The sequence below is a fragment of the Magnolia sinica genome, chromosome 1 (assembly GCF_029962835.1).
Source record: "Magnolia sinica isolate HGM2019 chromosome 1, MsV1, whole genome shotgun sequence".
Lineage (NCBI taxonomy): Eukaryota > Viridiplantae > Streptophyta > Magnoliopsida > Magnoliales > Magnoliaceae > Magnolia > Magnolia sinica.
In genome coordinates, this window is record NC_080573.1 from 15,631,868 (window position 1) to 15,690,923 (window position 59,056).

The 59,056-nt window shown below is 40.2% G+C and overlaps 2 protein-coding genes across 8 annotated transcripts; one reads left to right on the plus strand and one right to left on the minus strand.

The window, feature by feature from the left end:
• Positions 1-19,330: 19,330 nt before the first annotated feature.
• On the plus strand, positions 19,331-32,797 carry LOC131240912 (protein GID8 homolog). 7 transcript variants are annotated; one of them, XM_058239459.1, is made up of 8 exons: positions 19,331-19,488; positions 19,842-19,930; positions 21,018-21,177; positions 21,359-21,462; positions 26,674-26,718; positions 27,912-28,043; positions 28,368-28,524; positions 32,393-32,797. In XM_058239459.1, exons 2-8 carry the CDS (start codon positions 19,880-19,882, stop codon positions 32,512-32,514), a joined length of 771 nt encoding a protein of 256 aa, XP_058095442.1. In that variant the 5' UTR covers positions 19,331-19,488; positions 19,842-19,879; the 3' UTR covers positions 32,515-32,797. The 7 variants fall into 7 exon arrangements, with proteins under 7 accessions (XP_058095442.1, XP_058095430.1, XP_058095458.1 ...); XM_058239447.1 differs by having other exon boundaries at positions 19,333-19,488; positions 21,356-21,462; XM_058239454.1 differs by lacking the exon at positions 19,331-19,488 and adding an exon at positions 19,683-19,707 and having other exon boundaries at positions 21,356-21,462.
• A 2,616-nt stretch (positions 32,798-35,413) lies between these two features.
• On the minus strand, positions 35,414-53,529 carry LOC131240944 (lipoyl synthase 2, mitochondrial). The gene is made up of 4 exons (XM_058239505.1): positions 52,933-53,529; positions 43,171-43,382; positions 42,335-42,714; positions 35,414-35,761 (listed from the first exon to the last, which is right to left on the minus strand). Exons 1-4 carry the CDS (start codon positions 53,400-53,402, stop codon positions 35,642-35,644), a joined length of 1,182 nt encoding a protein of 393 aa, XP_058095488.1. The 5' UTR covers positions 53,403-53,529; the 3' UTR covers positions 35,414-35,641.
• Positions 53,530-59,056: the final 5,527 nt, after the last annotated feature.

Genomic DNA, 59,056 nt, shown 5'->3' on the forward strand with positions numbered 1-59,056 from the left:
GAACCTTTTTGTAAAGTGATGTTATTATCTAAAACACCATCCATCATAGATCTCATCAAAGAAATGCAACTGAAAGAGTAGTGGGGAAGTTCCTGGGAGATTTCTTGCTGATGCATCTTACAATGCATTGGAATTTTAAGTAATCAGCTTTTCTTGGGCTTCTTAAATTTGCACATTCATCAAGAAACTAAAACCAATAGCTAATTGGGGCTTTACCGCAGAAGTCCTCGAGAATTCTGATTTTACTTAAAAAAAGTCAACTTTTATGAGGTACCAAAACAACTTCATGGGGTTCATATGACCAATTCCTCTTCATCTATCTTTTTATAGTCCTAGAGTTGAGCATCGTGGGCCCTGCAAGATGCGTGTGTGATATAAGTAATTTTAGGGATGTTCAATGAGACCATTATACTTGCTGCCCATTGATGAATTGATCGGATTAACCAACCAAAGTTGGCTTGTACTAATTCACATCAAGACTACTCGATCAAATTCGATAGATGAACATGATGATACTCAAATGTATTTATAGACAATTACATTTCTTTGTTCGATTCTGAATGGAGGTTCAAGTGTCCTATAGCTTGAAACTGAGTTAGAAATATACTCTTGCATGAAACTGGGTCAAGTGTCAACCAAGATCGGATGGTTGGATCTGTCCTTTCTATCTCCAAGAGTCTCTCCTCCCTCTCCCTCTCCCTCTCAGCAGATTCCCCACAATAATCTTATACTTTGTTATGAAGAGCGCGCAACATCTCGATCCGTAGGCCCATCGTAACTTTTATGTGACATCACTCCATTCATTAATTCAGACACTCCCTGTTACCGAACAAGGCCAAAAATCAAATTCAACTAAAACTCAGGTGGGCCTCAGAATACATGTAAAACTGGTACCTTAATTAATCCGCTGTATGCTTCGTTTTCGGTGTCGTCGCATTCTTGGCGAACCAGATCAGTGAGTTTTGCTCACGACCCTATGTAAGTACCGTAACACCCTAAGACTTGTACCCTATCAACTGCGTGGGTGCTATTATTTCAATGCCACGCGGCAAGTCCTCTTCCGACATCAGTTGAAGAGATGCATACGTGTACGCAAATTGAGACAAACACACACTATAATGCATGTACGCATGGTGAGTGGGCCCACTTGCAAGGAATCTTGAAGAGAATCTCATAGAAGAGACTTTTCTAAATACCCATTCTACCCTCACACCATTACATGTACCCATTCCAATATCCCTTAACCAAAAGACCAAAAATACCCCTACAAAGCCCCTTACTCACCCTAAACTACCAAGAATGCCCATACCCACATATCTCTCTTCAATATTCAACATAAACCATCCCTAGCCCATGCCATGATCCATACCACTCCATCCCTCTCTTATTTTTCATATCTCCTTCTTACCCCTCTCTCTTTCCCTTCTTCCATCTCTATCCCTCAAATCTCTACAACTACCCCGAGCACTCCTAAGCCCCATATGTATTCACCAATGGTAGCTAGGAAGAAAGAGCAAATGAGAGTGAGAAGAAAAGAGAGAAAAGAAATTGGAGAGAGAAAGAAGAGATTAGAAAGAGGAGGGAGAGTGCTCGAGAGAAAGAAGTGTTTTGAGAGTGGAATTAAGAGAGATTAGCACTTGAAGGAATGTTAGAAAGGTTTGAGGGAGAAGCTTCACCATCTGAATCATCTGATCGATGATCCGACCTAATCCGGACGTTCATCATCATTCTGAGTGCAAGGGAGGATAAACTCTTCCTTTTTCCTTACTTTCTTTCAATTTTCATGGGCACACAAGGATGAGACCCACTTGTGTATATGATAATTATGTGTGGAGGACGCCAAAGCGGTGGGGGCCCATCCAATATTGGCTGATCTCTTCTTCCCTCTTCTTTCTTTTATTTAATGTTGCGGATCATTGTGGGGCTCACAAGTCGGCCACGCTCTAAGACAGCGTGCCCCACATGCTATCAGAGCGTGGACCACCTTGTGTGGTCTACCATGATATTTATTTGCTATTCAATTTGTCTTTGAGATCACATAGATCTAAATGAAGGAAAGATACCAAATCAAGTTGTTCCAATGCATTTTGGGCCCACCACGAGGTGACCAAACAGATGGATGGAGTGGATTGTCCACACATGGGTTCACTTGGGGGCAAATCAATATGTAAATACATGTATAAGTATATATACAGAATTAAATAAATTTTTAAAATTGAAAAAAAAATAATAATAAATAGTGGGAATGGTTGCTGGCTGTCGAGTTACTAGAGGGTGGAAGCCCATCCTGGGCGTGAGCAATGGTCCAACTTGTGGGGCTCACCATAATGCGTGTATGTCATCCGTGCTATCATTTAAGGGCTAGGTCCCACATTTGAGCCAGATCCGGATCTCGGGTGGGCCACACTACAGAAAACAGTAGTGATAAGGGCACCCACTATTGAAACTTTCCAAGGCCAACTTTGATGTATGTATGCCATGAAAACTGACCATGCGGATCCATAGCCTGACAAGGTGAACGGAGTGGATCATTCTAATGTGGCCTAGTACACATTCAAAAAAAATATACAATTAAATCATGAGGGAAAAATATAAGATTGATCTTGACTGCCACACCAGGGTGGGGAAGTACTTCGGCACGGGGGTGGTCCCACTCGTGGGACCCCTTAGAGAATACCAACCTCCATTAATTACAATGACTAGGCCAGGCCGAAATAAAAAAATTGTCTTGAGGGCAAAACCTAGAAAACATGTGCGTGGAACCGCAATTATAGATAACAAATCAACTATATCAAGGAATACACACCACTAAGAGAGGTAGAAAAACTAAGAGAAAACTGGATTCGCCGAAATAATTCAATGAAGTAGAACATTACAACCTTTTTCATCACAAGTGTAACATAAATAAAAAAACATCTAACTGATAACACTAAACTTTGAATTAAGTTAAACCCTCTAAACAAAACCTTCACACTTTTTTTTCTTCCTCTCTCAAACTTTGTACAAACCCTTTACAAACTCTTGTAAACTTAAAACCTTTAATTAGAAAAGCTAGCACCCTATTATAGTTTAGAAATTCTAACTTAAAAATTTGCAAGACCCAACCCTCGTAAATACCCACTAAACCTAAAATTAGAATTTACATGCTCTGGGCAAAAATTCCTATTACTTTAAAATGTCGAAGCCCAAACCGCAAGATATTAACACGTTGCGAAATTTAAACCTCCCAAACAGTTTTGGACCGAAATTCATTGACTGGACCGATGTGAAAGTGATTACTAATAACGAATAATTATTGGCTGCAACCTCGCAAAATAAGTTTAATTGGCCAAATACAACTGACCGAGAAATGTAAACGTGTATTTGAAATAAAATTGAATTTAATAATCGGTCGTCACTCGGGCCAAATATAGGATCCCACGCCAATAACCTGTCGAGAAGTCCACCGCGTGATGGCCCGAGTGCCGTGCGATCATGTCCTACGCGACCATTAACAAAACTCCACTAGACCTGTCGGACTTATCCACCCACGTGAAAAAGCCACGAAGGCGTGGAGAGAAAGGGAAAACTAAGAACTTGGCCCCGGGCCATCCCTACCCGCCTTAAGCCTTAAACCCACCCTCTACTATAGAATCTAACCCTAAAAGAGGGGAAGGAAAGGAAATAGAGAATTGGAATTTTCCTGTCATCGTTATCGCATTAGCACCCCTTGTTAAAACCGGGATTCCGACTCGACTAGGTGAAACTATAATTTTTAGGGTTTCGAAGCTAATGTGATTAGTATTATCTGTATGTTATTGTGTGCTAGACAGCTTAGCTTAAAACATAATCACCTAAAGTATATAAATGTTTATTATGGTTTTGGTTTAATTGTTTGATTTATGATGATTGAATTTTACATGTTAGACAGTTGTTCGCATTACACAACCAAAAACCTAATATTATAAATAGAATTATGTAATAGTATCTTGTGTTTGTAAATGTTTGTATATGGATCAGTTGGATTTGTAGTTATGTTGCTTGGTGAAGAATTCAATTCCTTAAAAGGTTTGCCCTATACGTATCACCAACATACGTCATATATGTTGGAATATGTAGTCTAAGTGTTTGTAGAAATGTCTGAATGAATAAGTGTGTAATAAATTGTGCTTTATATGGGCGTTGAGAAGAGATTCTCAACTATCTTAACAATGTGTATGATTTCCTCCATGTAACTTACATTCTTTGTGTGTTTTACTTAGGGACTACATATGTGTGAATTCATGTTTAAGTTAAAATCCATCAAATGCTCATATGCTAGTATGATTGGAATTGTTGATCCATTTTCGATTAGCTTGTATGATTAATATAGTTGGACGAGACAGGTGTTTCGACCGGGGGTGCGTTAACAAACCTCCTCGGTAAGCAAAAACTTTTAACTGCCACGAGCGGTCTGGGCCCCCAAACCGCAGGGGCTCTCAGGTCTACCTTAGTGACCTTGGCCAACTCAGTGGGAAGTAGACCTTGCCCGGCAGGGCTCTTTGGGTCCACAGTGACCTTCTGGCCAACTTGACGTAGACAGGCTGGATGTTTCAAGTAGCCCCTGGAGTTGAAATGACAAAAGACTATCCAACTAAATAAAAGACTGCATACGACTTGCGAACAGCCAGCCGGAAGCTGACTCGTAGACGCTGCGACAACCAGGCGGAAGCTGCTGCCCTAGCTTAAGCGTGAGTGAGGGGCGGAAGCCTTCTCCTCTTGTACGCTGGAAACGTTGATTGTGCTTACTCCCTGCCACCGGCCAATTGAGTACCTGTTTTATTGTTCCCGTGTTCTCTCCGTAGGCGTCCCACCATGATACTTAGTGTGATTTCATGCGGCAATTCCATCCATATATCTTTCTATAGATTCAGTTTTATCCTATGAATCCAAAATTGAGATGGGGTATCGTGCAATCTCAACTGGACATACATTATAGGAAACAGTGTTGAATTGAACGTGTCAACTATTAGAAAACTTTTTGGGGGCCATAAAAGTTTTGGGTCAATCTGATATTTGTTTGTTTCCCTTCAATCATGCCGGTTTTCTTGTATGACCTAATCTATAAAGATTGGATGTCAAATAAACAGCACAGTGGTCCTAATAGTGAAGGATTTGAAACTGGGTTGGATATCCAATCACCTATTGTTTGCCTGTGGTGTGGTCCACCTGAGATTTATATTCCTATAATTTTTGTAAAAGCCTAAAATGATATAAAATCGGATCGAACGGAATGGATTGAATCACATTACAATTCACTGGTAGCGGGGCCACAGGGCACCCTAACCATCAGCCACGGGGAAAACTTGGTGGCAGGGGAGTAGCCAATCCGTTCCCCTTTGACACCAGCTAGCGGGGTACAATTGGTGCTCATATTTCGTAATCCACACCGTCCATTAGTTTTTCCCTCTCATTTTAAGCATGAGCCCAACAATGAAGGAGATCCAAATCTCAGTTGACCCACACCATAGGAGAATAGTGGGCCCAGGGGCGCTGGCCCCCTTCCTGCAGTCACCAGGTGAATTGAGTTCCTGAATAGCCCATGTCAATAAGGCCAGTATCGTTCACCATGTCTAGAAACTCATTCATGCCACCAGTCATTTGAGGAGGGCCACCTAATCTATATATTAGTTTTTTAGATCCATATCTCATATGAACCACATCAGTGGGGACAGCAGGGTCATTTTGGGGTTTCCTAGTTTGATCGGGACAGGCCTGAGTCCCACCTTGCTGCATGTATTTCATCCAGCCATCCATCCACCTTGCTGACCCATTTGGTGGGCCCGATCCAAAACTCAGATGGACCGCACCTCAGAAACTAGCTGGGATTGAATGTCTGCCGTTAAAACCTTCCTTGGGCAGCACCGTGCTGCACATCCATCCGCACTGGCCATCCTCTTTGCGTGGGCCCACTGGATAGTGGGGCCCATGGGATGCCTGTGAGAAATCCACACCGTCCATCCTTTTGTCCAGCCAGAAACGTAGCAGATTCGAATCTTGGCTAGGTTGCACCCAGGGAATGGTGTTGATCGAATGTCCACCGTTGAAACTTTATTATGGTGTCACCATAGTGTATGTGTTATATCCACTCTGTCCATCTACCTTGGACGGACCCTGGGCCTACCCTGATGTGTGTATTCCATCCTGGGTGTCTCAAAGTGAAGCATATTCAAGCCTCGATGGACCACAGTAGGAAACAGTGGTGCTGGAACGCTTGCCACTGAGACCTTCCTGGAGCCTGGTGTGTACTGGATTGTTTGGTTAGCTCCGTATTGGACTTGGACCGCATGTCGAAAGTCCGATTACCCTGAAACTATACGGATATGACCGCATTATTGGACTTGACAACCTCGTCGAAAATCAAGTCTTAATTGTGTCCAGAAATGCACAACTTGAGCCCGGAGCGAAGAGTGTGAGAAACGTGAAAATATTTAGAAATAAAATTCGAATTTAAGTAATCTGAGTCATGTCACTTGCGGGCCAAATATAAGGATTCAGACCGTCAGAATCTGCCCAAATACACCCTCGGATCAGGAGAAATGTCCCACACATGTCAGTGTACTTGTGGCCCTGATCGAGTGACCGTGACCGTTGAACTGAAACTGGTCCGTCACGGTCGATCTGTAAATCCGATTGGAACGAAAACTCAGCCTGACCTAGATCCATGGTCAGGGAGCTTAAGTCCGACCGCACGTGGAAAAAAGGCCACCAGAAGTGCTCCGTTGGACCAGAACAGTTCATATTGGGATATAACCTAAGTATACCTTGGCCCTGGGGCCATTCCCATCAAACCTGGGCCTATATAAGGACCTTAAACCCTCACCCTCTCACCTCATACGAATTCTAAAACCCTAGGAGAGAGAGAAGAGGAAAAGGAAAGGAAAAAGAGAGAAAGTGAGAGAGAATTGGAAGTTCTTCCTGGGATCCGATCCCGTTACTCCACGCACTTAGCCACCCCCTCTGTATCACAAATCCGGCGATTCCGACTCCGTACTTAGGTAAGAAAACCTAACCCTAACTTGTCTTAGGGTTTCCGACTAGCGTAATAGATGAATTAGCTAACTTATTCCCTGTTATAGGTTATTGTGGTGCCGTAGACAAGACTTAGCTTTAAAACTGAGTTCGTTACGAGTCTACTGGCGAAAGGTGCGAACTATAAATGTTTAGGTTATGGTTTTCAAGGCTTTCAATGTCAGTTAATGATTTATGACTGACTTGAATTGCTGTCACATGCTTAGACACGTTGTTCCCGCACTTCACACACACACACACACACACACACACACACACATATATATATATATATATATGAATTATGTTGAATATTATGTATTCTTGTGTTTGTTGAAATGTTTGTATGTGTATGGATTCTAGATATGGATTTGTCATGGTTAACTGTTGTAGACATATGGTTGAAGTATATGTGACAATTCCTTAGTGAAAGGATTTGCCCTAATACGTGCTATCACCAACATACGTCATGTATGTTGGAATATGTAGTCTAAGTGTTTGTAGAAATGTCTGAATGAACAAGTGTGTAATAAATTGTACGTTATATGGGCGTTGAGAAGAGATTCTCAACTATCTTAACGATGTGTATGATTTCCTCCATGTAACTTACATTCTCTGTCTGTTTTACTTAGGGACTACATATGTGTGAATTCATGTTTAAGTTTAAATCCATCAAATGCTCATATGCTAGTATGATTGGAATTGTTGATCCATTACTGTTCTGATTAACTTGTATGGTTAACTGTTATAATTGAATGTGTTTGGGACTACGGAATAGTCCAGGCAATCGGTAACAGGCACTGAATAGGTGGTTGAGGTTGTTTCGCCACATAGGACGTGATCGATGAATCCGAGCCGTACTTGGGATGTCGGCAGTGGTTAGGCCACACGGAGTGCTTACGCACTTCATGTCGATCAACTCAACGTGTGCTCGTACTAGTCGAGCTCGTCAAATAACCCGATTGACCCGATGTATGTTCACCATGTATGGACGCTACTGCTTGAATCTAAGGTACCAAACTCACTAGTGAAAACCTTTTTAAACCTTGGTACCTCGATCCGCTAAGACTCATGAGCCGGGAATGATGGTATGAGACACCGTGGTCGAGCTGTCGGCCTATGTTGGGGTGACGAGCCTCCCCATAGTGACCAGTGAACAACCCAGACTCGTGAGCCGAATATGGTGGTATGGGACACTGTATTCGAGCTGTCGGCTTACACTGATAAGGTGACGAGCCCTTTGTAGTGACCTTGAGCGTACACTAAGACTGCGTAGAGGCGACAAGCCCTTACGTAGCAACAGGAGTACACTAGGTCTGCACTGATAAGGTGACGAGCCCTTTGCGGCGACCTAGAACCGTAACATCGTATGAGATTTACTAGAATTGACGACCCTAGATTGGATCATCGTTTGAGAATTGATATAAGAGAGGTACCTTAGCTTCCCAATCCTGCTGTATGAAAATGACTAATAAGAACTTGGTAATCACGTCCATGCACCGCACTGCATGTGCCGTTTGGCGTTGGGTAGAACACTGAGGAAGTGACTGACATGTGCGACCATTAGATGAAGATCACAGAGGGAGTGCAGGCGAGGGCATGCATCATTTATACATACCATTCTTGCATTAACCATAGTACTTAGGAATGTTTGATTGTATTGCTTTATTATTACTGCTTGACTGAATTGATAACATGTTAACCTATGTTTTTATTGTTCCACCGAGTTGATTACTCACTCCCACGTTACGGGACGGTGTTGTACACACCTATCAGACTCTGTCTTAGGTGCAGATGGAGACCTGACTGATGAGGCGGAGGCTAACTTCATAGACGATGATGATGCCTTCTCCTACATGCAGTATTCTGACGGGTTTACCTAGACCGTTCTGATCGGCGGGGCTTCAGGGTTATGCTTATAGTGGACTATTACATTTTGACATTTTGTAATTTGAATCAATACATGTAATTATTGACCTGGCAATGCATACATATTTTGGGGACCTAAACTGGTTTATAAAATTATACATACTCGTTTCAGTCTTCCACTTGCGTAATACAACTGTCCCTGGATTATATTTTGCTGATTTGGCTTAATCTTATTAATGTTTTATGCACTAATATAGACAACATCTAATCATCATTAAATATGTTGCATAAGTGATGCGCTGGAACTCGAGAGTTAGACTTCTACTCGACCCCCGATTTTCAGGGCGTTACAACTTCCTTCTGCATCTTGTTACGAAATACCTTAGATTTCCGTAGTCCGCACAAGATCCGAACTCAAATTTGCGTAAGTTCGACTGGTCAAGCCGAGTCCTCGACCGGTCGAGCGCCTCCCTCAACCGGTCGAGCACCTCGGAGGAAAAACATTGGATGGTCGCTGGACTTTGAGTCGAGTCCCACTCAACCGGTCGAGCGCCACCCACGATCGGTCAAGCAGCGCGGTGAATTACTCCAATTTTTCACCCGCTGCTCCATCTCTCCTCTAAACTGATGAGGAAAAACCCCATCAGACCCTATCCAAGGCAGGGCTATTTGGGTCCACAGTGACCCTGGCCAACTTGATAGACAGGCTGGATCTTTCAAGTAGGCCCTGTAAAAAAATTAAAATTAAAATTAAAAAAAACTGCAGACGCTGCGACAGCCAGCGGAAGCTGCTGCCTAGCGTCAGCGTGAGGGGCGGAAGCCCTATTTGGCAAGGAGAGGGGCCCACCATGGTGTATATTTCTAATCCACACCGTCCATTAGTTTTTTAGATCCATATCTCATATGAACCACATCAGTGGGGACAGCAGGGTCATTTTGGGGTTTCCTAGTTTGATTGGGACAGGCCCGAGTCCCACCTTGCTGCATGTATTTCATCCAGCCATCCATCCACCTTGCTGGCCCATTTGGTGGGCCAGATCCAAAACTCAGATGGACCGCACCTCAGAAACTAGCTGGGATTGAATGTCTGCCGTTAAAACCTTCCTTGGGTAGCACCGTGCTGCACATCCATCCGCACTGGCCATCCTCTTTTCCATCTCTCTTTGCGTGGGCCCACTGGATAGTGGGGCCCATGGGATGCCTGTGAGAAATCCACACCGTCCATCCCTTTGTCCAGCCAGAAACGTAGCAGATTCGAATCTTGGCTAGGCTGCACCCAGGGAATGGTGTTGATCGAATGTCCACCGTTGAAACTTTATTATGGTGTCACCATAGTGTATGTGTTATATCCACTCTGTCCACTCTGTCCATCTACCTTGGGCGGACCCTGGGCCTACCCTGATGTGTGTATTCCATCCTGGGTGTCTCAAAGTGAAGCATATTCAAGCCTCGATGGACCACAGTAGGAAACAGTGGTGCTGGAACGCTTGCCACTGAGACCTTCCTGGAGCCTGGTGTGTACTGGATTGTTTGGTTAGCGAGTGGGGCTTGTGGCCCTCTAGGTTGGCCCACCTTGATGATGGGTTTCCTATCCCAGCAACCCATCTGTTTTGTCAGTTCATCTCAGTGCACGGTCCTAAATATGAATCAGATCTGAAGCTCAAATGGGTCGTACTGCCCAATACGAAGCTGTTTTGCGGCGCCCACGTATTGCAAACTTCCCTGGGCCTGCCATGGTGATTTCTAGGTCCCACAGCGGCGGGCCACACTATGGAAACACCTTGCACAAATAGTGTGTGCCCCACGTTGCGGGGTCCACCAGGTTGTATGCATTCTAACCACGTCACCCATCCGTTTTACAATATTATTTTAGGGCGTGGGCCCATTACGGGGCGATTCAAAGCTCCAGTGGATCACACCACCAAGGTCATGGGGCATGATAATGCCCGCCTTGAAACTTTTGTCGGGTCTATCATAATGTTTACTTACCCTTCAACCATTTGAGCCCACAAGTAACGAGGTCCGTTATGATATTCATTTTCAATCCAATTGGTTGGCTTATGTGGAGACTACTTCGATGTACTTTTTGGGTCCACTAATAGTGGAGCACATTGAAATATTTAGTTGGAATGTCATGGACTCATTTAGGTGTGTAAAATCCACCTTGATATGCTCGTGGCCATGGGCCTACCCTTGATGTATGTGTGGTCATATGCCCACCTTTTGATGTATGAGTTGTGTTCTCTCCATCGGCCTTCCTTGGCATAGATATTAGAGCCGCACCGTCCCACTATGGGACCCACTTTTGAAGTGTGTGAGGCATACGATTTGGTTCCCCAGCATGCTTACGTTAAAATAATCTGACCTGTTCTTATGGGTTGTGGGCCACCCTCTTGGGCCTTGCTTGGGGATAGTTGTAGGGCCCACTTTGATGTCCGTGTTAGGCCTACCATGATCTTTTTGGACCCTACGATTGCTACTTCGTTTGAATGCAGCTAGTAGCATGTTTTGGATGCTCGTGTACGGGCTTGCTGAGAGGGCCCATTGACTTGAAAGCCCACTCAAGTGTAGCTCTCCGGGGGCATTCGACCTAGCTTCCAACGGGGTTCCACCTGTTGTAAATGATCCATTTCCCCTGTCATCCGGTGTGATGTTTTACATTGGTGATGGTACAACACTTAGTTAATTATTCATATGGCATTACATTAATTATTTGTATAACGTTTACGCTTATGATTGTTATAACACTTCCTTTACGTTGATATAATGCTTTCTTCGTGTTGACGTGATACTTATTTTATATTAGAGGTAGCATTGCTCTTACATTCAAGTTAAAGTTGGTCACTCTCTCCATAAAAATCTCTTCATAGATCCTTCCTCTCTCTCATTCAAGCCCAATGATAATTCGTGAGTCAACTTGCCGAGTCACCAATCCACTTAACATGCCAAGATTTTCAGCGAGTTGAGCTTACTTTATAGTTTTTAAATTTTGTTCTTAGGTACTTTCCAAATTCTCTTGATGCGAGTCAATCCGTGGGCCTCAAAATATTGATGATGGAGGAAAAAAGGTTCAGTCGACGTATATTTAAGGGAGAACTAAAGAAGAGTGATAAACAGGTGACCAAGGGTAATTTTTTTTAAATAAACAATTGATGTACAGCAACCGGATGGACAGACCTAATTGGTGCACAACCTAGTAGGAACCCCAAAAAGGATTTTTCCATGCCATCCATCCATTTTTCGAGCTCATTTTATGACATGAGCCCAAAAATGAGGCATATCTAGATCTTAAGTGACCCCAACATAGGAAAATGTGGCCATTGAACGCTGGAAATCAGCGCCCACACTGATTGGCGTGTTATGTTTAATTTGTGGGGGTGATTAGGCTGATTTGTGGATGTTGGAGTCACCACTAGCCGATAAATCTCATAATCTCGCAGTCGGCTAGAACCTGCGGAATATGCAAGGTTGGAGAAATCCGAAGACTCTCCTACCTTAGATTGACTCCTAGTCTACGATCCGAGATTTCGAGTAAGGGACCTCGGTTACAAAGAGGGAAAGCATTAGGCACCCTCTCTGCCCATACAAATGTATGGTCTCTACTTAATAAGGTAATCTCAAGGGTTGGATGATGTAGTCGAGATGGGACTAGACACATATAGATTTCTGATGCGACAAGATCCGAGTTTTCGGCAAGCCACAGAGCATACATCCACAACGTGTCTAGAGAGTGAATGTGATGATGTTTATGCAAAAAGATAAAGAAAAAATGACTAGATTACTAGGAATTTTTGATATAACAAGATCCAATGTACGGAAAATCATAGAGCATACGTTCACCAGAGATCTAGAGAAGCAAGGGAGTTGAGAAAGGAATAGATGTCATGATGAATGCTTGTATGTAAAATGAATAGATCTTTGACTTGACTTTGAGTAGGCTAAGACATGGACTGAGCCATTATCAATCCGGGCTAGACTTGAGGATTGAGATGGTTGGGAAGGTAGGGAGTAAGCTAAGGGGATAGCTGAAAAATTTGGACGTAGAGGCTTGGGAGCTCCTCCTTACCCTCACTCTCTTCCTCCCTCTCTCCCTCTCTCTCTCACTTAGCTTTGGAAATGAGAAGAAGTTGTTGTGAAATGTGAAGAGGAGAGGGCTATTTATAGTCTTCTCCAATGGCATTGCTGTAATTACTGGGTTTAAGAAGGGTAAAGTTGACATGGCAGCTTGTGATTGGTTGAGGAGAGAGGAATGCCACATGGCATGCTCTTATTGGCTCTTAGGGTTGGTAAAAGGGTAAATAGGGTCGGCTGGAGGGGTGATTTTGAAAGAAAGTTGACTTTTGGATACTATGACAGCTATTGCTCGGAGGACACGCACCCTACGAGCGGCGGTAGTCTGAGTATTGCCGGCGGTAGTCGGACTACTACCCGGGCTAGGTTTGGTCCGAAGCTCGTCCAGCTAGAGCCGCGAAAATATTTGAGAGGCGGCGGTAATCGAATTACAGCTAGGGTACAGTTTCTCCTGAATTTTTGCCGATGGGCCCCTTTTTGGGTCCTGAGAGTGGAACAAAGTTATTTTGGATATTTGGCTTGAAATGGCTCAAAATTGGCTCGATCATGACCTATAGTGGCTCGAAAAATGGATTGATTGTGGGTAAAGGTTTGGGTATGCTTTGACTTGAATGATGGCTTATAATGGCTTAAGTTTGGTTAGAGTTTGGATCAGGTTTGGGAAATGGCTGCGGTTTTGGGTAGGGTTTGGGGTTCGGATTAGGGATTAAGCTAGAGTTAGGCTGGGTCCAAGGCTTAGTTTGGATTAGGGTTTGATTCGAATTTGGTTCGGATTAGGGTTTGGTACGGATCAGGGTTCGATTCGGATTAGAGTTTGGTTCGGATCAGGGTTCGGTTTGGATTAGGGTTTGGTTCGGATCAGGGTTTGGTTCAGATATGATCATGGTTCTCGGATTGTCGAAAAAGTTAGCTTTCTTAAGATATTAGCCTGGGTGGGGTGTCTATAAACGCCTACCATTAAAAACTTCATGAGGGCCATAAAACTTTTGTATTTGTTGGTGGTTGGTTTTTGGCTGTATGTGTGGGAGAGTGCTAGAATTGAAATTGTAGCTTAATTCAAACCGAACAACTATGACACCAAGCGCCAAGATAGGCAAATATGTAGTGTATGACTGAGATATGATGAGATCGGTTGCCTATTCAGCCATTCATTTTATGTGTAAACAAGATTAATCGATATATAGAAGGTAGGGTTGTCATCTGATGATAGGTCACACCTTTGACTTCCAAACGAAAGGGCTTTTCAATATAAATAAAGTAAAATAAGAAAATGGATTCTTACAATCGATCGCGAAGAACAACTACAAAACACCTTTTTAAGTGAAGAACTAAATCTAACGTACGAGCGTAAACTCAAATTACAACCAAAACTACCAGCTACTTGATTAACGCTACGGATTACACGACGAAATGTAAATAACAGGCCGAAAGTAAAGAATTATGTTGAGAAATGTAATTTACTTGGTAGGAAAGGTAAATTATTACAGTATGGAATGTAAATTGTTAGATAATTGAAATAATAATTGAAATGTAATATTTGGTTTGATTTGGTTGATATGATATGAATTCTTTCTACTGAATTCGCTTGTTATTTATATTTTTAATCTTATCATTTAAATCTTTTTCACGCTTATACGGTTGCTATAACTGTTCACCACTACTTAGCTTCTTTTGTCTCTTCTTCTATCATTTGTCTTATAATCGCTCCTTAATGATTGCTCCTTCATCTGTCACTATAGACTGTGACATAATATGTATGTGTTTTGTTATCACGAAAAATTTTCAAATCTTCAAACACATCACATAATACATTCCCATTAGTGATAATGGGGAATGGCAATAATGGGCATATGATCAGTATTAACCTTATATTTTTGTTTTCACTTCAATCTATGTGACGTAATCAACGGGTTGGATGGCAAAAAAACGGGGCCTTAGGAAGCTTTTAATGGTGGGCGTTCAATCACCGCATTTTATATTGGTGTGGTCAACCTGAGATCTAGATCTGCCTCAATTTTTAGGCTCATGATCTACAAAAATAGATGGACGGAAGATAAAACACATACATCACGGTGGATCCACGGACCACCGTCCAGCCGCCAGTCGCTACTGTCAGCATCAGTACGCAATCGGCGTCCGCCATGTGTAATATGGAGAGACCCCTGTTCCGGTTCTTCCGTCTGTACTGTATCATCGGGAGATGCTACGCTGGACCCGGAAGAACCCGAATAGGGTCGAGCCCTCCTTATTCCTGAAAGTACACGTAGCAGAATGACGCAACAACACAACCGTCCATCAAGTTAATCCAACGGTGGTTAACAATTATTTGAAAGTGCAGAAAGATCAAACGATCCCATCCATCAGATTGGTGGCTATCGAAACATCTGTAGGTAACAAAATCGTTAACGGTCAAAAAATGCAGAGGGAAAATTGAAGGAAAATGATTGATATATCATCTAAGACTTTTTCCTTTCCTTTAAAATCCGTCCAGTAGATGGATGGACACGATTAGAAAATTACTCTGGCACGTGTGTTGTGGAGAGATGGATTGACCATATTTCGGTACTCCCTGTTGTACCGTATCATTTCCCTCTTAAAGTAAGAAACCCTCAGAAGCAACCCGACGACGATCTGAGAGGAAAAACGAATCGCCGGGAAACACAAACGAAGGCAACTACCCGCCACAAATCTTGAAAATGCCCTTCTTCCATCTTTTTTTCCTATATTTACGATCATGCCACTAGCAAAAGGCTTCTGGATTTCTTCTCTATATAATCTCAAGAACCATAGCTTTCATTTCCATTTTGTTTCTGTTCTCCCCCATTTTTATTCTTTCTGCTAAATCTAGGGTTTCTGCAACTCCAGAAAATCAGATCTTCGAAATTTTAGGGTTTTTTCCTCTTCGCGTTTATATTTTTTGGCCCATTCTGTTGTTTTTCTTCCTGTAAAACCCTAGATTGATTGTTTCTTTTGTTGAGATTTCGATCTTCTTTTGTCTAATTGAATTGTCGGTTCGAGTTCAGAGAATCGGGTTCCGGATGGCTTTGGACTGTGCGCACTGATGTCACTGTTCTGGTTTGTCGTCGGTCAGCTCAATCCGGTTGAAAGAATGGTAATTTTCATCTCATTATCTGCCATTTTACTGTAGATTAAATAAGAAGATTGGATATTCAAATTTATTTATTATTTTTAAATTGTTTTTTTTTACGAACATAGCTTCCAAGGAGTAGAGGAATTGTCTGATGGCCCCATTTCCAGGACTTGAGTTATACAAGTGCCCATGCAGTGGTGATCCAGTTAATCACATGGGCACTTTATGGATGTATCATGCCCTGAAAATCGCCCGATGGGACAATCCCAATCCTTTGATCCATGGCCTGCAAATATATGTTAAGATAAACTGCAGCAGCCCTCATGCAGTTGAAAATGCCAAAGATTAGATGGCTAGGATCTTTTGATCTAAAAGATATTTGGAGCATTGTCCATCATACATGGGAACCTTGAGATTGACAACCTTGGTGAGTGGGCCTTGGGCAGTTCATATCCTTGTATCATGGATCAGATGATTGGGTTTGTAGTTTATATGTTCTTGTAGTCTTTTTGGTCATTTGGTTATATGTTCGTGCGGTCTTTTTGGTTATTTGGCTGTTAATGCAAACAGAGAAATGTGAAAATACAGAGGAAATGTCAAATGGTTGACTGAACTATATGGTGTTTTTTGTTATGTCAGTAAGTCAGACTGAGCCATGATCAATCCGGGCTAGACTTGAGGATTGGGATGGTTGGGAAGGTAGGGAGTAGGCTAAGGGGATATCTGAAAAATCTGCACATAGAGGTTTGGGAGCTCCTCCTTATCCTCACTCTCTTCCTCCCTCTCTCCCTCTCTCTCTCACTTAGCTTTGGAAATGAGAAGAAGTTGTTGTGAAATGTGAAGAGGAGAGGGCTATTTATAGCCTTCTCCAATGGCATTGTTGTAATTACTGGGTTTAAGAAGGGTAAAGTTGACATGGCAGCTTGTGATTGGTTGAGGAGAGAGGAATGCCAGATGACATGCTCTTATTGGCTCTTAGGGTTGGTAAAAGGGTAAATAGGGTCGGCTGGAGGGATAGTTTTGAAAGAAAGTTGACTTTCGGATACTATGACAGCTACTGCTCGGAGGACACACGTGCCCTGCCAGCGATGGTAGTCTGAGTACCGCTGGCAGTAGTCGGACTACTACCCGGGCTGGGTTTGGTCTGAAGCTCGTCCAGCTAAGGTCGCATAAATTTTTAAGAAGCGGCGGTAATCGGATTATAGCTAGGGTACAGTTTCTCCCAAATTTTTGCCGATGGGCCCTTTTTTGGGTCCTGAGAGTGGAACAAAGTCCTTTTGGATATTTGGCTTGAAACGGCTCAAAATTGGCTCGATCATGACTTATAGTGGCTCGAAAAATGGATTAATTGTGGGTAAATGTTTGGGTATGCTTTGGCTTGAATGATGGCTTATAATGGCTTAAGTTTGGTTAGAGTTTGGATCAGGTTTGGGAAATGGCTACGGTTTTGGGTAGGGTTTGGGGTTTGGATTGGGGATTAAGCTAGAGTTAGGCTAGGTCCAAGGCTTAGTTTGGATTAGGGTTTGGTTCGAATTTGATTCGAATTAGGGTTTGGTACGGAACGGGGTTCGATTCGGATTAGGGTTTGGTTCGGATGAGGGTTCGGTTTGGATTAGGGTTTAGTTCGGATCAGGGTTAGGTTCAGATATAATCATGGTTCTCGGATTGTCGAAAAAGTTAGCTTTCTTAAGATATTAGCCTGGGTGGGTGTTTACAAACGCCTACCATTAAAAACTTCATGGGGGCCATAAAACTTTTGTATTTGTTGGTGGTTGGTTTTTGGCTGTATGTGTGGAAAAGTGCTAGAATTGAAATTGTAGCTTAATTCAAATCAAACAACTATGACACCAAGCGCCAAGATAGGCAAATATATAGTGTATGACTGAGATATGATGAGATCGGTCGCCTATTCAGCCACTCATTTTATGTGTAAACAAGATTAATCGATATTTAGAGAGTAGGGTTATCATCTGATGATAGGTTACACCTTTGACTTCCAAACGAAAAGGCTTTTCAATACAAATAAAGTAAAATAAGAAAATGGATTCTTACAATCAATCGTGAAGAACAACTACAAAACACATTTTTAAGTGAAGAACTAAATTTAGCGTACGAGCGTAAACTCAAATTACAACCAAAACTACCAGCTACTTGATTAACGCTACGGATTACACTACGAAATGTAAATAACAGGCCGAAAGTAAAGAATTATGTTGAGAAATGTAATTTACTTGGTAGGAAAGGTAAATTATTACACTATGGAATGTAAATTGTTTGATAATTGAAAGGTAATATTTGGTTTGATTTGGTTGGTATGATGTGAATTCTTCCTAATAAATTCGCTTGTTATTTATATTTTTAACCTTATCATTTAAATCTTTTTTCACGTTTATATGGTTGGTATAACCTTTCACCACTACCTAGTTTCTTTTGTTTCTTCTTCTGCCATTTGTCTTATAATCGCTCCTTAATGATTGCTCCTCCATCTGTCACTCTAGACTGTGATATAGTATTGTTTGATATGTACGTGTTTTGTTGTCACGAAATTTTTTCAAATCTTCAAATACATCACATAATACATTCCGATTAGTGATAATGGGGAATGGCAATAATGGGAATACGATTATATTTTTCTTTTCACTTCAATCTATGTGACCTAATCAACGGGTTGGATGGCAAAAAAACTGGCCCTTAGGAAGCTTTTAATGGTGGGCGTTCAATCACCGCATTTTATAGTGGCGTGGTCCACCTGAGATCTAGATCTGCCTCAATTTTTAGGCTCATGATCTAAAAAAATAGATGGACGGGAAGATAAAACACACACATCACGGTGGATCCACAGACCACCGTCCAGCCGCCAGTCGCTACTGTCAGCATCAGTACGCAATCGGCGTCCGCCATGTGTAATATGGAGAGACCCCTGTTCCGGTTCTTCCGTCTGTACTGTATCATCGGGAGATGCTACGCTGGACCCGGAAGAGCCCGAATAGGGTCGAGCCCTCCTTATTCCTGAAAGTACACGTAGCAGAATGACGCAACAACACAACCGTCCATCAAGTTAATCCAACGGTGGTTAACAATTATTTGAAAGTGCAGAAAGATCAAACGATCCCATCCATCAGATTGGTGGCTATTTAACATCTGTAGGTAACAAAATCGTTAACGGTCAAAAAAATGCAGAGGGAAAATTGAAGGAAAATGATTGATATATTATCTAAGACTTTTTCCTTTCCTTTAAAATCCGTCCAGTAGATGGATGGACACGATTAGAAAATTACTCTGGCACGTGTGTTGTGGAGAGATGGATTTACCATATTTCAGTACTCCCTGTTGTACCGTATCATTTCCCTCTTAAAGTAAGAAACCCTCAGAAGCAACCCGACGACGATCTGAGAGGAAAAACGAATCGCCGGGAAACACAAACGAAGGCAACTACCCGCCACAAATCTTGAAAATGCCCTTCTTCCATCTTTTTTCCTATATTTACGATCATGCCACTAGCAAAAGGCTTCTGGATTTCTTCTCTATATAATCTCAAGAACCATAGCTTTCATTTCCATTTTGTTTCTGTTCTCCCCCATTTTTATTCTTTCTGCTAAATCTAGGGTTTCTGCAACTCCAGAAAATCAGATCTTCGAAATTTTAGGGTTTTTTCCTCGTCGCGTTTGATTTTTTTTGGCCCATTCTGTTGTTTTTCTTCCTGTAAAACCCTAGATTGATTGTTTCTTTTGTTGAGATTTCGATCTTCTTTTGTCTAATTGAATTGTCGGTTCGAGTTCAGAGAATCGGGTTCCGGATGGCTTTGGACGGTGCGCACTGATGTCACTGTTCTGGTTTGTCGTCGGTCAGCTCAATCCGGTTGAAAGAATGGTAATTTTCATCTCATTATCTGCCATTTTACTGTAGATTAAATAAGAAGATTGGATATTCAAATTTATTTATTAAATTTAAATTATTTTTTTTTACGAACATAGCTTCCAAGGAGTAGAGGAATTGTCTGATGGCCCCATTTCCAGGACTTGAGTTATACAAGTGCCCATGCAGTGGTGATCCAGTTAATCACATGGGCACTTTATGGATGTATCATGCCCTGAAAATCGCCCGATGGGACAATCCCAATCCTTTGATCCATGGCCTGCAAATATATGTTAAGATAAACTGCAGCAGCCCTCATGCAGTTGAAAATGCCAAAGATTAGATGGCTAGGATCTTTTGATCTAAAAGATATTTGGAGCATTGTCCGTCATACATGGGAACCTTCAGATTGACGACCTTGGTGAGCGGGCCATGGGCAGTTCATATCCTTGTATCATGGATCAGATGATTGGGTTTGTAGTTTATATGTTCTTGTAGTCTTTTTGGTCATTTGGTTATATGTTCGTGCGGTCTTTTTGGTAATTTGGCTGTTAATGCAAACAGAGAAATGTGAAAATACAGAGGAAATGTCAAATGGTTGACTGAACTATATGGTGTTTTTTGTTATGTCAGTAAGTCAGTAGATTCATTGGCAGGATCACCTTGTGTGGTCCAACCATTCATCTGGTGGGACCCATCAGGAATGGTCATGCCCGAAAACTGTCCCTGGATGGAAAGCTTAGCTATACAATGAATGAGTCCTTTTCTTTTCCCTTTCTCTCTTCTTTATTTCTTTTTGTTCACATTGAATGTAGTCTGTTGGCTACATTTTCAGTGGTCCACTGGAGATGTGACTCTTTATATATAAAAAATGTAGACTGTTGGCTAAGCATCTTCAGGTTACCAATCAGATAGTTAATTTTATTGAATGGAGGAGATTTTTGGGACTTGGCTAATCCATATTGGGCCACTGGAGATGAATGGGTGGTTCACTGTGTGGTGTCTCCATCTGTATGGTTGTTGTGCTGAAGAAAACACCATTCTGTTTGATTTAGCGTCATGTTATCCCTGATAAATACATACAAGCTCTATTTCTGTGCAGTCTACATCGAAGAAGGTGATTACAAGGGCGGAGTGGGAAAAAAAGCTCAATGATGTAAAGATCAGAAAAGAAGACATGAATAAGCTCGTAATGAATTTTCTGGTGACAGAGGGTTATGTTGAAGCTGCAGAGAAGTTCCGGATGGAGTCTGGCACTGAACGTATCCACATGCCTTTATCTCTTTCTTTACATTGTCTATACCTCACATCATTGCCTTTGTATGTTCCAGTTTTTATGGATATCTCTTGTATGTGATGATCTATAGCCTCCACCTTGGCTATCAAAGAAGGTTTGGTTAATTTCAGAATATAATTTATTTTTTCCTTATTGTTAAATAGCAGACATTGATCTCGCAACAATAACTGATCGAATGGCCGTAAAAATGGCCGTGCAGTGTGGTAATGTCGAGGATGCAATTGAGAAAGTTAATGATTTGAATCCTGAGGTAAGATGCTCCATCTCATAATATGACTATCTCAAGGTCATTTTTATATAAGTAATTTAAGTTTTTTATGATTGTCAATTTGTCATTATGGGGATACGGAAGTATGGGACATGTAATTTGTAAACAATGTGCATGGAAGAGCAAAGAGGTATGTAGTAGAGAAGAAGAGAATGCTATCTAGATGAAGAGTGCGATATTCTTTTGACAGTTTAGGATTTGATAGCTTTCCATCAGGGCTGATCATATAGCTGTAGGAATTTGCACTAAGAGCGTCAATGCTGCTTTGGGGTCATGTTGATCCTCCCATGTTTTGTCCTATAATTTCTTATGTTCTACCTATTGTTGTAACTGTTCTTGGACACACCTTTCATTGATAGATCTTGGAAGATCCATAGTAAAGAAAAATGGGTTGTTTTGGCAACAAAGGTATTTTAGATATTCAAAGAGTCAGGAAAATTTTACTTTTTTATTTTTATACACGCACTCACACCTCAGTGGATTTTCACCACAATGGGTACTCGAACTCAGGATCTCGTGTTGAAACTCTTGAGAGTCTACCACTGAGGCATGAGCAAGGACCCTTGGGTATGTGATTTGTCTTTGTTTTTACTTTGTCAAATGACTCCTCAAGTTTCGAGGGGTTTACGCCAGGGTGATCCCCTCTTGCCCCTTCTTTTTCTCATGATTACTGAGGCTCTCTCTCAGTTGTTGCTAAAGGGTCAAAGCGCTGGGTTATTCTGAGGCATTTCAATGCCAAGGGTAGTTACGTCGATATCCCATATTCAATTCGCTGATGATACGCTTATCATGATCGAAGCGGATCCTAAAGCCATCAACAATCTCCACACTACTCTAAGATGCTTCGAGGCAGTTTCAGGGCTGAAAATTAATATGGCCAAATCTAAGGTTTTTGGGATCAATTTATTGGATCTAGATTTAAATGCTTACGTTGAGCACTTGGGCTGCTCGCCTGCCCTGCTCCCGACGCTGTTTGTAGGTCTGCTGCTCACTATTGGCTCCCCTCAGATATCGATGTGGGACAGGGTTGTGGAGAAATTTCAAAAGATGTTTGCTAGACGGAAATGTAGGTACTTATCCATAGGGGTAGGCTCACTCTCATTAAAGCAGCCTTGTCCAACATCCCAACTTACTTCATGTCCCTCCTTATCCGCCCGCCATCTATTATGCTCCAGATCGATAAGCTGAGAAGAGACTTCTTGTGGTGCGGCAAGGAAAATCAGAAGAAATTTCATCTCTTGGACTAGCAAGATGTATGCAGACATTTCCAGGATGGAGGTGCGAGCATCAAAAATCTGAAGGTGATGAACAGGGCCCTTTTAGGCAAGCGGACCTAGAGATTGGGGTTGGAGCCGGAAGCCTTGTGGAACACTGTAATCAAAGTGAAATACGGGTCATCACCGGGAGGATGGTGGACCAAGGAATCTTCAACTTGTAGAGCTTCACGCATCTGGAAAGGTATCTTGCGCTCCAAAAATCCTGTGGTTCAGAATACTGGCTTTCATTTGGGGAACGAGTCGGCGATTCGGTTCTGGGACGACCACTGGTTGGGGGAAATGAGGTTGAGGGATAGTTTCCCATCTATTTATCGCCTCGCCGTTAACAAGGATAGTGCTATTGCTAGCTTTTATTCTCAATTCGATTCAGGCATAGTGTGGGATATTAGCTGCTGCAGAAACCTTTATGATAGGGAGGTTATTGAGTATGCTGACTTACTCGATCAATTATCCAGGGTGATCCCGATCCAATCTGACCCGGACAAAATTATTTGGACAAGAGACAAAACTTCCCGCTTCTCGGTTAAGTCTCTCTACGTTGTTCTCGCTCCCCCCCCCCCCCTTACAACCTTCGCCTCCCCTTTTATCTGGAAATATCCCGTCCCTCCCAAATTTATATGCTTTGGCTGGCTGGCATCTAAGAATCGGATTCTCACGATTGACAATCTAAAGAAGAAAGGGATGTAGCTAGTTCATATCTGCCTTTGCTGTATGGGCAGCGATGAATCAGTGGACCATCTCCTCGTCCACTGTCCCTTTATCTCTCAGATCCGGCATGATTTTTCTTCCAGATTCAACGTTAGTGGCTGCGTTCCAGCTTTTGCCTCCTCCATGTTGGCATACTGGCACGGCTTCAAGTTGGGTAAAATCAGATCAAAGGTGTGGAAAATGGCAATCCTGGCTATCTGGTGGGCGGTCTGGAAGGAGAGGAATGACAGATGCTTCAACAACTCTCAATCTTCGGCTCAAGTTGTGGGCTCAAGGGCGAAAAGATTACTAATTGAATGGGCAGCTAATGTTTATTTCCTTAGGAATTTTAATTTTTTATTTCTAGGCTTGTAGCCTTTTTTGTTTTTGCTATCTCAGCAGATCCCCCCTGTTTTCTCTCCTTCATTTTTTAATATATTCCCGTTGCCTCTAAAAAAAAAATGACTCCTCAAGTTGACTATTAGTCCACTTTTTTTTTTTGTTTTTGAGAGATTATTGGCCCACTTTAGTATTTGGATTTAATGTAAGTTGACTAAAATTTTCAAGACCTTTAGCTCTTAGTAACACCTTTAGCTCAAGGCCTTCAATCATGTGAATAGGGAACGTAATGATTTGATAGATGGCTTAGCCAAGAAGGCTTGGTCTTGTTGTTGGAGACCCCCCCTCTTTGTTGTTTTCTCTTTTGTTTAATGAATTATTCAGTCTTCCCGGAAAAAAAAAAGAAAAAAAGAAGCTCTTTGAACCTTATACCCAACACTATTGAGATGGGAAACATTAATCTCAGAGCTTTATTGGCACGATAGTATTACGTTGGCCACTATAACTTCTCATGTAGGGTTGGATGAATGGATGTGGACTGGACCCCATGAATCACCAATGTGAACAAGAGAGTCCCTCAAGGAGCAAGCTCTGATTGTAAGATTAGAAGTTCATGATGTTTGCAAGAGAGAGAGAGAGAGAGAGAGAGAGAGACCCATCAATCAAAGAAGTAGAAAAAAAGGGTGAAAGAGAAACCCGTTATCCGATGCTTACTGAAGTTTTAGCTTTCCAATTGCATTGTACTCATGTACAACTAAGAATAGGAGCAATGGTTTTTCAACTCACCAATGCTTGATTCTTTAGAATTTCTGCATAAATAGTTGCTTCCTTCATCAAGTCTCTCAGGTTCATCGTCCTCTTCTTGAAAAGAAAACACCCATTTCAACCCAAAATTATTTAGATTGATTTAGGGAGTAAAATTTGGGAGACCAAATTGTTCCCTTTTGTCATGGCAAGGTGGCTGCCTTTCACAATAAAACATTTACAAGAACTTATGCTGACATTTTTAGTAATTTGTCATACCCTTTATACATTTCCATTGCCCGTTCGAGCTATCTTCTCTACCATGAAGTGATCCCCCTTTCTCTACTCTGCCCCTGCCAACCATGCATACCTCTGTTTGGCATTCTCAAAGATAATCCTAATGAGTCTCCTAAAGCAAGTGGATCTGGATCCACAACTATGTACCTGGTACATATATGTTGCATTCATACTATGTCACATACCATTTCCAGTGCCACACTTCTAATTTCTGAGTCTTCCCACATTTCTATATTTGCACATGGTCGGATTTTCTATATCACCTTTTTTCCTTGTCAAGGAAACACAGGTTTTTGGAGGTTTAACTCGTCGAAAATATGCAAAGCATTTGAAGTTATAGTGCTCCTAGTTGCATAGGGAAACATGGACAGTGCATTCAATCTATATGGACTTTCCATTTGGTCCCACCCACTCTTTATGGGCCTCCAAGAAAACATCACTGCAAGTGGACTGCTCTAACAATCCAATCAATGGCCTAAAATATGGATGGTCAGGATTGTTTATGGAAAATATGTTCAATCAATAAGCTGAACCATCCATTAAGTGGAGCCCATAATGAATTGTTTGTGCTTCTAAGCAAGGTATTCAATAACAGTAACTCTGGCTGGGCCGTAACAGTCATTACGGCCCTTTAACAGTCAAACTATTTTTTTAAGGATAAAATGTGGTCTCGTATCGGCTCATAATGGCAATCCATAACAGCCGTTACGAGCTTTTTTCTTCGATTGAATCATGCATAACAGCCCCACATCATGTAACAGGCACCAATGTTCTGTTACATAACAGCTGTAACTGTTTTTAAATACCACGGTTCTAAGGAATTGCTTTGATCGGAAGATTTAAGCTTCCCAGCCATGAAAATGGAGTTTGGGTTGAATTTTGTATGTGATTCAGAATCAGCTGGTGCATCCCATATTCATCCTGCAACCTGCTGTCATCTTGGCATGGGATCAAGATAGGAAAAATCAGAACGCGTATTTGGAGATTTGCGATTCTCACAATTTGGTGGTCAGTCTGGGAGGAAAGAAATGATAGATGCTTCAATGACAAGTCTGCTTCGGTTCAAGCTGTGTGTTCCAGGGCCAAAAATCTGATTTTTGAATGGGTGGGCAATGTAAATGGTCTGAAGGACTATGATCTGCTATTTCTAGGATGCTAAGTTTTCTGCTACCTCAGCAGATATCGTTTTCATCTTTGTTCCTCTTATTTTATATTTATATATTTCCCAGTTATCCTTAAAAAAAAATAAAAATGGATTGCTATAAAATAACTAGCCAACTTTTATGTCTATTATCATCTGATCAGCTAAATGGACCGTCCAGTTCGATTGATTGGACTGTCCATGTATCCCTATGCAACTAGAAGCACTTGATGATTTCTCTACCTAAATATCGGTTTCTCTTCTTCTATTTGACCAGAAGTAATGCATGCATATTGCTGACCAGTTAAACCTCTAAAAACCAGCTGTTCCTCAACAAAAAAGTAGGTGGATATACAAAGCGCACCCATGCGAATATGCAAAAGTGGGAAGATGTAAAAACAGAATTGCTGTACTGGCAATGGTACGTGACGTGATACATATACAGTGGTAATAATGCAACATGTATGTGTGGGCCATACACAATGGACAGTCCAGATTGATTGATTAGACTGTCCACGTTGTTAAGCAAGTGCAACTGGGATTGATTTGTATGTTGCATGCCAACCAAAGAACATTGGCATTAATCTACTCCATCCTGTGCATTTAAGCTTGACCTGAAAAGATTGATTTGCAGATTATACTCAGTGAATGCTTAGAATTGCTGCAATTGAACCTTAGGAAATGCTTTTTTCTTTTTCTTTTTTAAAGGATGAACCTTGGGAAATGCTACTGTTAGAAGACATGGAATTTTGGGTCTGTTCCTGCTGCATCCTTACATGAGAAACTTGCAGATGGTTGCTAATTATGTCTCCAGATATAATAATCTCCAGTGATCTATATGTTACCTTGCCTTTCAAAAAAGATCTATATTTTACATATTTTTACTTGTTTAGAGTTTTTTTAGATAGCAAGCACTGGTCAGTGAGATTGTTTCGCATTGAATGCTCTGGATCTTAACTTTTTGCAAATTCTGCTTTTGGGGTAAAATGCAATAATCAGGCTATAGTGCAGTATTGGGCCAGATCGTGTTGGAGTGCGAGCAGTGTTTCAGCAAATATTTACCAGTGGGCTCTCTGCTATTCTTTGCAGCCAGCTACTTGAGCATGTCTGATGCAGCAAAATTGAAGGAAAATTCGAATTGGATTTGCAATGTACCTCTTAGGCATCGAACCTCAAAGATATGCCAATAACTTGATAATTAAGCCCAAAATAATGGACTAGAGAAACACATGCTAAAGAGAACTATAGTTAGCAAAACATGCTACAGAAACTCGTGCTGTGAAATCTTGAAAGTATTCTCAATCAAGCAATCATTATAATCTTCCATGACGAACGAAATTATGGCTTTGTAGCATTTGAATTGAGGCCTGAAGTGGGGGGAAGGAGATGAGTGCTAGTGCCATGAAGAGTAGGGAGGGAACCAAACATATGGCTTTGTAGCATATTGAGGCTTGGAGTGTGCAGTTTTTTGGGCCTGCATTTGCATTTGTGTGTGTGTGTGACTGTCTTAAAGCAAAAGAAGCCTGGGCCTAATGCCCGATTAATGTGATGTAGAGAGAACCCTGAAGCCTGGTCTTAAAGCCTGACTGGTGTGATGTAGAGATAAAAGCCTGATTGGTGTGACGTAGAGAGTGGCTTTATAGCCTTATAAAAGTTCATGAAGTCTCCTTAAAAGCAAAGAAGCCCAATCCTAAGGTCTATGGGCTATGCTCTTGCTTAGATATATCATTTCGTAAACTACCTCAACTTGCAATGAAGGAGGCATCTTAATTAAGCAAGTAAAGACTTTCTAGCAGTCACATGTCATGGGAATATTGTAATACTGGTCTGTTATTAAAATTTTAGTTGCTTGCATTTTTTTACCACTTGGCCATCAAATGGTAATGGAATAGAAGTTCATGTGCTTAGAATGTTATGTTCACTGGACAAGATGGTTTTCTGTGCAGATACTGGACACAAATCCCCAACTATTTTTCCATCTTCAGCAGCAGAGGTTGATAGAACTGATTCGGAATGGAAAAGTAGAAGAAGCTTTGGAGTTTGCCCAGGAGGAGCTTGCACCAAGGGGTGAAGAAAATGTAATGTTCTTTTACCTAGTTCAGTATCCCTGGTTAGTTTTATTAATTAACATTTTTTTATCATGGCTGAAACCTGTCAGCCTCACCGAGTTCTCTTCTTTTGCTCTAAATTAAGGAGGCTTTTTCTCATGATCATATTTTCTCTATTTGATTGTTTGAACAAAAGATTTTCTTTTTCTTTGATTCACACAACACCAGAATTATTAGTTGGTACGTTTCATGCAAGGATGGAAGACACTGCCAACTAGATTTCCACTTAAATTAAATTATAAAGTTTCTTATGTAATTTTTTACCAAGATCTTAACAAATTCGAGCTTCTACAGCCAAACTTTTTAGAGGAGTTGGAAAGGACAATTGCACTGCTTGCATTTGAAGATGTGTCAAATTGTCCTGTGGGGGAGCTTTTGGGCATATCACAGCGCCTAAAAACTGCGAGTGAAGTGAATGCTGCCATTCTCACAAGCCAGAGTCATGAGAAAGGTTAGGAGATTTTCCCTGCATTTTGCACTATTTCACAAAATGGAGCCCATTTAATTTTAATTTTCTGCTTCTAACCCCCTGGTCGATATATACAAAGAGAAGATGCTGGTTGCTACATTGATCATCATATGGAATTTTAAATTGCCATTTCATAACTCTAGCTTCTAATGCCCCAGTGGATTGAACTGGAAAAACTATTAGTGGGATTTAAATGACTAGAATATTGATTTCTCTAGTTACTTTTCTGCATACTAAACGCACAAAATATATCACTTCATGAGTAAGATGTATGTAGGTCAGTGTTCGAAATATCGGTATCGCGTTACGCATCACATCCTTGGGATGTGGATACGTATCGGTTATTGCATAGGATAATATCATTTGTATCGGATAATTTATCGCACTTTTTGGAAAACATGGGGAAACATTCATAAAATGGTTGAATTTTTTAATGAAACTTCAGGGATTGTTAAAAAAAAAAACCTTAATACACACTTTTACATCATAACATCTCAAAAAAGAAGTGCATAGAATGGGTTTCCTTTGTATAGGGTCCTAAGCTATGCATTGTTTTACTGAACTAATGTAATTATATTCAAATTGAATGCATAACATTTAGAGTGTGTGTGATGATCATTTCATCAAACACTCCTAAATACTTTGAAATTAGTCTCAATTGACAACTGGTTGAAGGGAAATTTCGAGAAAAAAATAATATTTCAATAATTTTTAATTAAAAATGATTTTTATTTTTTGAAAATTGACAAGGACTTAAGAAATCAGTAGATCAATGCTCATACATGCTTGATTTCATGTTTGGAGTGCAACATCTCAAGCAATTTGGGAGAAATTTGGGAAATTTTAAATTTTCCCCAAATCGGACCACCTACACTCAAATTTCAAAATTAGAGTGTATGTGATGATCATTTCATCAAATGCTTCTAAATACTTTGAAATTAGTCTCAATTGACAGTTGGTTGAAGGAAAAAAAAAATGGAGAACATGAAGAACCAATGGACATTGAAATCAAAGCTTCAACTCCGTATTTTTCATGCAAAACACAAAGAACTAATGTATTTGTAACCACTTGACACCGATTTGACATAATTTCAATAAAAAAATGGATCAGAAATTGAAAATACTCATCGGATCGACCGTGTGGGATATATCGATAGTACCTCTACGTTTCGTGTCGCACAGGTGGGATATAAGATATATCGTGGGGTACATCGGCTGATATCGTCGATATTTATAACATTGGTGTAGGCATGTATGTATATATGATATTAATTGATTGATAGACATGGTCATGCACGTGTTTTATCATGTAGCAAATCGATTTGGTATCCTAAGCATTCACACTAGAGTAAAGAAATCCAAAAGGGAGAAATTGAGATTAGGGTCTGTAAACACCCACTAGTTGAGACAGGCATGGGTCACATGTTGCTTCAAGCACCAAGTCTATGAGAAAAACCTCTCCGTAAGATCGGTGATCAAAGTCTAATAAAGCTTTGGAGTTGTAGGGTTGGGTTGTATTCTTTGCACTTTCTGCGCTTCTCGAATAAAGCTTTGTTATCTCTCAGAAAATAGGATGGGTGGTCAAAGTCAAAAAGATAAGCGATAAGGATCGAATGGTGGACCCCAAAGATTTCAAAGCGAGGTTTTGAATAACGGTCGGTGTATTGGCCAGGCCCAAAAATGATACGATAGGGGACATATTGGACTGTATTTGACCTGCATCAGACAATTTTTTCGGGCCCAAAAGAATTGAAAAATAATCCAGAAAATAGGGGGGGAAATGTAAAACACCAGAATCTATCATTTTTTTTTTGTCTTCAACATGCAGTCAGCATTGTATCACACCATTCTTTGATAAGAATGTTGCTTGTGGGCACGATCTGCTAAAAGCGACCAAGGTCCTAATTGAACACAAATCAAGCATGATTTAATTGAAATACAACGTAAGTAAGATGGGGAAAAAAAGTGATGCTTTTCTCTTCTGATGTTTTCCAAAATGGTTCATACTTGTCGTGCAGCCTATTAACAGCCCTATAGAGCACCTAACTTTTCAGTGGCATATCTGTTGTGCTTAGAGCTGGGCATCGGTCCGGTTCGGAACGGATCGGGCCTAACTCGAGCCAATCCGAAATCTCCCTGGTTTGACCCAAACTCGATCCGATCCAAGACCGAGTCCGGGTCACCTGACTCGGACCGATCCGATGCAGGGTTGGCCTGATCCGAATCGAGTCCGACTCAGTCAGAGAAACTGAGTCAAATCAGGTTGGGTATGATTCGGATTGTTTAAATTTAATCCAACTGTTTTATGTGGTGTGATCCACTTCAACCTTCAATATACTATATTTTTGTGCTCAAGGCTTAAAATGATATGTCCAAATGGATGAACGGCTTTTAGATGAAACATATATATCAAGGTGGGCCCCACATGGCTTTAAAAACTGTATCCACGCTTTCACCGAAACGTACTATAGTATTGACGTTCACTGCAAGAAAGTGCAGAGACTTGCTGTATTGACGTTCTTTTCACGCAAAGTCTTAGCAAGTTTTGTGTGTCTCATCATGGGGTATGTGTTATATCCAAACCGTCCATCCATTTGGCGAGCTCATCTTAAGGCTTGAGATGAAAAATAAGACAGATCTAACTATCATGTGGACCATATGAATTGTTTAACGGTGAAAATCATTCTCTGTTGCTATTTGTGGTGTGGTCCAGATGATTTTTGGATATTATTCATTTTTTGGATGATGCTCTATAATGGTCTCTAAAAATATATGAACGGTGTAGATATAATAAATACATCACTGTGGGGCCCATGTAACTTTGATATCCTTTGAACCGTTCGTACAACTCGGAGCTCGAGGAGCGTCAGTGCTCGTCTTCGCACGACACTTACCTACGGCAGCTGGAGCGTAGTCAGACAGACGTCACGTCATGGTGGGAGGGAAACGGAGACATGGTCGGTGCTATGTGGGCCCCACCATGACGTATTTGTTTCATCCACGCCGTCCATCTATTTTTACAGATCATTTTACAGTATGAGTCAAAAAATGAGGTATATTCAAATCTCAAGTGGACCACATTACAGGAAACAGTGTTGAATGAGAGCCGACCATTAAAAATATTTTGAGGGCCATAAAAGTTTTCGATCAAGCTGATCTTTGTTTTTTCTCTTCATCTGGGACTGTATGAACTAGTTAACAGATTGGATATCAAATAAACAGTATAGTAGGCCTTAGGAGGATTTTAATGGTGGATATCCAACCATTATTGTTTTCATGTGGTGTGGTCCACCTGAGATTTATATTCCTCTCATTTTTTGTACCAAGCCATAACATGAACTTCAAAAATGGATGAATGAAATGAATGAAACACATACATCCAGATCGGGCCAGATCGGACCGAATCGGATCCAAACGGATCGGATCGATCCGGGTATGCATGGATCCGTAATCGACCCGAAAAACTTTCGGATCTAGCCTGACCTACTCGATCCGCACCGATCCAGGCCGTCGGATCGGGCCAGATCCACCAGATCGGGTCAGGATTGCCCAGCTCTAGTTGTGCTTGGGAGCATATATACCAATTGTTATATCTCTTGCATCTGATTTATCTATTAATAATAATTTCTTTCCAATCGAAATTGGCCTCTCTGCACCTATTAACTGATTCTTTTTCTCCTCTTGCTAATTCAATCCTGTTTTTGTCTTTCTTAAGTATTTTATCAATTCTAATTGTTCTGGATATCTGCCAGCTGTCCTTTTTCTGATTTACGCTTGTAGTAATTAGACTTTATACCCACTAAGACCATCGATATAGATTGCATCACCAATTCCCATTTTTTCACTGCAGACCCAAAGCTTCCCAGCTTGTTAAAGATGCTGATTTGGGCTCAAAACCAGCTCGATGAGAAAGCAATTTATCCACACATCAATGATTTATCCACCGCCATGCTTGAAGATCCTGCCACTTGAAAAGACACGAGCTCTGTGCCAGAATCTCAGGTCAGTCTCTGTTGTATTGTGAGTTGAAAGTTGAAATGGAGCATCATGTAAATACTTTCATATAGGATTGCATCTAGGTTGCTTCTCAGTTCCTTCTAGAGGTATCTGGACAGAATGATTCTTTTTTCCTTGGTAGGCCAAGTTCTCTGGCACCTTGTTTTCTGTTGTACACTGGAGCTTGTTCCCCGTTCCTGATAGAATTTAAATATTGGGGATGGTTTTCCATTTAAAAGGCTTACAGGAATTCCTTACTGATTGTTCTTGTTCACGTCTTTCTGTGGATCAGCTATATTATACTCATTACTACCGCAATTATTATTGTTGAGCTTGGCTAAGTGCACGCCCTTGTACAAGTCAACTAATGCATGCCCCACCGTGTGTGCGGCATGGCAGATAGGTGAAATATCCAAGCCATCCATCGGATGGATCTCACTGTGCAGATGCCACTGCCCGTAGATAAAAATTGGTCCACTCCGTGGGTCTGTCGGGATGGTAGAAATAAGTGGACAGGTTAGAAAACTTGGGCAGATTTTTCACAAACATTTCTTCAGTAAACTGTGGCCCACCTGACTAGTAGGCTGACCTGGTTCTTAGGATAAGTAATCTACATAGTGGCACCCTTCTTGTGGACGGCTCAGATATTTCACCTGTCTGCCTTGCCGGCACCCACATGTGGACTTATCGAAGCTTTTTATTGTTATTATCGAGATCGTAACTAAAATCAACAACATGCTACTTTCAATGGTATGCATTTAGTTCACACTTTGGTTCTTCTTAAATTTTCGGCTCATGCCCTAAAATGAGCTTGTAAAACAGATGGACGGTGTGGATAAGAGATGCATCACGGTGGGCCCTACAGAGGAATGCTCATTTCTACCCGCCACATGTTCAAGCGCACAAGACAAACGCAACATGCGTGCGTATGCGAATGATGGGTTTTCCCTGTCATGAATGTTTCTTAACCAGATGTGGCAGGTCCCTTCATCAGGTGGGCCACAGACATGAGGAATGGAAGGTTTGAAAATGAAAGCCAACGGACTATATTGAAAAAAAGTAAATCAACGAGCATGGATCGCTGTTTTTGGGTTGCCCGCATGCACCTTGGGTACCACCCCTTAGTGTAGGAATCATTAAACACGTGTGACTTCGTGTGATGGGCAGAGTTACTTCCCCGTGGAAACCTCCTTTTATAGGCTCAGAGCATCATCACAAAGCGAGAATTGATTGTTTTAGAAATGGGCAAAAGGCAGAATTCCGCCAGCCGGGCCATGTGGATCAGTGCAATACCAACCATGGATAGACCACAGGTAGTAGTCCTCTTTTCAGTAAAGATGATCCTAACCATTTAAAAATGAACTTGAAAGCAAACCGTTGACTAGTTTATTAGTTCAAACAGCGGGAATCGATCATGGAGGCTCATACTTTTATCTGTAGCGTATTCATGGTGGGACCGAACTATTTAACGGTTAGAATCATTGGTAGAAATGGCACGATTAGAGGAATAGGAATTCACTTTAGAAGTTGACGTATTACAGTAGTGGTCACTGTTTTATTGCATGTTCCATGCACATTAGAGTCTGCATAAGATGACTTAAGATTGCTCGATAAGGGTGGGCTTTTTGCATGAACGATCCATATTAGGACAAGTGCAATGGACTGGATTTTTCCAACCAGCAGCTATGCCTACAAGTACCTACATTCAAGCTTTTAAAAAATCTTTGGCTATCAATTCTAACAACATTTAGGGCCTGTTTGGATTAGATTACCGAGTGATGAAAATTGCGTGTTAATTGCGCCTCCAAAAAAACATGATTGCATCCGATTAAATGTGGGTCCCATCATGATGTATGCGTTTGGCCCACGCGGTTCACCCCATTTTCCCAGCTCATTTAAGTGCATGAGTTTAAAAATGAAGCAAATTGTAAGCTCAAGTGGACCACACCATAGGAAACAGAGAGATAATGAGGCCCACCATTGAAAGTTGAAACATGGCTTACGGCCCACAAGGATGCATGTCATCCTAACCTCTTCATCAGGACACACAGACATGGATGAAGAGAGAACACAAAAACCAGCTTCAACCAAAACTTATGTGGCCCCCCAAGAAGCTTTCAATGGTGGGCATGTAATTCCCCCTGTTTCCTGTAGTGTGGACCACTTGTGTTTTGGATCTGCCTCATTTTTTCTCATGCCCTAAAATAAACAGGTAAAACGGATGGATGGCGTAGAGCGGGCTCATACATTATGGATTTTACAGGCATGGTATTTTCCTTCCCCATTTTAGCATCAGAACCTTCCAAAAGGTGTAGCTGTCAGAGGCGTTTGGCATGAATTACATAAGTAAATAATAATTACTTATTTAGCAGCATTAACTCTGTGGTAATATAATCCAAACAGGCCCTAACGGTAAAAGGGGCTAAAATCCACTGTATTATGCACTATTTTGATAGTAAGAAAACCATTTAAAGTCCAGCCGCCAATCCATCAGATCTCAATATTTTCCAAGGTTCAGCCAAGCCAACACCAAACACTTCCATAGATCAGGAATGCAATCGTTCATCTGGTGTCCCGAAGCTGTGTAGGTCCCTACCAATGGTGTATGTAGCAAACATGTATTGTGATCAGGAATGTCGATCAGGTTGACTGCCATGTTGATAGCCCATGAACGAAAAGCAAGGGGGTTTGACTAATAGACGGAATCAATGGCCTGTCTGCATTCAACCTACAAAACTCACAATTGGTTGGTCAGAGTAATGCAATCGCTACAGGTTTTTTTGGCCAAAGGCCCATCTACCATCACCACATGCACCGTGAGGGACTTGAATACAGCTTCTACAAGAGCTGCATCATAGCATTCTATTTGGCCGTGTTATGTAAGAAAGGGGAGAATACACTTTCATCAAATATCAAATTACAAATCTAATTCCCAACACAAGAACCATTTGCACTTCCAATGATGAAAATACATTTAGACATCAAATTGAGAGAAAAGAAATAGATGATGAATGAGAATTAGAGAGCCTTTTTTTTCTTCCTTTTTTGCTCAATAAACAATGATTTTATTTAGAGGATTAAAAGATCTTTCAGCCCTTTCACCTCAGGAGACAGATATCTGAGAAGGCGTGGCCCTATCAGATTCGATCATAGATTTGATATAGAATTCCCCTGCCTTGTATGAGGACCTGACCATGGGACCTGATGCAACATATCTAAATCCCTGCAACGAGTCAAAACAAATCAAATGTCACCACATTAAAATTAATTTATTTTTTTTTTAATTTTTAATTTTTAAAGTGAGCTATATAAAAAGGAAGAAAACCCATGATTCTATTGGAAAAGAACTGATCACCTACAGCCTGATACATGTTAACTTAGCATTCAGTCCCATCTCTCCGTTGATATGTCAATTGTGCAGGACAAATATCCATGTAAACAGTTCGGCCCCACCATCAAGATCACCTGTCTCAAAATTTTGTAAAATCACATTACGAGGGCCACACCTGTTCACTGAATCAGACTATCAGCCATCCTTTTTTAACTTCAACAGTCTGGCTTGCCCGATGAGTGGATCAGCCAGATTTTTGCATAAGGCAGTCTTCATGGTGGGTCCCACCTTTTTTACACAGATATGATCTCCTACACATAGGTGACACATTAGAGGAAAATATTAGATTGAATGCTAAATTAGCGCACAGCTGGCTTTAGATGACTGGTTGTTGGAGTGCCGCCTCCAGCAGTTTTTTGTTATCCTTCTTTCTTCAAGGATAGATATTTATTGATAAAAGACAAAAAGGCACAGAAATACAAGACACGAAGCTAAAGAACTTCCAGTGATCATAATCCTAAAATTGCAAGCTGATAGAACTTAAAAGAGTACGCATCATCTCAATAAACACAACATCCTGATTTTGTGCACCCACAGTACCCCTGGAGTCGGTTTGACCGTATCTCGCATGATCCATGGATCGGATTGTTAACAGGTGGGCCTGTGGAGCTGCACCTCCTCCACATTTTGATTTTGCTCAGCCTTTGCAACCCATCCAAGGACCGTGGCTGGGAATTCCCCCCACCATCCACGGGCACTGAAAGATGGGAGTACGCTTGACATTTGGTGTGCCGACTAGTTAGGCCCTTCCATTCATGTAAATGTAAACCATAGAAATTTTTATTGGGTTAATGCACAAATCCCCTGTTTGGCCAAAGGTGTGAATGTGAAGGAAACTCCATATTGATGAAATTAAAAACATATCTATGATTGATATGAAAAGAGCCGGGAACAGGACTCATGTAGCTGACCCCAATTAGTTGGGATAAGGCTTTAGATGATGATGATGATATGAAAAGAATGAGGAAGGAAAAAGGAGAGGGATTTGTACAAAAGGCACAACACTGCAGACCCATGTCATTAATGCAAGAATGGAGCAAGAATGGAGCTACGGGATACAACTTGGGCATCCAGCCCCATTTTTGGGAAGCTATTCAATTTGATAGGTAAACAGACAATGACCCCAGTAATGAGTTGAAAGGATAAGTTAAGAGATGGAACCAGCAAAAACAGAAAGTAGCTGGAAGAAAATCTGCCGAGGGCTAACTGGGAACGGAAGACAACTAACATCCAACTAAGAGAGGCTAAAATAGTATGCAAAATGGGTTCCTGAGACAGGCATTGGAGATACTGTTGAAGTGGGACCGTGTGTTCATGGCAACACTCAATTATGAACAACAGACAGATAAATTTACCACTGTAGTAGACATCAGCACGGTAAGTTGGTTGATGCTTCGGATGCATATTGCAAGAACTTCAAGTATATTGCAAAATGAAGCTCCAAGCAAGGTATTATGTACCGATATCAGCTGGCATATCATCCAGCTTGCTGGCTGATACAGCCTTGTAATGACTGAAATGACAGGCATTGGAGATACTGTTGAAGTGGGACCGTGCGTTCATGGCAACACTCAATTATGAACAACAGACAGATAAATTTACCACTGTAGGAGACATCAGCACGGAGAGTTGGTTGATGCTTTGGATGCATATTGCAAGAACTTCAAGTATATTGCAAAATGAAGCTCCAAGCAAGGTATTATGTACTGATATCAGCTGGCATATTGTCCAGCTTGCTGGCTGATACAGCCTTGTAATGACTAAAAATTTTTATGAGGAAAAAATCCCAAAAATTATTGCTAAATTTCTTTTTAAAAAATTGAGAACCCCAACTATGCATTCCTTTTTTGGTTTTGGACATGCATTTGATGGTGTAATGGCCCTTCGTAAGAATGTTGCGGTGTCGTCTATCAGGTAGCGTCAACTTGACCTGCTGAAAGTCAACTGAGTAGGCCCTGATCAAACACAAATCAAGCATGATTTGGTGGATTTGGACCCATTACATTTTTTAAAAAAAAAATTAAATTAAATGAAAAAATGAAGGGGGAAAAAATGTGATGGTTCCCCCTTATTCTGATATTTCTCAAAATGGTCCACTTTGCTTCGCTTCATCAAATCCTACTCAAAATTTGTGTTTTCATCATCACTATAGGCGTAGATCTAATTTAAAATTAGTTTCTAAGCTTCCTTCATAGTTGAAATGGATAAATAAGTGGAAAAACAAGAGAAATTTGAAAATAAGAACTTCCATAATGGGCGCTTTATGGTCTTATCAGCCATAATAACAAACAGATTCACCCCTGTATCACGTACAGGGATACAGGGTGAACACTTCCTTTACATAACAGCCAATATGGCTATAACCATTGTTTCATACCATGCTTCAAGTGCATCCAGGAGAAGTTTCCTAAGCGTTGGGCACAGGTCTAACCGATTCAAATTTTGCCAGAGAAAAAGGTGGTCAGGTTAAGGTGGCAGTCCAGGCGCTGGGAGGTGATAAGGCTCCCGGTCCTGATGGTTTCCCGATTTTATTTTATCAGCATTTCTGGGATGTTTTAAAAGACGATCGTATTGCTTTCTTCAAGGAGTTCTTCATCAATGGTAGGCTGTCCAGATCAATGGGGGCATCTTTTATCGTGCTTATTCCTAAGATTCATGAAGCGGAATCTTTGCAGGACTATAGGCCGATCAGTCTCCTCGGTGGGCCCTATAAAATTCTGGCCAAAGTCTTGGCTTCTCGATTGAAGGGGGTATTAGGTAAGATTATTTCTCATAATCAAAGTGCATTTATTCCTGGAAGACAAATCATTGACAGCGCCCTCATTGCTGCCAAATGTCTAGACTCAAGTCATAAATCTAGAGCTAAGGGCCTTTTATGCAATCTTGATTTAGAGAAGGCCTATGATCACGTCGATTGGCAGTTCCTCCTGTATATGCTCCATAGGATGGGTTTCGGGACCAAGTGGATATCTTGGATGAAGGAATGCATTGGGTCAGCTTTTTTCTCGATAATTTTAAACGGGTCCCCTAAAGGTTTTTTTCAAGGGGCTTGCGGCAAGGAGGCCCTCTCTCCTCCTTCTTATTCTTTATCGTGGGTGAGGCTCTCAAGTATGTTAAGAAAAGGTCAGGTAGAAGGTATTATTGGTGGTTTCAAGGTGAAAGGCATGGACTTCCCCATTTCTCATATCCAATTTGCAGACGACACCCTTCTATTTTGTGAGGCAGATCTCAATAAAGTCAGTAATCTCCGCACCTCTATCCATTGTTTCGAAGCGGTTTCGGGCCTTAAAGTGAATTTGACAAAGTCAAGGATGATTGGTGTCAACTTGGATGCTGTTGAATCTAAAGTGTTTGCTGATTTTATTTTTTTTTGTGCTACGGGATCGCTTCAGTCAACCTTTGTTGGTCTCCCGTTATGCATAGGTAAACCTCCGTTGGCTTTATGGGATAAAGTTATCGATAGGTTTGAATCTTACTTAGCCAGGTGGAAATGCAGATATTTATCTTTAGGCGGGCGTCTTACTTTGATTAAAGCGGCTCTTTCTAACCTTCCCCTGTATTTCATGTCTCTCTTCAAGTGTCCGGCTAAGATTCTTGCGATTTTGGAAAGATTAAGACGAGACTTTCTTCGGCACGGGATGGAGGATAAGAAGAAATTTCATTTACTCAATTGGAATGAGGTGTGTCAACAACAACGTTGTTAAATGCGACCGCATATTCGCATATGCGAATTCCCATATGCATATCGCATATGCCATCATCACATATGCCATTGCAGTGCATATGCGATCGCATATGCCAAATGTGCGAGGATATGCAATCGCATATACGATGTATGTGATCGCATATGCTATCTGCCAACTGTTGGCACATTATTTTGTTTGTTTATTTTTAATTTTTGAAAAAAAACAAACTTTCCTAAGTAGTGTAACTTTGTAACTATAAGTTGTGTAAGTATATTGTTGAATGTAACTTAGTGTTAGTGTAACTAAGTTGTAAATTGTAACTTGTAAATAGTGTTAGTGTTATAATGTATAAATAATAAACATTAAGATGTAACTTCAAAATTGTATTTGTACAATAAATAGCTTATTGATTGTTTTGTTACTTTAACTATATTGTTGAATGTTGAATTTGATGTACTTCATTCATTTTTCTAACAAGTCACAAACTAACTTTATATATGTAAAATTACTATATTAGTAATCTATTGACTTAGGGAAGCTTCTCCTAAGTTCTTATATTTTTCTACATTTTTTCAACTTTTCTCCTTATTTTTTTGTTTATATATATATAATGCGACCACATATGCGATTGTGCGATCGCATATGCGCACAAGCATATCCGATCGCACGGAACCGCATACGTGGTTTGACAACATTGGTCAGCAATATCAGGAAGGTGGGGCTGGTGTTAAAAATCTTAAAGCTATGAATCAGGCCTTACTAGGCAAGTGGTGGTGGAGAATTGGGACTGAAGAAGGGGCGCTTTGGAACAATCTAATCAAATGCAAATATGGGCGTACGTCTGATGGCTAGTGGTCCAAGGACGACTCCTCCTATAGAGCTTCTTCTCTATGGAGAGGGGTGCTAAGTTCCAGTAAGGAAGTTCGCAATAGGATCGGACACTCTATAGGCAAAGGAGACGACCCGATTTTGGAAAGATATTTGGGTAGGTTCCTCGGCCCTGAAGGAGGACTTTTCGTCCATATATCGTCTGGCTCCCAACTGCTCCTTTCATGGCAATGAAGTGGTCTAGCATCCCCCATGCAAAAGGAATTTCCATGACTGGGAAATTGAAGAATTTGCGGCTCTTCTCGACCGCATTGGTAATTGTCATCCAAATATTCTTCAAAATGATAGGCTTGTTTGGAGCCCTGATAAAAAGGGTCTATTTTCAGTGAAATCCCTATATCTTTGCATTGGCAGAAATTCAGGTTTACCTGATGAGGTAATGACAACTAAAGTGTGGAAATACAGAGTGCCTCCTAAGATTACAATTTTTGGTTGGTTAGTGGGGAGAAGGAAAATCCCCACAGTTGATAATCTAAGGAAAAGGGGAATGATAATATCAAACATTTGTCTTTGTTGCATGACAAATGAAGAAACGACAGAACACCTATTCATTCACTGCCCTTTTTTCCAACAGGTTTGGTCAGTACTGTTGTCTTCGTTCGCGGTCTCATAGTCTTTCCCGCATTCCACGGATCGTCTTCTCGCAGCCTGGCATGGCGTGTCCCTAGCTAAAGATATTTCTGTGGTTTGGAAAATGTTCTTTAAGCCGTTTGGTGGGCAGTTTGGGAAGAAAGAAACAGCAGATGTTTTAGAGATGTCTCAAATTCGGTGGAGTTCATAGTTAAAAGGGTGCACCAATTTATTTTCGAATGGGCCTCGAATGTTGTTAATTTGACTTCTTGTAATTTTTCTCTGTTTTGAAGGGTGTGTGGCCTGCTATCTCAACGGGTTCTCCCCTTTCTTGTTTCCTTCTTTCTTTAATGAAATTCGCAGTTAATTCAAAAAAAAAAAAAAAAGGTGGTCAGGATAAAAAGGGACCAGGTTTGAAATTTTGAATTGACGTAAGCAGTCAATCCTAGCAACAAGATGGAACCAGCTGGATGAAAACTGCTGGCAGCTAACTTAATAGTCAAAACTGGCAAATAAATAAATAAATAAGAGAGGACATTGATGCGTTTATAGCAAGGAGTGGTTTGGAACAAGAGAATCAGTTGAATCTGCAAGTCTGCAACTCCCAGATTGCTGTTGTAGATAAAATGCAAGTGATGAGAGAGAAGGAGAGAATTGGGGTTAATGTTGTTCTGGAAATTTAGAAAGAGATATTATGAAGAATAAAACAACTTTTACATATTTATGTATCTGTAGTTATCTTTAGTAAAAGACAGTTCACTCTGAGGTCACCACACGGCTGTATTTTCAATATTTTAAGCTTTTGTGAACCAATATCAATCAATAATGTCTTCCTGTATCATCATGTAACAGCTCAAATATGTCAGCATGTTGCATTTGCTAGGATTACAAGTCAAAGATGATACACGTTGTCAATGTCTGAGTTACGTACTTCAACAAGTTTATATAGAATATGATGATTGTAGCCATGGCTGTAGAATTTGATATTTTGGACTACTTGATCAAGTTCTTTTACTACTCCATTGGGTCCTTTGAGTAGTCAAATGTAGTTTATTCGAGATGTATAAAAATAAGTTACAGTTTCAATCAAGTCAATTCAGCAACTTATCGAGTATTCAGTTGAATTTCTTGAGTTGTATAAAAATTAAATTACCCTCTTTAACTCACCCAAGTTCTGAACAAGTCAACAGCAAGTTACAGAGCATTCGATCTAGTTTCAAACATTGAATGTGAGAGACAACACCAAGTAATCAGATCATACCATTTCCATGCCGAGAGTCTGATACTTTTCAAAAGCTTCTGGAGTTATGTATTCAGAGACCGGCATATGCCGCTTTGATGGTCTCATATACTGACCAAATGTCATGACATCAACTCCTGCAGCCCTCACCTTCTCCATTGTTCCCACCACTTGATCAGGTGTTTCCCCACATCCCAACATTATTGAAGTCTTCGTCAAAGTGCCAGCTGGAGCATAGTCTTTTGCCATTTTTAGAACATCAATAGATTGCTTGAAGTTAGCTCGGTGATCACGTACTGCACTCTGAAGCTCTTCAACTGTCTCAATATTGTGAGCAAAAACATCTAATCCAGATTTTGCGACTTTCTCTACGCAACCAGGGTCTCCTCGAAAATCAGGAACTGCACAATTATAGATGTAAAAAGAAGAAAAAAAAATAAACAATCTGAATGATGTTTTAAATATCCTAAATACCCAGAAGAAAAAAATTAGTATTCAACTCAGACACATGAAAATTGAATCTCAGTTACCAGCAGCATTATGGAAGTAAGATATCAGACAATACAAACCATCGAAAAACTGCACAATTACGCTCATACTTAATTGTCTTTTTCCATTTCAGACTCCATAATAAAGCATTTTCACAACATTGTAGTGATCTACAAAGTAGAACTACCAGATACTAAATAGTTGACGCCATCCATGATGAAGACAAAGTTCAATATAATAACAGGTGAATGACACGGTTATCGTATGCAGGAACAGTTTGAAAAGATCTCATCGCAACTCTCTGGACTTTCATTTGTACCAATTAAAATGCATATGTGATGGAGATTGAGGATGAGATTAATTCATACCAAGTGCTTCTATCAGCATCTTTGGCTTTAGGGTTTTCAATCTCTGCACTGTCTCTGCAAAATGACCACTTCCTTGATCAGACAAATCATCGCGATCAACGCTGGTAATGACGATGTAATCCAGACCCCATGACGCAATTGCCTCAGCCACATTAGAGGGTTCATTTGGATCCGGTGGAGGAGGAGTGCGCGACGTCTTCACATTACAAAATCTGAAAAATAGCATGTGCAAAACATCAAACATCACAAAATCAAATAAATACAAGTTGTAAGCAAAAATTCATTCATATCTTCATAATATTCAGTATAATGACCTGGTCTCATGGACTATGACATGTCTTTGTTCTAGAAACCAGCACTTTTAGGTCTGTTTAAAGATATCCTTTGCGCGCACGCACACACACAGAGATTATCAAACAACAGTGAGGAATTATATGATCCCTGATACCAGGATATATGTACACTGTCAACAGGCTTTCAGTTTGTACAAGTAGGACTGATGGAACCTGTAGTTGATGCACAATGCGGTAATGATCTCCCAAATAGGAGGCTCCTAACCCCTTGATTCGTTGACTACAGATATATTGATGCAATTGAACACCATCCACAACGTGCATGCCCCACGCATGTGTACAAAAAGATGCTCATGGGGTCCCACTTAAGAAACGTGACTTCTTCCCTATTTGGTCCTAATTAATTTCCTGTTTGTTCTAGAATTTTCCCTTATGTTGTTACCTTTTCAGTAAGTTGTGTCCAATTAAGAGTTTCAACTAGGAGAATGGAGGTTAGATCAAGGAAACCTTTGTAATCCTTACTGTACAATGAGCTCTCTTTATGAATATTCTAAATACAAGTTATTGATTGTGCCACGTGGTGGGGCAGTCTCTTTTCTAGATTTTATTCTAACTATTAGTTGTTGATCCGGGCTTCTTCTTCTTCCTACTCCTGAGAGATTGTTCGTTTCTTTTTCCCTTTTCTATTTGCATCACCCTCTACTCACAATCCAACGCCAGCCCACTAATCAGCCCCTAATTCTGACCAAAACCTGTAACAGATCTAATCCCAAAATCTGTCCGGCACCCAGTTCCGAATTTCGCCCTTAATCTGTCTCCAAACAGTGCCCAAGCCTGTCCACAATCAACCCGAAACCAGCCTTCACAACGATCCTATTTCTTAGTCCCAAAATCTGACCAGAAAATTTAATCCCACAAAGAACCAATCTGCAGTCTTGCAATCAGCCCCCCAAAACCTGCTCCAAATGTTTCCCAAAAACTGTCTAGTTCTCAAATTTAGCCTCAGCCTTAAATTACCTGCAAACCTTCCCCAAACTTGTTCCCCTCTTAAAAGTCTAATCAGCAACCAACCAGCCTAAACCCATCCCAAGTGTTCTAAATAGTCAACGCACACAAGAAGTGGTGACCTCTTACTGCCTTGAGATAGCAAGCGACAATCAAAATGATGTGGAAGACGTCTTGGCAAGAATTGAGTAGATGGAGATTCTATTTGAGAATAAAATAGGCAAGACAAATAGCCAGATGACGGCCTGAGAAGAGGATGGTAGGAAAAACTCTATTGAGCCACGTATCAACCTTGAACAGTATATGGGGTTAGGGAGTCATCCTACTATACAACCTGGGTTTTAGACACCGGTCAGAGAGGATGTGAATCAAGGATATGAGCACAAGACCTACCCAACGTATCAACAGCCCCGATACCACAGGCAAGGACCATGAGCACCAGCAGCCCCTCATCATGACTTTCCAGAAAATTCTAAAGGCAATTCAACCCCATCACATAGAAAACCCGACCAAGCATATGAAGTTAGAGATTGAAGATATCAAGGATAATTTGGAGCCTAATACCTTTCATGATTGTTGAGTGCATTGGAAAGTCACTTCAAGTAGGTCCAACCAATGTTTGAAATAACGGTATCGCGCTACATATCGCACCCTTAGGATACAGATACGTATCGGTTATTGCATGGGATATATTGGTTGTATCCAGTGTTTAAATTATCGGCAATAATATCGAATTATCGCTGATATTTTCGGTATCGGTGGCTCGTCGATAACGAAAACCCCAAATTTCGAATCTCTACTAGATATCGGCGAGATTTTGCCGATTTTTTTCGATTTTCCGATAAAATGGCGAAATTTCAACATTGTCGGTGATTGTCTGCGATAAAATCGAGCATATGTCCAGCGTAAATACTGGAAATTTTATTAAAATAAAATAGAAAATACCTTTTGAGGAGTTTTGGAAGATCTTCGGTGGTTGGATTGTGGATCAACAACTTCGGTCTTCAAAAGTACGAAATAAACCCACAAGTCATCTGTTAGGGTAATGAGTTTTAAAATTTTCTGCGAGTTTTCCGTTTTTTTTATAAAAAAAAAAAATCTCCATTTTTCTGGTGAGAATCAACGTTATAAATGTTTCAAACAGGATTTTACGTGAAAAAAGGAAAAGGGTTTCGGTTTCCTTTTCTTATGGAGGATTTTAGGGTTTCCGCTTCTCTTTGTTTATGGAGGATTTTTAGAGGTTTAAAAGAATCAAGTTCCCTTTTTTAATAAGCACGCGCGCGACAACTCTACAGGGCCCACCTCAATGTATGAATTGTATATCTACGCCATCCATCCGTACATATGCCGAAAAATGAAGCATAGTCAGATCTCAGGTGGACTACACCACAAGAAACAGTGGTCATTAAACACCCACCATTAAAAACTTTAAAGGGTCAACCGTAATATTTATTTCACGTGCAAGTTGTTCATAAGGTCACACAGACCTGGATGAAGGGAAAACACAATTATTAGCATGATCTAAAGCTTTTGTGGCCCACAAAAAGTTTTTAATAGTCAGTGACCATTGTTTCTTGTAGTGTAGTAATTGGTCCACCTGAGACGCATATTGAGGTGGGCTCCAAGGCCAGGTTCTATCCCACCTTGCCGATGGTTCAGCGAAAGCGGATTGCATGGTGTGCCACGCACCAACCTCTATTGTGTGTTGACGCCACCATGTTCTATGGGCCCCACCATGATTTTTTCGCTATATCCAAACCGTCCTTCCAGTTGGTGAGATAGTTTTAGAGCTTGAGCCCAAAAATGAAACAGATCCAAATCTTAAGTGGACTACACCACAGAAATCAATGGGGACAGTGATTCCCACCATTGAAACCTTCCTAGGGCCCATCATGATGTTTATTTTCCATCCAACCTGTTTATAAGGTCACACATACCTTCCTAGGGCCCATCATAATGTTTATTTGTCATATCATGTTAGTTGATGGGCTAAAAATGAAGAGCATTGGATTTTTTTTTTTTATTTTAGCAGTCTAATAAATGTCCACCAACCGATACTCAATGATTAAAAAAAGCTTAATTTGGATTTATCATATAGCTACGCAAGGTACCATAATTTGGACAATTTAATTTGACACTTGTGTGCCACGTGTTCAATTTCTAAGTGCTTGTATATAAAATCTATTTTTTTATATTTAAACAAAATAAATCTATTTTTGAGATAAAATAAATTATTTATTTATTTCTTTAAATGGGCCCCCTTGTGGTCTGATTTATTACGTGATGAGGATGGGCTAGCCTAATGGGGCCCATTAGGACCCATTGGGGCCATTTATAGGAAAATAAAGGATTACATTTTTTATTTATTATTTTTGGATTTACTTTAAAATATTTTTTAAATATAATTTAATAATATATTTAATGAAAAAATATTTTTTAAAAAACCTATTTGTATGGATTATGTAATGAATAGTTGGATTGGTGGGTATATGGGATGGATGGATGGTTGGATGTATAGATGGGATGGATGTTTGGATGGATAGTTGGATATATAGATGAGATGGAAAGATGTGATGGTTGGATGGATGGATGGATGGATTGGATGGTTGGATGGATAGGATGGATGGTTGGATGGATGGATGGAATAGAATTTGGATGAGTTGATGGATGGGTGGATGAATGGATTGGATAGTTGGTTGGATGGAAGGATGGACGGGAAGGTTGGATGGATTGATGGATGGTTGGATGGATGGATGGGTATATGGTTGGATGGGTGGGGATGGTTGGATGTATAGATAGGTTGGATGGATGGATGTATGGTTAGATGTATAGATGGGATGGATGGATGGTTAGATAGATGGAAGGATATATTAGAATGTTGGATTTATTATAACAACATATGCTTTTAGGCCCCATTAAATGAACACTTATTATGTTTTTTTTTTGGGGGTACTTTTTTTATTCCTAAATATGTGAATGTGTATTTAGACATTTCCTGAAGTTTCACCAAAAAATTCACCCTTTTTCCCATGTTTCCCCACATTTCCGGTTATCAACGATATCATCGGCGATAACGATATTTTATCTTTATCTCTGGCCAGCGAAACTTGTAGTGATATCGACAACTCGAACACTGGTTGTATCGTGTAATGTATCGCTGTTATTGGAAACATGGGAAAACATTGGAAAATTGGTCAAATTTTTCAATGAAACTTCAGTTATTGTTAAAAAAAGACATCAATACACTTATAAATCAAAACAAGTGCGCATAATAGGTTTTCTTTGTATGGGGTCCTAATCTATGCGTTGTCTAACTGAATTGATGCAAGAATATTCAAAGTCTATTCATATAATTTATAAATGTAAGAAGACATGTAAAAACACAAGCAATACATTCAAAAGCAAAAGAAGAATCACTAAATCAGGTCACATACATGTTTGATTTAATGTTTGGACATAAAGATTGCAACCGATTTGCGAGAAATTGGAAATTTTTTATTTTTTATTTTTTGCAACTCACCCCATCTCCTCCAAATCTTGAAATCGAAGCTCTCAATTAATGATTTTTCATACAATTTGACATTGATTTAACATGATTTACAGAAAAGGGAAAAAAAAATTGAAAATAAAAAATGCTCACCGAAGCGAACATGTGAGATATATCCCACTACTTGTGCGTTTCGTATCGCGCAAGTGGGATACAAAATATATCGTGGGATATATCGGCCGATATTGTTGATACTTAAAACATTGGTTCCAACTGCCCAAGCCCATAAAGTTATGTTTTGGGGCATCGAAATTAAGAGAGTCAATAAATTGGTGGCATATGGTTGTGAGAGATCTATAACGTAGTGGCTTTCTGCTCATATCAACTTGGCAAGAGATGAAGACAGTTCAAAATGACTAGGTTTTTACCATTAAATTATGAGGCCAAGGCATTTCAATAACTTCTTAGCAAGTACACACAAAAGTATTATGACTTGACAGCGAGATGTGATATGAATGATTCAGAGACATAGCAAGTTGCAAGGTATTGTCACAAGCTGAGGATATATTATGTGGCGAGGGATGGTGGAGGTTGGTCCCTGAAGTGTAGACGAGAGCTATCAGATATCATTGCCGGCAAAAGAGAAACACAAGATAATATAGCCAGATGCAACAACTTTCATAATAGGGGGCAATCCTTGTCTTATGCAACTTCGAACACGGCATATTCGCATTCTTCAGCATCTTGAATAGTAGCTCCATGTAATATTCTCCAACATGATAACAAAGGTATTCAGGGCACTCCAACAAGAAGTAATGGCAGTCAATGTTTTAAATAGCGGGTAGGATATTACATAGTGTTCAGCCCTCTATAATGTGTAGTGTAAGCTCCGTTATGTATAGCATAAGCTACATGATACTTTTATTTTGTAATTAAAAATTGGAAAAATATGATAAATAGTAAGAAAAAATGTAAAAACAAAATAATAAAAAAAATTAAATTAAATTAAAAAAATCATTTTTTCAAGTAAAAGTATGTTCAGTACAAAAACAAGGCATAGACACCCATACACCTCCACTGAAGCATGGTTGCCCAAGTGATGGTTGGATAGGTTGCATGCATGCCATAAACATACCACGGGCTCCTAAAACTGAAAAAAAGAAAGAACAAAGAAAAAAGAAAATTTTGCACTACAATCCCTATCCTACAACATTGCATAGTAATCGGCCTCCTAAAACAAAAAATAAAAAATAAAATGAAAAAATCCCAAAGGAAACCATAAATCTTCATATGAAATGAAAAAGAACTGATTATATTAAAGGGCAAGAACATACCTCTATCAAGCTCAAGAAGAGATTCAATCAATCAAGAAACTAAACATTTTGAGCTTCATAGCTGTACGGATGTGAAAAAGGGGAAATCTGATTTCTTTTTCCCTTCATTTCAGCTCCAATGCTCTTGAAAATACAGAAAATGGACCTTCTTACAAGGTCGATTGATTGGCCAAAATCTCATCTCCAGCGGCATTGTAGATCGAGAGAATGGAGTAATCGGATTTGGGGGCCAGAGGTGCTTGCAGTCAAGTGTTAGGGTTTAGATAAAGGGGTTTTGAAAGCCCTCTTTTGAAACCATTTAGTATTAAGATAATTCTTTAAATGTGAGTTTTACACCATTTACAATATGTCATAAGTCTTCAGTCATACACATGCAAGCACATTTACACTATTTGCGGGTACAAGTACATGTAATTATATATTCTCCATCCACAATAGGACCCACTATTTGGATGGTTTGGATAGCTCTACATCATTGCCACGTGTGAGGTGGGTCACCAACATTTTACATCAACAGTTGAACTAATAGCATTTAAAATCTATTTTTTTAAAGCAAAGAATGGTGTAGCACACACTACATATGCTACATGCTACGTAGCTTGTAGCATGCGTTACGACCCCTGTAGCGCACACTACAAGGGAAATGCGGCTTTTTTCGCACGATGTGTAGCGTTTTTGCTACACTAATATTGACGCAGGGATGAACGTGATGAGGTTGATCACCGTCTTCCTCAAGGATAACTACTCCGAATCCACAGAGCTTCTCTAGACTCCTCACGGAGACTTCTCGAATCCACGAGGAAAAGAAATAGAAATAATTTTAAAATATTTGAAATAAATTTGTTGATGATTGATAAACGAGTCTACAACCCTTTAAATAGGGATATCAAGATTTGGAAGAAGTTTAGGAATTAAACTATAACTAAAACTCCCTAAAATTTGTAACTTACTATAAATAGTAAATTTTATACTTATAGTAAGTGTCCTATGTGGCTTAACCACGTTATTCTCCTAATTTTTCTAAACACTTTTCATGTTGGACACAACTCCTAAAGCCCAACGGATGAAGAGTTACAATCAAACCAAAACTTACTAAAAATAGTTTTTTAAAAAAAGGAAATAAACAGGAAATTTGACCGTCGATATGATGGAATCTCGCAAATTTGGCAAAAGTAGCTCGTCCTACCCCAAAATCATATATGATATGTCGAGTAACTCATTTCGGTTTGCGAGATATGCCTGTTTTAAGGTTCTGGCGGTCTTGATGACTTCCGCCTCCAATCGGGCCTTCTCTGGTCCATCGTAGACATAAAAGTGTCCGCGACCCGCTCTACATCAGTCCCCTCCACTTCAAAAGAACTCGTCCTCGAGTTCTCGTCCTACCTCGGTTCATGATACTCGGTTAGGTGTGCCCCATAACGATACCGGATCAAAAGTTGTGATCAATTTACGGTCCACCTTCTTTTGGTCCAACCATGATAGGAATGTATCTGTGCCACATCCTACATCAACTATGCTATTGAAAAAATTGATGGTAGTAATGTGCAACCAATTCAATTGCAATGGGATTTGAAGAATCAAGAAAAGGCAAATGCCCCGAACCAAGGCAGGTCATGATGCAAGACAATTAACCACTTGCTCTAAAAGCTCAAACTGAAAGAGCATGGCGAATCAATCCCTTTATCTCATAGCCCAGGCCCCACATCTCATGGGTTTGGACCTCGGCCGAACCCCCCTTGTGGGCCCCACTTCACATAGGTTCCACCTCACACAAGCCACCCGCCTCACACTGATCACCCACCCCGAGTGTATCCCCGCATCCTACATGCTACCCCACTTGAGCCTGGTGTGAAAATGCCCCTACATTTGGTCCACTAACACATGTTTCAAGTGTGTAAGTCGAGGGCATTTTGCCTTTGCCTATGCTACTCAAAACGTAAATATTTGTGGAGAACAAGAGTGGTGGTACAGAAAGGAGGATGTAGTGGATGCGGAAAATGAAGATCACATAGAGGAACTAAGTCTAGAAGATGACAATCTAATGCTTGATGACCTACCAGAGAAAACCATATGATATCATAGTAGTTATGTCATATGTGCATCTTGATGATGCCCAAAGAAGTGGAGGAAGAAGATTGGTTATGGACCAATATTACCACACTTCACACATGTAAATAAGGCCCTAGGACATGCATACAATGAACACTCTTTATGATATTTTGAGTAAAAGTTGTTTATTGTTTTTTTGTGGAAGAAAGCCATATGATATCATAGTAGTTATGTGCATCTTGATGATGCCCAAAGAAGTGGAGAAAGAAGATGGGTTATGGACCAATATTACCACACTTCACAGTTCACATGTGTAAATAAGGCCGTGGGACATACACACAATGAACACTCTTTATGATATTTTGAGTAAAAGCTGTTTATTGTTATTTTGTGGAAGAAATTGTTGGAAGAGGGCTGAAGTGAACTTTAGCATATGACTAGAGGGATATTGGGTTTTACTCAGTATGTTTTTCTTTATTCTAGATTTTATTCATAAATATGGTACTGAAGTCTCAGTAGTCTTACTTTTTAGTTTCAGTCTTTTTCTTTAATTTTTGGAAGCATTTTTTAAGGGTTTGGAAGCATTATATATTGTTAAGAAACCATATAAAGCAACAGTCCATGGTCAACGAGAAAAGGGACGAAGATTGGATACTCCTTGCAATCTGAACAAATTCCGGGGCATGGTCCTAAAGATCCATGGCCCTTGTACAGACTAAAAGTATCATATACTTCCTAGACATTGTTACTGCCGTAGTATGTTCAATGGTGGATTATATAAGCTTTTACTAGTAATCTCTAATTATCGGCTTGTATTCCATGCATAAGCAACAAAAACAGTTGCAAGATGAATCATAATAGCTTAAGGGAAAGGGGGGGAAATTTATAATAATAATTTTAAAAAAAAAAAAAAAAAACAGTCGACCTCAAATTTCCCAGTCACATCCAAAATTTCAAACTTTCCTAGGCTTAAATGAGAAAACAAGAAACAAGAAACAAAAATTAAAAAAGATAAACAAATTTGCTGCAATCATAACGACCAATTTCAAGCAATATATTCATGAAAACCCCTGATTTCATATTGGAACTGGTTCTTGGGTTTGGATGCACAAGTAAAATGAATTGCGAATAATCGATTCATCAAGAAGAAAGTGAGAGAGAGAGAGAGAGAGATTTAGATGCCATCCTATTGGACTGGTGAGCTCCACTCTTTTTGACCATCTAATTGGATTTGCAGGACCATGGTGCAATCGGATGATTTATTTCACTTCATCACAATCTTCAACCGGCCAGCTAGTGGGGCCCATCTTGGATCCCATCTAATGGGAAGGTGGCCTGGATGCAACAGGAAGGAGACTACAATTTGCTTATTTCCACATCATTAGGCTAATGGCTGCAATTCAATTTGGTAACACATCCAAGCATACCCTACAGAAGATAACTAAAAATGAAATGCATAAAGATACCTAATTTGCCAATTCCATTCAAAATCCATCACATAAACAAGACTTCTGCCAAAAAATTCCACACACACACACACAAAAAAAAAAATTTAATTAAATTAAATTAAAAATAAAAATAATAACGCACTTGCCTGCATCCACGAGTACAGGTGTCGCCGAGTATCATGATAGTGGCGGTGGCCGTCCCTGTCTCACCGCCAGACCAGCACTCCCCCAGATTAGGGCATTTCGCCTCCTCGCAGACGGTGTGGAGATTCAATTCCCTGAGCTTCTGCTTGATCTTCGTGTACTTGGAACCACCGGGGATCGATTCCTTCATCCATTTCGGCTTCGGGAGGGGCTTCTTCTTCGATCCGACCTCGACCGAGTACTCGTCATTCTCACGGAGGCGGATAAAATCGGTGAGGGATGGAGACTCCGCGGCGAGACGGGACCGGAGATCCGCTAGGGTTTGAATGGGAGGAGGAGGATGGGGTTGGGGAGTTAGGGTCTGGTGAGAGGAAGAGGATGAGAGGGCTTTGGGGAGAGAAATTAGGGTTTTGTAAGAGGGATTGGAAGATTTGAAGGATGTAGCAAGGGATAATAGGCGCGGTATATACATGGTTTTGGAGTTTGGATTCTCTCTCTCTCTCTCTCTCTCAACCCGCGCGCGGGGAACGGGGATGAGGTTGATGGTCGTTGCGGAGTAAGGTGTCCGAAGTGATCGGGTCGATGAAGTGCCGGACCCGATAAATCACTTGTCGGATCCTTGTCTTTCGTTACTTGAATTTTGAAAATCATTTTTTTTTTAAGTTTTTAGAGTGTTTGTTTAGGAAGCGGATTGCGTACTGAGTAACTCAGTACGGTAAGCGTACTGAGTAAACTCCGTGGGCCATGTGTCATTCATGAATTATATCCACTCCGTCCATCTCTTTTAACACATAATTTTAGGCTATAGCTTAAAAATGGAGTATATCCAAACCTCACATGGACCACACCACCGGAAACAGTGTGAATTAAACATCTGCCGTTGAAATATTCTTGGAGACAACAGAAGTCTTAGATCAACTGATATTTGTGTTTTCCCTTCATCCATATCTTTCTGATATTATGAACAGGTTAGATGACAAATAAACATCACTAGGGGCCTTAGAAAATTTTCAACGGTTGAAATCAATACTTCCACTTTTTCCAGTGGTATGGTCCACTTGTGGTTTGTATATATATCAATTTTTTTTCGAACCCATAAAATGATCTGGAAAAACGAATGGACGGCGTGGATAAACCACATGGATTCGTGGTGGGCCCAACTGAGTTTACTCAGTACGATAAGAGCGTACTAAGTAACTCAGTACGCAATCCGATTTCGTTAGTTAAACCGCTTTTGTTGAAAGGTTTGCATTTACAGTGTAGTATGCAGGTGGGCGCGGGCTTCCTGGGAAAGGCAGCCTTTCCTCCTAGGGAGTTCCTGGGCTGGCATGGACGCGGATATCCTGCGAAAGGCTGTCGCAGGAAGTTCCTGCGCAAGGATGCTGGGTGGGGCCCACCGATATGTTTGTAAGAAATCCACCCCGTCCGTCCGTTTTGAGAGATCAATTTAGTTGTGTATCCAAAATTGAGGTGGACACAAAACTCAAAGTGGGTCACACGAAAGGGAATATTGGGGAAAGAAGTTCTTACCATTGAAATCTTCCTGAGCTCCACCTGGATGTTTATATGCTATCCAAACCGTTTATAAGGTTATTCCCAATGGGATGAAGTGAAAATACCAAAACGATAGCATGATACAAACTTTTATAGCCATAAGAATGCTTCAACTCTCACTGAATTTCCACTGTTTTCTCCCCTGTGTCCCAGTTGAGTGTTGTATCCACCTCACTTTTGGATATACATCCTAAAATGAGCTCAAAAAACGGACGGACGGTGTGGATTTCTCACAAACATATCAGAGGGACCCACCCAGCATCCTTGCGCAGGATCTTCCTGCGGAAGGCTTCCGCAGGAAATCCGCGTCCGGCTGGCATGGCTATGTGGGGGCCACCCTGATGGTTGTGTGGAATCAACCCCGTCCATCCATTTTTCGAGATTATTTTATCACTTGCAACTAAAAATGAGGTGAATCCAAGACTTAAGTGTTCCACGTGAAAGGAAACTGTCGAGATTCAGTGACCACCATTGAAACATTCATGCGGCCACAAAAACTTTCTAACAGGTTAAGTTTTTGATTCACTTCGTCTTGTAAACGGTTTGTATGTCATATAAACGTCAAGGTGAAGCCTGGGAAAGGTTCAATGGTAAGAAACTCTTTCTCCACTTATCTTTCTCCCGTCTGACGTATGAGTTTTAGATCCACCTCATTTGTAATTTGTGGTTGCATGTACTAAAGTGATCTCACAAAGTAGATGGACAGGTGGAATTCTCCCAAACATCACCATGGGCCCACCTTGCATCTCAACAAAGAAATTTCCTGTGAAAGGCACGTTGGGATCCTATTTGGATCTCATCCTGGAGTTTATGAGAAATTCACTTAGTCCATTTTTTGAGATCTCTTAGACATGCAACCAAAAATGAGTGTGATCGAATACTTGAGTGTACCGTGCAAGAGGAAAACAGTAGGAATTTAATAACCACTGTTAAAACATTCATGTTGCAACAAATGCTTTGTATTAAGATAAGGTTTTTTTATTTCCCTTCATCCTGATGTTAATGACCTTATAAATAGTTTAGATTGCACATAAGGGGCTGTTTGATTTTTAATTTCTCTGATAAATACAAGGAATTACCTGATTATTACTTACTACACCTTTTTGAAAGTCACGGGGTTTTCCGTTTCGAAAATGGGTCCATACAACATTGTTATTAATGATTTAAATATGTGGGCCCCACCATGATATATATGAGTTATCCACACCATTCATCCTTTTAAAAAATACATTTTAAGGCATGAACCCAAAAACAAGGAAAATCAAAAGCTCAAGTGGACCACACCTTAGGAAACAATGATCATTAAAATGTCAATGGCTGAAAGTTGTTTTCTCCCTAGGGCCCACAGTGATGTTTATTTGTCATCTAACATGTTAATAAGGTCACGAAGTCATGGATAAAGTGGAAACAAAAATATCAGTTTGATCCAAAACTTATGGGGTCCTCAAGAAGCTTTCAATGGTAGGAGTTCAATTCCCATTGTTTCCAGTGGTGTGGTCCACTTAATCTTTTTATCTGCCTCTTTTTTTGGCTCATGCCCTAAAATGAGTTGGCTAAAGGGATGGACAGTGTGGATAATACACAAACATCAAGGTGGGCCTCACAATTTAACTTTTTTCTCGACAGGTGACGTGAAGGGTGCTCTAAATGAAAGATGGCGGTCAAATCACCTTGAAAATCCAACAAGAAATATAGAGGTAAATAAATATTACCCATTTACCTTAAATTACCTCCATAATTAGAAAATCAAAGAGCCCCTAAACATCAAGGTGAACCCAGAAAAGGTTTTAATGATAAGAAACTCTTTTTTTAAAATTTCCCTCACGTGGCACATTTGAGTTTTAGATCTACCTCATCCATGGTAGCATATCCTAAACTTATCTCATAAAAGGGATGAACGGGTAGATTTCTCCCAAACATGACAGTGGAGCAGCATTTCCACACGTCATCAAACACATAAGTCAAGGCCAACGGGACCAGATTAGGTGTTATTCATGTGGGGCCCACCTTGATGAATATGTTTCATATCCGTTTTTTAAACTCATTTTAGACCCTTTTTCCCAAAACTTAATTACATACAAATCTTTGGGGGACCACACCACTAGAAAAAGTGGTAAGTGGCTATTAAAACTTTTTTTAGTCCACAAAAGTTTTGAATCAAGCTGATATTTGTATTTTACGTTCAACTGCATTTGGTTGACCTCATCAACAGGTTTGGATGGAAAATAAACATTAAGGATCTACTCATCACCAGCCTCAAGAAGTTTTTCAGTGGTGGGTATTCAATCACCATTGTTTCCTATGGTGTGGTATTTTTTAGCTTCATAATTTGTCTGAAAAAAGTTAGAGTTATGCTATCTAGAAATAAGTTTTTTTTTTACAAAATTTTGTTTGGTAAATATAAATTAAAAATGTAAAATTGAAAACTAATCATGTTTGCCCATATATATCATCCTAATTTCTAACTTTTGTAAGACAAAACCTATTATTATCCACCAAATTTGGCACAACTACTATGATTCTAGTAAAATTTAAATATTTTTCTCAGCAGATAAAACTAAGTAAATGAATACTCTGAATGTTCTATGTTTTGCCAATTGCCACGCACAAAACATGATTTCACTGTGTAAGGAGGCCACTGGACGTAAGCCATAAAAATATGAGGTGGCCACTTTAATATCACGTGAAATGCACACCGTACCACCAAAATTTCAGCTTATTTTAGAGTGTTAGTCTAAAAAATGAGGCAGATCCAAATCTCAAGTGCTAGCATAATAGGCAATTGTGGTAATTGAATGCCCACCCTTAAAAACCTTTCAAGGGCCACAAAAATATTGGATGAAGCTTATATTTGTGTTTTCCCTTCATACAGGTTTGTGTGACCTAATCCACAGGTTGGATGGCAAAAATGCATTACAGTGAGTCTTAGTAAGTTTTTAACGGTGGGCGTTCAATCACCATTTGTTTTCCTATGGTATGGTCCACTCAAGATTTGGATGTGCTTCAATATTTTTGGGTATATGGCCTATAATGATTTGGAAAAACTGATGGATGGCTTGGATATATGCCAATGCATCAAGGTGGCCCCTTAGTGAGGGCAACACTCACTAACACGTTACCTCACAAATGATGTTGGTGACAAATTCACTCCAGGGCAACGCCCACTAATGTGTTACTCAGTAACACATACATCGAGGTGCCCCAATTATGTTTGTGAGAAATCAACTCCATCCATTTTTCCAAATCATTTTAGGATTTGAAACCAAAGATTAGGAAGATCTAAATTTCAAGTGGGCCATGCGAAATGAAACAATGGGGATTTAATTATCACCGTTAAAACATTGGTGTGGCCATGGAAGTTTTGTATCAGGCTATGTTTTTTGTGTTTTCAATTCATCCAAGTGGTAATGACCTTATAAATGGTTCGGTTGGCATATAAACGTTAAGGTAGACCTAGGAAGGCTTCAATGGTAGGCATTTCTTTCTCACTTTTCCCTGTCATATGGGTCGGGTGAGTTTTGGATCCTCCTCATTTTTCGTGTCATGTTCTAAAATGAGCGGTCAAAATAGATGGATGGAGTGAATTTCTTACAAACATCGACTTGGCCATGCATAGCTTTCCAAAGCAAGAACTTCCTCCCAAAGCTGCGTTCTATATTTGGCCAGCGTACAGCATTAGGTAATGTATTGATGTGTGAAAGTTTTGTGGCCCCACCACAATGTATGTATTATATCCATGCCATTCATTCATTTTTATTTTTATTTTCATATTATTTTAGCCATGGACCCAAAAATTGAGGTACAACTGAAGCTCAAGTGCACCGCAACACAAAAAACAATGTGAATGGAACACCTATTGTTGAAAACTTCAAGCTAATATTTATGTTTTCTGGTTGTCCAGGTCTATGTGACCTTATGAACAGGTTTAATGACAAATAAACATCACAGCAGCCTTATAAAGGTTTTGATGGTGCATGTCATTGCCCTTATTACTTTCTGGTGCAGGCCACCTGAACTCTATATCTAACTCATCTGTTGTCTCATGCTCTCAAACGACCTGCCAAAATGGATGGATGGTGCGGATATAACACATACATGACTGTGGGATTAATAGAACTTTCCCTAATCGATTTTGAAAGCCTTTAGATGGTAGTGTTGTCTTTTCAAAATGTTGGTAGGGATACTATCATCAACTATAGTCCAAAAGTCTAAAGACAGATCACTTGGGGATCATTTGGATGCCTGTAAAGTCCTTAAGTATGAATATGTTTATATGTAATCAACTTTCAGGGCCCATTTGGATAGATGTATCTACCTGTAATCAAATTGTAGGTTGTAATCCAAACTTAAAACACAAGAAAAAGTCATATTTCATATTATAGGAGATGGGTAAGTCATTAAGTTGTAATTCAATTACAAGTGCAGAGTGTTTCTATGTGGTCATGTTTGGCTTTAAGTTATAATATGATTTGAGGGAAATAATTGTTTGTGCATGGATAACTTGAAATTTATTTACAACATGTATTTAGGTATTGACTCGCAACAAAGCTTATAGTGGTAAATCTTTTAGAA

Coding starts and splice junctions, on each gene's coding strand:
- LOC131240912 (XM_058239447.1), top strand. CDS start 19,880: ATGTCACTGTTCTGGTTTGTCGTCGGTCAGCTCAATCCGGTTGAAAGA. Junction 26,719..27,911: donor TAGAAGACATGGAATTTTGG/GTCTGTTCCTGC, acceptor TTTTCTGTGCAG/ATACTGGACACAAATCCCCA. Junction 28,525..32,392: donor AAGCCAGAGTCATGAGAAAG/GTTAGGAGATTT, acceptor TTTTCACTGCAG/ACCCAAAGCTTCCCAGCTTG.
- LOC131240944 (XM_058239505.1), bottom strand. CDS start 53,402: ATGTATATACCGCGCCTATTATCCCTTGCTACATCCTTCAAATCTTCC. Junction 43,383..52,932: donor ACCTGTACTCGTGGATGCAG/GCAAGTGCGTTA, acceptor GCTATTTTTCAG/ATTTTGTAATGTGAAGACGT. Junction 35,762..42,334: donor AGACTCTCGGCATGGAAATG/GTATGATCTGAT, acceptor GACTCGTTGCAG/GGATTTAGATATGTTGCATC.